Source organism: Eulemur rufifrons, chromosome 20 (genome assembly GCF_041146395.1).
Source record: "Eulemur rufifrons isolate Redbay chromosome 20, OSU_ERuf_1, whole genome shotgun sequence".
Lineage (NCBI taxonomy): Eukaryota > Metazoa > Chordata > Mammalia > Primates > Lemuridae > Eulemur > Eulemur rufifrons.
Window position 1 is genome coordinate 5850591 of NC_091002.1, and position 60948 is coordinate 5911538.

At 50.9% G+C, this 60948-nt stretch overlaps 1 protein-coding gene across 3 annotated transcripts; it reads right to left on the reverse strand.

Annotated features, from left to right (window-relative positions):
- Positions 1–6723: 6723 nt before the first annotated feature.
- On the reverse strand, positions 6724–41970 carry FAM53A (family with sequence similarity 53 member A). Of its 3 annotated transcripts, XM_069495555.1 has the most exons (6): positions 41907–41970; positions 29999–30233; positions 21244–21249; positions 20278–20332; positions 17463–18208; positions 6724–7608 (listed from the first exon to the last, which is right to left on the reverse strand). In XM_069495555.1, exons 2-6 carry the CDS (start codon positions 30071–30073, stop codon positions 7288–7290), a joined length of 1203 nt encoding a protein of 400 aa, XP_069351656.1. In that variant the 5' UTR covers positions 30074–30233; positions 41907–41970; the 3' UTR covers positions 6724–7287. The 3 variants fall into 3 exon arrangements, with proteins under 3 accessions (XP_069351656.1, XP_069351655.1, XP_069351653.1); XM_069495554.1 differs by lacking the exon at positions 21244–21249; XM_069495552.1 differs by lacking the exon at positions 21244–21249 and having other exon boundaries at positions 17463–18211.
- Positions 41971–60948: the final 18978 nt, after the last annotated feature.

The following is a 60948-nucleotide window of genomic DNA, read 5'->3' on the forward strand; positions in this document are numbered from 1 at the left end:
CAATGGTGTCATCATAGCTCACTGCAACCTCAAACTCCTGGGCTCAAGTGATCCTCCTGCCTCAGCCATCAAAACCTATCCATGGGGCACACATCACAAGCAAGATCAGGAATGTCTAAGGCAAGGAGGTGGGCCTATCAGACCACCCTGGATGTCACCTAGACCTCATCCAGAGACCCTGGATCAAGTGTACAAAACTAGAATGAAGATGAGGGACTCTGGGTCCTCTCACCAACATCCCTGACTGTGCAGGCGTGCTCACAGACCCCTGCACCCCCACATGTAGCACTCACCCAGAACATTCCACATGCATGTACACACGTGTGTGTGCATGTGCATGCATGTGGGCCCAGACTGTGCACCTCTGTGTATACACACCTACAATGGCACATGTACACACATGTACGTGTTCATACACACGCACTTATTACACAGGTAGACACAAACACTAACATGCACACACAGAGACTCACATGTGGGCACACGTGTGCATGTACATAGGCACACATGTAGTTATACATGCACACACATAGACCCCCATGCAGACACGTGTAGCCACATATGCATACATGTATGTTTGTGCACATGCATGTGCTCACGTGCACATTAGTGCACATGGGTCCACAATGGTGCATGCATGTACTTATGTACATATGTGCAAACATGCACATGTGTGCATGTAGGTACACATGCATGCACACACATGCATGCACAAGCACGTGCCTCTCTGCATTCCAAATGGTAAAATATTTACAGGTCTTATTTAAACCAATGCAAAGAAACTAGAAATTAATAAAGGGATCTAAACAAGAAGCCAGATGATTTGGAAATTCAGAAATACTCTCCTAAATAACTCCTAGGTCAGACAGTAAATAAAATTTGCCATGACAGACAATTTTGCAGTTATGCAGAAAGAGAAACTGCATGTCCACGGAGCCAGCTTCAGGAGGAGTTGGCGGAGAATTCACAACCTTAAATGTTTTTATTACTGAGCAAGAGAGACTGAAAATAAATGAACTAAACATTTGACACAAGGAGGGAAAAACAGAACAATAAAGTAAATCCACGGGAGGCAGGAGGGGGTGGAATAAAGATAAAGGCGGAATTAATGAATTGGAAACAAGAAAAATGGGAGACCCCATCAGTAAATCCAAGAGCTGGTTCTTCAGATAAATAAATAAATAAAATAAACAAACCTCTGACCAGTCTAATCCAGAGAGAGAAAACACAAAAGCCCAGAGGACCAAGAAAGAGAGAAATCAGAGCAGCAAAGGAGATTAAAAGTGACAAGTTAATGCATTTGATATTCTTGATAAAATTGACAATTTTCTAAGACAATATAAATTATCAAAATTAACTTAGTGAGGCTTAAAAAAAACCTGTATCCGTAACTGCAGAAAAATAGAAAAAGGTGAGTGATTAGGGACCCAGCTACAGGGACTCACTTGCTGTCCAACATAGCACAAGGGCAGAAGCCCACCACTCAGAGGGAGACAGCCACGGCTGCAGGGACCCCACTGAGCACCAGCTGGGGGAAGCCCAGGGAGAGGCTCTCTGGCAGTGGGTAGGGAGTGGCAGAGGAGTGAGGGCTGAGGTGTAGGCTGTGGACCAGAATTGCGGTGGACTCTGCCTGCCTGTGACCCTGATCTTGGGGTATGGTAGGACAGCCTGAGCTTCTTCGTGCAAACAGGGCTCCCTTAGGTGGGGATCAGACAAACGGTAAGGAAGGGGCTGCTGCTGGGGCCCCCCTGCCCCCTGGGACCAGCTGAGGCTCCTGGGTACCCTCTGAGTTCCGTCCCTGCCTCCATCCCCTCCACGCCCTCCAGACACACAGGGAAGTCAGGAAAAGGAGAGGCGCCAGCCCCTCAGTCTGACTATCCGCTCATGGGGCCAAACCCGAGGGATTTCCACGCCACCACCTCAGCCACGTGGCCAGCCAACAGCAGCCACCACTGTTCCCGCCTGGTTTTCACATCAAGATGTGGTTCATGAAATAACTGGAAGAGGGTCTCTCTCCATTCTGAGAAGGAAATTGTGAAAGACTAGAATTTCCTTTCTTATGTATTTTGCAGAACTTGCCTATAAAGTCATCTGGACCTGCAGTTTTCTTTGCAGGAAGATTTGAAACTATTGTTCGTTCTGTAAAAAGGTTACAGGACTATTTGTGGGTTCTCTTTCTTCTTGAGTCAGTTTTCAGCAGTATTTTTCCAGGAATTAGTCCATTTCCTCTAAGGTGTCCATAACATTCTCTGATTATCTTTATGATCTCTGCTCCATCTATAGTTTTGTCCCTATTTTCAGTAGTAATGGCGCTTATTTGCTCATTATCTCCTTTTCTCAATCCAGCTCAAAGCCTTTTGTCAATTAAATTAGTGTAGCAAGAAGACTTGTGGATCTTCTTTGCTGTAACTTTGTCAGTTTCATTCATTTTTGCTCTTATTTTATAAGCTCCTTTCTTCCCTTCTCTTTAGCTTTATTCTTTTATTCCCCTCACTCAGGGTCAGCAAGTAACAGTTTGTGAACTAAATCAGTCCCCAGCCTATTTTTGTACAAGACAAGAGCTAAGAATGATTGCTGTTTGTGAAGGGTTGAGATTAGGGGGAGGAAGAGGGGAAGAGAAGGACAAGGAGCGAGGTTGGCTGACTCCCAGACAGACGCCTCCACACACCTGCCCATGGCTCTGGGGCCTCCTGAGAGCCGGGTGACCTGCCTGTCCCCAGTTTAGAGAGGAAGGATTGTCACCAACTCCAGGCCACCTGGTGGGTGATCAGCCAAAGCACCCCCTCCCCCACCTAGGCTTTAGGTAAAAGTCCGGGAGCTTTCCCCATCTCTGCCCCCAGGGGCCCAAGTACATACCTGAGGCAGCCACAGAGACCCATACTAGCTGCACGGGCTTCAACTGGTGGAAATGGGGTGGAGGACAGGGCGGCCGCCACCACACCTGAAGTGCCTGCTGCTCTCAGCCTGGTCTCACCTCACAACCCTGCCAACAGGTAGGTGACCCCAAAAGGCAGAGCAGCAGACTCAAAGCCACATCATCCCAGGGGATGGACAGACGGACAGACACACACATACACACACATACACACACACACAGACACCCATACCCCTGGGGACACACATCCCCAGGGCCAGGCTGGGAGCCAGGCATTTCCCCACCAGCTCACTCTTGGCATACACATGCCACACTTTGCCAGAGAGATGGGGGGACCCAGGGGTGCCCTGAACTTTCAGCCTCTATGTCCCCCATTAGCACAAGGGACATGGCAGGTCCACCCTGCAGAAGAACCAGCTGAGCTGCCTCTGGTTTCAGGATTCAGCAGAAGCCTGCTCAGAAGGGTCACTCTGGACTTGGACTACTCTGGGCCCATCCACATTGCCCCACCAGGGTCCCAGCCCCACTGCCCTCCCAGGCCACCTCGAGGGCACTGAGGGGGACTGTCCCTGGCACCATCCTCAGAAGGAGCTCCCCACCAGCCGGGCCCCAGCCTCACTGACCAGCCAGTTGAAAGGTCCTGGGACACAGGTGAGCTGAAGTTTTGGAAGAAAGGAGGAGATGGGGGAGGACTAGTTCTTCACCCATTCCCAAGACCTAGAAGGCTGAAGGGCTGGCCCGAGGCCTGGAGCCCAGACAACATCCCAAGGGAGGGGCTGGCCATCATACTAGGAGCTGCCGAGGGGAGGCCCGGGACCCGGCAGAGCTTTGGAGAGGACATCAAGATGGGCAAAGTGCATTGCCCACTGGCCACGGGCGTCCTGCCTGAGTCTCTCCCAGGCCAAACACATCTGCCACACAGTGAAAGGCTCTCACCAAGCTGCATATCTGGTGCCAGGAAAAGTGTCCTTGCAGGTGACATCAGGGCCAGCAGGAGGCTAACAGGCAAAGGCCCCACTAGGGAGGCCTCAGGGGCAGCAGCGGTGTCCCTGGAGTAGCAGGAGGCCTGTGACTGGATGGGGTAGGAAGGTCCCTGAGCTTGGGCCTAGGGGGCAGTGGCAAGACACATGTCTCTATCCTAAGATTGGCAGAAAGCCCCGAGAGCGACAAGACCCACTGTCTGTCTTAAAGGGATTCAAGGTGGACAGGCAGAAGGTGGTCCATCCACACAGTGGAATAGTGCTAGGCCTTAGGAAGGACACCCCGACACCTGCTACTGCATGGATGAGACTGAAGACTGACACCAGTCACAGCAGGACAGGTCCTGTGTGATGCCGGAGGTCCCTGGCATCATCACCGGATTCAGAGAGAGCAGAATGGTGGGGCTACAGGCCCAGGGAGGGAGTGGGGAGCTAGTGTTTCATGGGGACAGAGCTTCAGTTTGGGAAGACTGAGAACCTTCTGGAGCCCATGGCATGGTTACACAATATTGTAGATGCAACAACGTTAATGCCTCAGAGCTGTGCACATACAAATGGTTAGCATGGCTGCCAAACACCCGCTTGCAGGCTCGGGGGTGAGAGGAGGGGGGAGCCATGGGGGTTTGAGGGGAGGCAGCACTTCGCCCCGGCCTTGTAGGAGATGTGAGGACACTAAGGAGGGGCAAGGGAGGAGGGGGTATGGCAGGGTCAGGCATCAGGGACCCTGGGGGGCTGTGGGCAAGACCGAGGCCTGCGTCCAGGGAAGGGGAGCAGCTGTGAGGTGAGCGGTGCTGGAAATAACTCCACACACAGACACCCCCTGCCCCTGCCCACCCCACCCCCACACAGCACTCCCCCCCCAGCAGCAGCACAGAGCAGTCCTGCCCCTTACCCAGCCCTGCCCCCATCTAGCCCCGCCCACCTGGCCCACCCCTCTTATCTGGCCCTGCCCCTTCCCAGCCCCGCCCCTCCATCTAGCTCTACCCCAGCCCAGCTCACCCTTCTTGTCTGGCCCCTCCCCTCCTGTCCATCTCCACCCCGCCCCTCCTGTCTAGCCCCGCCCCTGTCTGGCCCAACCCTCTCATCCGGCCCCACCCCTCCCATCTGTCCTGGGCAGGGCTTAGCCCCTCCAGGTGAGGGAAGCTTCTGAGGTGGGGGCTGAGCTCTGGGGCTATACAGGGCTGAGGGGCTTCCCAAGCCTGGATTGCTGTCCGCGGGACGGGACGTGGGGCAGGCTGGAGCTGTGCCCTGGAGTCTGACCACCCAGGCCCAAAGGCCCCTGGTCCTCCCGGGACAGAGAGCATAGGACTCACTTTGTGAGCTCGGCATACAAGAAACAACACGCAGCGATTCTCAGGATGGGGGCCCTGGCCCCACAACCCCATGTTCCGGCTCATCTCTGAGCCCTCCCTAGCCTCCCACCAGGCCCCTCGGGATGCACACAGTGGCCACCAGGAGGGCTTTCCAGCAGGCCCTACCCCCAGCTGCTGTCCAGACCACCCTGTCCCAGAGGCCATCAGTGGCCAGTGCCCTGAAGGCCCCCACGGCCCCAAAGCCCCCAAAAACTCTGTCCTTGCAGCCACCCTGCCCTGCACCTAATCATCTCAGAGCACTGCTGACCGCACCCCAAACCCCAGAGCACTGGACTCAGCAAGGACCACTGAGTGGGGACCCAACTTCGTGAAGACAGTCTCCACGGATCCAACCAGGACCCACTTCCCAGTGTAGTCTGGCAATTGTGCCCCAAATCCTGCCCTGCCCTGTGATTCATGAGGGTCTTTCGGGCTCCTCCTTGGGCCAAGGCTGGCTCTGGGGAGGCAAATGACACTTTCAGGACCCCTGAGGCCCCGTGCAGCTGAAGGCCCAGCTGGCTCCTGTCCCACTATCACCCATACACACCAAGGCTCCACGGCAGTCCAACTACAGTGCCACAGGCCCTGGCCTGGCCACGCTCCTGGTGGGCTCTCCTCAGCCTGGGGCACGAGGAGCACAGAAGATGGCTCTTTCTGCACCCGGACACCCTCAGCATCTTATTTTTATCCTTCCCTTTTAAATTAAACTCCCCAGTGGTTGAGAGGCACTGGCTAGGATAGACAGTTCTAGAACGAGGCACAGGAGGCTCTTTATTCAAACCATATGGTGTTCACTAAATGGGCTGTCCCTCTTCATGGGACACCTCCCGCCTGTTTCCTGAAGCACCCAACTCACATGCAAACAAGATTCTCAACTGTGCGCCTCTGGAAATATCAGTGCTCTTCAGGCTGCAGCCTAGGTTTTAACAGAAAAAAAAATTCTTTCATATTAATTGGAAAGGAAACCACTACAGCCACTTCAGAGTTGTGCAAATAAACGTATCAGGAGAGCAAGTGCCACTGAACATTCACACGTGTGGGTGCCTGATGTCCTCAGGAGGAGGGCAGGGCCAGGCAGGGAGCCCTCCGGCACGCTGAGTCCTGGAAGCCCCCCACCCTGCCTGCATCTCACAGGGTGACAGGCTGGGGGGGTCCTGAGAGCTGGTATCATGCTTTTACTCGCTCTGGGCTCGGTCTCAGGAAGGCTGACCCGAAAAACAAATCACTTCCCACCTTTATCCGCCTTTGATCTATCTATATCCCAAGCCAGTTAAGAAGAAAGCATCAATTAACATCTTGGGGGAAATAAAAAAGGATATTTCTCCAAAACTTATTAATGTTTTCTTTCGCTATCACAAACTCCTTCCTGTTAACCAACGTTCCTTAGGCCAATGTCTTTGGTAGAAATCCCTGTGATTTTCTTAAGTTACAGGAAGGAAAACCAAGTCCAGCCAGGCCCATTTTAACTCATGGAAATGAAAGTCAGAAGTCACACATGCAAAGCAAATGCCTTTTATTGAATTCACAGACCAGGTGTTGACTGGTGCTGCCAAGAGATCTCCTTCCAGAAGGGCCGGCTTCACATCCCACTTCAGGGGACCAAGACCCTCCTCAGCCATAGAGCACAGACTTGCTGCAGCTCGGCCCGCTCCAGACAGCGTCACCGCCAGCCGGCAGTTCTCCAGCACACAGATGACAGAGCCTGAGGCACAAAACGTCCCTGTGCAGGCCAAAGCACTCCATGAGCCCCTCTGGAGGGCCCAGACCACCAGCCTGAGGCTTCCTAGCAACGAAACCGTGCAAGGCACTCTCCACAGTGGGCTTTTCACAAAAGGAACGTACCCACACTGAACTCTGTATGCAGACTCGTGTTTAATAGAATGCCCTTCTGAAAATTCATTTCAAAATAGAGACACTTTCCCCAGAACTATAAAAACCATAAAAATGCAAAATACTTCTTTAGGAAAAATGGAATCAAAATTATAGCTCAATCTTCAAAATAACACATAACCTATCTTCTGTCTGTGCGCTGAGAGCAGACCCAGGCGACAGCCCCTCCAACCTCATCCCCCAGTGGGAGTCAGTTGTTCTCGATCTGCTCGAGGTCCAGCTCACCATGGTCCAGAGGGAAGACGCCCTCCTCCCCAGCACTGCCCCAGCCACTGGGGTCCCCACTGCTCCTGCCCGCGCCCTCACTGGCCACCGGCTCCCTCGAGGCCCACGGGCTGGGGCTGGTGGGGCAGGGCCTGGGGCGCGCGCCCCTGGGGCCGCAGCCTGCTACAAGGATGCCCATGAGGCCCTGTGAGTGACTTGGCGAGGACACGGTCGTCTTCACTTGGGCATCACCCTCATCGTCATCTTCGCAATCGAGGGAGCAAAGGCTTTTTGAATTTTTTAAAGTCTGCAACAGAAAAGACATGTGCTTACAGCATCTCTGGTAGGTTATGTGGGAGCGTGCGCAGGGTCTAGCCCGTCCCCAAGTCCACACAAAGCGCCAGCATCCTCCATCCCCTGTGCGTCAGCCACTGGCCCTTGGGGCTGCCTTCTCAGGACCCCGCCCAAACACGTCCCTGGCCTTTACCTCCCACATATCCCAGCCCCGCCCACACCAAATGCACCAGGTCCGTGGGCGCCTGACACCTGAACAAGCCCTGATGCCCAGCTGGCATGTGACCGTGTGCCTGAGCCACAGTCTTGTACTCAGCACATGGCTAGACAGGGAGGGCCCAACGTGCCCCCCACTTCCAACAATGGCCCCCACCCCACCGGGCCACGCTAGGCAGACAACCTTGGGGCTGCCTTCAAGGCCCTCGGGGGACTCCCTCGTCCTGTCTCCATCTGGACCCCATTGGGCCTCTCCAACTTCACCCATGGCAAGTCCCCCAAATGCAGCCTCTTCCCCTGTCCCTGGGGACCTGCCTGTCCCACCTCCCACCATCCTCTCTCTCCCCAGGCCTCCTCTTCCACTGCTATTCTCCAAATATGAACATGTGTAAACCCTTCTCACCTCGAGATATCTAAGACGACCAGGTACGTACGCAGGGGCCTCCTCCGAGCTAGCACCACGCCACTTCCCAGGCAGGCCCCCACTCCACCATCCAGCTGCCTCCCCCACATGCCAAGCCTAGGCCACCCAGGGCATTGGGGCTTAAAGGGCCAGGCTGGGGCTGCCCCAGCCCCTCCCCGGACATGCCACTGCTGCAGCCCCTCTTCTGCTCTGCACCCTGGCCAGCTCTCACACAGCAGCACCCCAGGCCCCTCAGAGACAGGGCTCCCTCCAGCCTGCTCCCCCAAACCAGCACTCTCCTGTGAACTGTGGACAGAGTCCCTGTCCACTCTGGGTGGCCTCTCCTGGACTGTCCCCTGGGGCTGAGACCTGGCAGGTGTGTCTACCTGGGTTGTGTCCAGGCCCAGCCCTGGGGCCCCGCAGCAGCAACCCCTTGGCACGTCCAGCCCGTGTCCCCAGACACCACCTCCTGGCCCTCACCTCCACTTCTCATGCTCAGCACCCAGCACTGTCCATGGCAATCTCTGCCCACATCTCCAAGTCAGCCCCACCAGGAATGCCTCCCACCTGGCGGCCCCTGGCCCAGGTGTCACCTCCAGGCCTCCTCAGGGTCATGGGCTCCTCTCCCGGGTAACACCACCCTGGCCTCAGGCACGTTACCTCGTGGTTCAGGGCTTCTAAAGGATGCATGGGCAGTCAGCACAGGGGTGCCACGCTGCTCAGGACAAGGGGGCACACCACGCAGACACAACACTGCTTGGATGGCAGCAACACTGGCCACTTAAAATTATGAAGCTAAAATACAAGGTAACCAACTCCAGACAACGAAAATATCTCCCCAAAGTTACCTTTCTCTAGAGCAATGAAATGTCTCACAGGACAAAAAATCTATTTTTTGGCTAAAACATTCCCTAGAAACAGTTCCACAGCAAACTTAAGTAAATAAACACATGTCCTTTAAGAGGACAGAGTTCCTTTTTGAAATTAGTACTTTTAAGGAAACTATTTGGCTCTGTAAGACAAACTGCCGTGTTTTTTGGTTTTGTTGTTCTACCATAAAAAGTGAATCACTGTTCAGAAGTAAAATTCTAAAGAATCTAATTTTTATGCACACAACTGGCCGTGTGCTTTCGTCACAACATGAGAATGCTTAATTCCTTTTTCAGTCAAATCAAGGTGAACCTGACTTCAGCTTCACCTGAGTCTGCTGTGGTCCCGGCTGGGTGGTGTAGAGGCCTGAGACTGGGTCTCAGCCCAGCTCTGGCTGGTCTTGCTGGTGACCACGCTGGCTCCCACCAGCACCCTGTCCAACCGGGGCAGGCTCCGACCCCACAGCACGGGGCCGAACTGCACGCGCACGCCTGCGTCCACAGGGTGCTGGGGCTTGCAGCGGCCGGTTTTCCTTAAATCTCACACTAACATTTTTGACTTGATTCAGGGTTGGCTCTCTGGACCAACTGCACCAACCTGACAGAGGGGGAGCCGGCGCCATGACACAGGCCTCACTCACAGACGGCAGCTGTGCGGCTCGAGGAGGAAAACAACAGGCTTCTTAAAACCTCTGCTTACGGAATATGTGACTGAAAAAGAACTGTTGCTGATAAGCACGGCACCCGCAGAGCTAAGAACCTAGCACGCTCCTAACAACCACGCAGACATGCACTTCGTCCAGCACAAAGCTGTGGATCACAGTGAGGAAACTGAGGTTCGGAATCGGGTACGCAGGGCCACCAGCCAGGGCTGACCTGGACTGGCACCCGTCTGCCCTGTGTGAGCCTGTCCCGGATGCCAGGCCCAGGGCTAGGCCCCAGCTTCCGTGGTTGCCTGACCTGAGCAGAGGCAGAGGTACACAACAGAGCTGTTCGAAAAACAAAAGTCAAGTCTTTGAGTTCTACATCAGGGGCTCTAAATCTCACAGTGTCTTTCAAGTTGTGTGCAAAACAATTCGGTTTGTGGGGACGCACAGCTACCAGAGGCAGGCCCTGACTTAAAGCTGGGTGAGCCCCCAGCACCTGAAGCCAAGTTAGCTCGGCTACAATTAAGCTGGTGAGATTCTGGAAGAAAAAGGGAAACTTCCTATGAGCCATCCAAAGTTGCTTTGACAAACGTCCAGGGCCCGGCCTCAGCCACACCCACACTTACCCACTTGCCAAGGCCTCTGGCTTTGAACCTTGTGAAAGCACAGCCTCCACCCACCATGTGGGGATGGCTGGCACAGCGAATCTGCTCACGACCAAAGCTAACCCTGGCCACTGGCACTGTGGCCACTCTGCTGGCCAGGGCTGAGTGGCACCCGCGGTGGGCTGGGCTCTCCAACTGCTGAAAGCACCTGGAGCCCAAGACGTGTGCGCGTGTCGAACCAGGCCTCCAGGTGTGAAGAGGAATACCCACAGACAGTGGGCAGAGCCAAAGGTTCCCCTCACCCGCCAGAGGGTGGGGAGGCCAGCCTGCTCCGAGCCGCAGAGGGCTTGGCAGTGTCCACACCACGGCAGAGGGCAGAGATGGCCAGAAGCGGGCTCTGTACACATGCAGGCCTGTGCGTGTGCCCAGAGAGGAAGCCGTGTGGGAGGGGACCCTAGGCCCTTCACCCCCTCTGACAAGCGCCCCTCCCAACCGCACAGGAGAGAGGAGGTTCCTGCCCAGGAAAGTATAAACCGACGGGTTTTGGGACTGGGTGTAGGCTTGGTGGAACCTGGGGGGCACATGCAGAAAAGTGGGCTGACCAAACATCTGGGCCCCAAATGCAGAGCCTGGGCCCCTCCTCAGTGGCTCCAGCACCCGCCAGGCAGGGGCTGGAAGGGTCTTCTCTGGGGACTCTGACCACATAGGAAACTCCCAAAGACACAGATGCTGGGGGACCCCCAACTCCCAGCACGCCCAGACCACCCCACAGAAAGCTCCTGGCCAAAGGGCTGCACCCACACAGAGCCGTGGTCGACAATTCATGCCCATCTCAGACACTAGCAGACACCAGATGTCACCAAACATCTCAGGGAAGCATTCACCCAAAAGCCAGCGACGAGAATAGCTCAGAAGAGGAAGGCAACGTGGAGGCAACAGGTCGTGTGGGGAATCAGAATACATCCTCCCCCTAAACAAAGCGTAGCATACCCTCAAGAGACTACACCAGCCATCCCTCAAGCAGGAAAACGAAAACAGGAGTGAGAAGGAAACTTAGAGGATCAGACAGGGAGGCCCCATCCCGAAGAGGGGGAGGGACGAAGCACCAGAGGATGCGGGAAACGGGTTGCGCTGGGCACGTGGGGACATGTACACGCGTGAAGAAATCATCTACGGAAAAACTCAGGAAACCTCAGACCTAAATGACGCGAGTCTTTAGGAGAAGGGACCCCAGAACTCTGACACGCACCCAGGCACTGTGGTGGAGTCTCTGAACAGGGTGGGGACCGCCGGAGGAGGTCCAGCAGGAGGACCAGCATCGGAGCGGCCTCCAGCTCCTCTACGGCAACACTGGGATCTGGGCAGCCCCGTGTCGCCCAAGGTCCGTGGGAAATCCGCTTCCCGCCCAGGATCCGGGGTCTCCAGAAGCATGCCTCCCAGGCAGCCCTTCTCAAACACTGCCCCCGAAAGTGAGCCAGGGAAGACGACAGGAGGTGACACCTTACGACTCAGAGGGCACCTGAGGGAGCACCGCAGCTGCACACCAGGCGAGGAGGGCTCAGGCCTCGAGGCGCGAGAGACGGCCAGTCCAGGACCAAGTCCAGGCGGGCAGGAGCCAGGCCATTTCTCCCCTGCACCTGGACTGCACACCCTGCCCAGCTGCCAGCGCCATCTGGGACACTCAGTCACCTGCCCAAGAGCTCTAGGCCCTACAAGGGCTGAAGCACCCACCCCACCATTCTCCTGCCTGGTGCCCGGAACCGCCACACTCCCCGGGCCTCTGCTGTGCTGAGTCCTGTGCACCCAGCCGGCTGACCCCAGCACCATGTGTGACCCTGGGTGACCCCAAGTACTGTGCGTATGACCCCAGCACCATGTGTGACCCTGGGTGACCCCAAGTACTGTGCATATGACCCCGGCACCATGTGTGACCCTGGGTGACCCCAAGTACTGTGCGTATGACCCCGGCACCATGTGTGACCCTGGGTGACCCCAAGTACTGTGCGTATGACCCCGGCACCACGTGTGACCCTGGGTGACCCCAAGTACTGTGCGTATGACCCCGGCACCACGTGTGACCCTGGGTGACCCCAAGTACTGTGTGTATGACCCCGGCACCACGTGTTACCCTGGGTGACCCCAAGTACTGTGCGTATGACCCCGGCACCACGTGTGACCCTGGGTGACCCCAAGTACTGTGCGTATGACCCCAGCACCACGTGTGACCCTGGGTGACCACAAGTACTGTGCATATGACCCCAGCACCATTCTGGGTGACCCCAAGTACTGTGCGTATGACCCCAGCACATGCAAACCCTGTTCCGTGTGTGACCCCAGCACTGACTTCCTCAGACCAAGGCCAGAGCTATAACCACGTCACCTGTGCTGCCGAGCAGGGGACACCCTTGCTACAGCTTCTGTACCCACCACCTTTCACACTTACCTAAGAAATAAAATAACAAAATAACTGATAGGGAAAAAGTAAAAGGCTAAAGTAGAGTAAATCTTTAGAATAGTTTGTTTATCCAACTTTGGGGGCAGCTGAAGCAGAAACAAAAACAGTCAGAGAGAAAGCAGGCACAGCAGAACACGAGCAGGAAACGAGCCTCAAAAAGCCCGAAGCTGGAGACTCAGCCAAGCCTCTCCTGGGTCCTTCTGGGCCTGCACGGAGGTGGAAGGAGGATGTTCCATGGTGGGCAGGTCTACACAGACCTACCCCCAAGTCTGAGAGAGCTGAGACGCTGAAGAAAGAGGCTAACATATCCAGTTTCTCAGAAATTAACATTTCATAGGGACCTACGAACAGAAGCCAGGTCCTGGGACAGGATGGCGGATGCCTGCATCATCACCCCAGATCTAGGGCTTTCACACCATGGGAAGGAAAGGCAGGACCCTGGAGCAGACCTCTGAGAGGAGCAAGGGTGAACTTGCCTAAGGGCAGGAACAGTAGATAAAGCAGAAACTTACAGGCGCCAGCGGCAGGGGTTACTTAGAAGTCAGCCTGGGTCAGCACCCAAGGCGGGGCTGCTTCAGCTCCACAGCGGAGGACTCGGCCATGATGTGTGGCCTGCATCCGCGGAGCCAACTGCCCACCCCAGACATGGCCAGGGCTCCAGGGCTCAGGATGACGCAGATGGGGCAGCACCACTTCCTGCCCGACTCGCCCTCTGCTCACCTCATTGCACCCTCGCCCTCGCTGCTGGGCCTCCTGGAGAGAAAAAGTGGTAGCTGCAAATTCCAAACGTTCAGCTGTGCGATCTCATCTCTCATCTCAAACATTTCGGGTTCCTGATGGTCCCTGCTGTGGTTTAAATGCCGAGGTGGAACCCCACGGTGGTGGTACCGAGAGTGGGGCCCCCAGGGAAGTGACTACCAGGCAGAGCCCTCACGGGTGGGTTAGCACCTTGTAAAAGGGCTGGAGGAACTATGGTGGCCCTTTTTTCCCCTCTGTCCCTTCCCCATTCAAGGACACAGCATCAAGGTGCCGTCTTAGAAACAGAGACCAGGCCCTCCCCAGCCGTCAACCTGCACAGCCTCAATCTTAGACTCCCAGCCTCCAGAACTGCGAGGAATAAATTTCTATTATTTATAAACTCCCCAGCCTGTGGCATTTTGTTATAGCAGCACAAATGGACTAAGACAGTCCTTTTCTTGGTACCATGAGCTTCTCTAAGCTCCTGGGTTTTCTAGTTCAGTGGTGAGCAAGAAGAAAATGGCTTGGCAAGAGCACTGGAGCTTTACGGAATCTGGCAGAGCTGCGTGGGCGGAGCCTGGCGTCTCCATGACTCTGAGGGCCGAGGATGCACCATCTGTTCAACAAACTCAAGATCTCCAGAAATCCAGGGGCCTGAAGGTCTAGACACAGCTTCCCCGTACATAATTCCGGTCTAACTGGCCTTAGGTCCTTTGGCGCCCAAAGAAATTACTGACAAAGAAGCCACTGCCGCTGTGAAGGTCCCCCGGGTGCCTGAGGATCTGGCTAAGAGGCCACAGGGAGCTGTTTTCTTCAATACAACAGTCTTAAGTGACCTCAATCAAACCAGAGGTGGCCAAACACTTCCTCTAAGTGGTAGAAGCTTTTCAAAGCCCTAAAAGCACACAATTCTATAAAAACCAGCACCCACTCCCACACTCTGTGGGAACTGTCACTGATTTGTACATTTTCATTGATAACGTTTTAACTTCAATTGGAAACATAGCTTTGCCAATAAAAGCAGAAAATCCTAAATGTCTTGTTGTAAAAACATTCACTGGCTGTAAGTGAAAGGTCAGGAAAGTGCATGCCCACTGGCTGCTGACCGGAGCCCCTACCCCTGTGCCCCGTGCAGGGCCAGCCCAGGAATCGGGATTCAGGTTCCCTCTGGGCAGTCGACAGACCCTGCCCCTGGCTTACTGATCAGAAAGCTGCCCCCCACCCCTGTTTGGAGAGTGCCCACTGAACTCTGGGGTAAGGCTGGTATGATCCCGAGGCCAGAATCAGAGGGCAAAAGAGAAGCAGGAGGGGAGAACAACAGCACAGTCATCTCATACAAACACCGATGCAAAATTCCTAAACAGTGAGTATGCAGACTGCAAAGCACAGCAAAAAAGTGTGTGTACACCTATGAGTGGGTGGGTGGGTGTGCCTGTGAGCACAGTGGTGTGTGTGCGTGTGTGTGTGTGCACATGTGAGTGGGTGGGTGGGTGTGCCTGTGAGCACAGTGGTGTGTGTGCACGTGTGTGTGCATGTGTGTGTGCACATGTGAGTGGGTGGGTGGGTGTGCCTGTGAGCACAGTGGTGTGTGTGCGTGTGTGTGTGCATGTGTGTGTGCACATGTGAGTGGGTGGGTGGGTGTGCCTGTGAGCACAGTGGTGTGTGTGCACGTGTGTGTGCATGTGTGTGTGCACATGTGAGTGGGTGGGTGGGTGTGCCTGTGAGCACAGTGGTGTGTGTGCACGTGTGTGTGCATGTGTGTGTGCACATGTGAGTGGGTGGGTGGGTGTGCCTGTGAGCACAGTGGTGTGTGTGCACGTGTGTGTGTGCACATGTGAGTGGGTGGGTGGGTGTGCCTGTGAGCACAGTGGTGTGTGTGCACGTGTGTGTGTGCACATGTGAGTGGGTGGGTGGGTGTGCCTGTGAGCACAGTGGTGTGTGTGCACGTGTGTACATGTATGAGTGTGTGTGCACATGTGAGTGGGTGGGTGTGCCTGTGGGCACAGTGGTGTGTGTGCATGTGTGCCCGCCCAGGTGAGGAAGGACTGAGTGTCCTGTACCACACAATATACAAGCTTTAGAAGGAAACCAGAACATTTCTTTCTGGCTTTGACCTGGGTAGGGAACTGACAGGCACCGGGGCCGCAGGCCACCTGTTCGCCAAAGGTGGCACGCATGAAGACAGGACGCAGGCACAGGCTGGGGAGATGTCTGCAACATGTATGATGAGCAGAGTGTCAGCATGCTGACCAGAAAAGAGAGAGACTGCAAACTCACTGGAAAAGTAATCAGCGCTTCATGGAAGAAGCGGGGAGGGGAGGGAAAGGGGAAAGGGATGGAGACGAGAGAGGGGTGCACTGTGGCGCCCCCCACACAGCCTCTGCCTGTGGTCCCCGCCATCAGCCCCCCACCTGGTCAGTCCCACCCTCCACTTACTCCCATGGGATCTGGAATGCCCGAGCCTCTCCAGAGCAGGACGGCTGCTCAGTCACCAAGCGTCTCTGGCATGAGGTATCTGTGCCCCACCTCCTGCTATTCGCCTGCGTCCTTCCTGTGCTCCAGGCCTGCCACGCTAGCAAGCAGAGGACGGCTTGGTGTGTATCGGAAGCATGTGGCCAGCTTGCCAACATTCAGTGGCATTCCCGGTTGGTCCACCTTCACTGCAAAAGACCAGAACCTTCTTTTCGAAACCCCAGCTCCCTGGAGAAGCATTTCACAGCCGGTAAGTCTGGGTTTTCAACCCCTCAGCCACTGAGAAGAATCTTCCAGAGAACCCACTGGTCAGGAGAGGCAAAGCTGATGGTCACGTTGGGGTGGCCTAAAGCAGGCCTCCCAGAGGACCCCCCCAGGGTCCCACATGGGATCCCAGCCATGGCAGGTGGAGGGGGACCTTGGCTGTCTGTGCCACTTCTCCCTGACTTAAATTTCAACAGACCATACTCTACTCGCTGCCCTCCCAGGAGTGGCCCAGACACAGCCCACCTGACTGGGAGGGTGCAGCAGACACACCGTGCATAGCCTGCACTCACCCCCACCAGCCCACAGAAGCAGGGACAGGTCAGGTTGTGGCCTAAGGGACAGGCAAGAGGGGAGAGGCTGACACACAGGCCCTGCCCCTCTCAGCCTTGGCCCCCTCTGCCCCTGGCTTACACTTGGAGTTGACACCAGGACGTCCCTCCTCACACAGACCCTGTGACCCTGAGCACAGCCCCCCTGCCCGTTATGGCCTCCCTGCCCTCTGAGTGCCAGGGGGCTCCAAGCTGAGACCTGAGGAACAGTCTCCTCGGTCCTGTTGCTCTCTAACTGCCGGCCTGTGAGCCGTAGGGGACCAGCAGTGATGGCAGGGAACGAGAGACTCTTTCAGACCACAGTTCAAAGGCTCCATCAAAATGCTCGCTGGGCCAGGGAGGGCCCGAGGCTCACAGATGCTGCTATCAGGGTTCCCGCTGCCTCCCAGGAGAGAGGGCCTGGGTCTGGGCACAGGGCCCCCCACCCTGCCTTGTATGGGGCTCCCAGGATGGACCCTCACACCCAGAACCATCAGCACCCCAGAAAAGGTAGTGAGGGATCCCAGCGGCTGAGGCTACCGAGTCGGCAGCTCCACCGGGACAGAGGCCCACAGGTCAGCACCTCTGCCCCCGGCTCCTGCAGCCTGCGAGCCGGCCCTGCCTGTGGGGCAGGCGGCCTGACCAGGGCTCTGAAGGCAGGGACAGGACCACCACCACTCCCACAGGGACCCGGCCCCAAGTCTGGCAGGCATTCCCGACCTAGCTCTCCTTACACCCATGTCCTAGTGCAGAGAAAACCAGCCAGCCAGTAAAACCAGCTATGCAGAAAGTCACCTTGCTGCCTGCTGGCACCTACCTCACCCCAAGAATGGCCACGTCCAGACCGAACCTTCCCTGAGCACTCAGGAACAACAACAAAGCCTCACCCGAGTCATTTTTAGGAAATCCAAGGATGGGCGTGTCCACCTGGCATCCTCCTGGTGCCTCCGCTTGCGCTGGCTCCTCTTCCTGCTGAGCACGCACGGCTGTGAGTGGCACCGGAGCAGGCCGTGGCGCTGGCCCAGCTCGGGCGTGGACGTGGGGGTGCTGCTGGCTGAGGGCAGGGGGGTGCACGCACCCACAAGGTGCTCCTGAGAGAGGGACAGCCGGCGCCTCGAGGGGAGCAGGCAGGGCCCCACCAAATGCCACGGTGGGCCTGAGCCGGTGCTGCTCTCGCTGCTGTCCACAAAGCCGCTGTTGGCCGAGGATGGCCGGGGTGCCAGGGGCGAGGTGGGGCCAGCCAGTGGCACAACACTCCTCGGCAGGACGGTACCCACGCTTCCCTGCAGCGTGGTGCTCCCGCCACTGTTGCACCGCCTCTTGGAGACCAGAGTCCAGACCCTGGAGCTGCCGGGGCACCACAGGGACCTGCAGCGTGCCAGCTCCTCAGGCTCGGACGGGGATTGGCAGTGCCGCTTGGTCGGCGGAGCCACAGGCGGCCCTGTGCTCTCACCAAGGGGCTCAGCGCTGACCGCATCCAGGCCTGTGTGTGGGCCCAGCGACTCCGGCCGCCACTGGAGACTCACAGTGTGAGCTGCACCAGACAGGCTGGGCAGGAACGGGAGATCGTGGCCTGCGGCCACCTGGCTTCCAACAGGCCATCCTCCACCTAAGACCTTCCGGGGGTTCTGGTCTGCTGAGGAAACAGGAACGGGGAGAAGAGACAGGTGAGCAGCAGGTGAGGGGCGTCCTCTACCCAGGCGAGCAGCCCGACACAGGCCAGCCAGGGCCTGGCCCGTCACCTCCACCTCGAGGCGTCTTCTCAGAAACGTCTGCTCTGAGGGACTCGCCAGGGCACAGATGTCTGTGGGAAATGCCACTAGTCACACGGTCAGCACCAGCCCCACCTGCGCAGACCCTGGCTCCTGAATGGCCCTGCCTTCCCTCCTCAGGTTAGTGATGGAACTAATTCACTTTGTGAAGGAAGACACCTGGTCATAGCAAGGTAAGTTAGTGTCCCCATGCCTGAGAGCCACCACCCTGCTCTGTTCTCCCTTGAGCTTCACTAAAATGTTCTCCTTGTGTCATCAAAATGCTTTTCCTTTGTCTGTGGCCAAAGAGTCTCACAGGTGAGCGACTTCCCCAGCTGGGACCCCTACAAAGTATCTTCCTAAAAACAGCTCCCGCTGCTTCATGATCTGGGGTCACACCTGGGGACAGGTGTCTTCAGGGAGTCTGGGCTTCAGAAACTCCTCCCCAACCTTAGACCCATTGGAGCAGAGCCCCAAGGCTCCCAAACTCACTTCCTTCACCCCTTTCCCAGAGAAGCACCCACATAATCCCCCCGAGTCCCGAGTCCTCTCACGCCTGCCCCGTCCCTCCACCTGGTGCCCGGACCCACAGGTGCTCAGAGCCATCGCGGCCCTGGCCACCACCCTCCTGACCCCACCCCATCACTGTTCACAAGGGGGACTTGTCAGCAAAGTCAGGTGTGTGGGCCTTTTCACATGGAGCTGGCCCCCAGCCGCGATTCCTGGACCACAGTGACCTCCCCGGACAGTGCTCCAGGATGTGCTCTTGGCCGGGGGACATCCGGCACCTCCAGGGCTCCCCAAGTGGCTCTTGCACTGTCCAGCTGAGGGACCCTGAACTGGAGGCTGCAGGGAAGAAGGTCAGGCCCACTTCTAGGGGAAGACTGTGCAAAGGTCCTGGGGTGACCTGGGGCAGCAGGGAGGCAGGGCAGGGGTGCAGACAGCAGGTATGGTTGGAGAGAAGCAGCCAGATGAGGAGTGTGCAAAGCCCTACAGGGCTCTGGGCAGGGACTGAGGTGGTCAGTCTGGCCCTGCATACAGGACGAGCCCCAGAAGGCCAAGGCCGAGGCAGGAACAAGGACGTGGCACCACAGGAGGGCAGGTGGTGGGACTCAGACCCTGCCAGGCACTCACACTTCCTACTTCTATCTATTCATGAATTTGGTAAAACAAAACAACACAACCCCTCCACTTTAGGAACTTGGCGCTCAGAGAGATGAGCCTCTGAACACGGATCACAGCAGCATCACCCTAAAGTCCTGCTCCGTGAGCACAGCGTGCTGGGCGCCATCACCCAGCCGCAGTCAGCGGGGCCAAGAGAGGGTGACGCCCGGACAACCCGGGGCCTTGGCTAGGAGAGGACCTGGGACTCCAGGGTTATCAGGGTATGAACACCAGTGAGCCTCCACACTCAGGCAGCTGCCTGCTCCTGGTCACAGAAGGGCCCGGGTATGGGGTGAGCCCAGGCGGATCCACACGCTCCACAGCACACACGTCCCAACACACAAAGGCGGCCCGGCATGCGCCACAGCAGAGCTCCCACCAACACTGCATGCGTCACCTGACCCACGGTCCCGTTCTTTCTCTAGAAGCCACAAGATGGCACGGGGTGGGCCTTGTTCCTCCCAGAAAGGCCAAGGCAGCCCCTTGGGCCCACATCGCACCCCCATCAGCAAAGAATGGATGGGCCTTTCTCAGCCCCAACCCTGGCATGGGCTGTCCTGCTCACAGTCCACCCCGACCCCTGGCCCAGCAGCAGGGAGGACGGCTGCAGGTGACCTCCCCCACCCCTCGGGACACGCAAATACTTCCCCAGGACCTTTGCTCTGAAGATCATGTTCACGGTCAGCTTCCAGGACCTCCACCCGGCCAGGGGCCTGGCCCCAACCCCACTCACAGTCTGGCCACACCAGCCCCACGAAGACCCTGCCAGGGCTGCTAGAACACTCACCACTGATCTCCAAAGGGAACAAATGGCCACTTCTGTTCAGCTTCTCAGCATAATACTGAAATGATAAAGAGAAACTTCAATACCGAGAATTCAGAAATAAGAAATATCCCTGTATTTTCCTCATTGCAATACATTCTATTTTTCCCCAACATTTTCTTTTTGGTGATTAAAATGAAAAGCATTGACCTCTGGAATACTTTTTTTCCTTAACAGAAGTTTTTTAAAACCTAACAAAATTCAACTAAGTCGTCATTTTTCTTCCAAGCCACAAGTGTGCTTCCTGTCTCTGCTCCTAAAGTGCAGACTTCTTTCCTTTCCGCTTATCCAAGCTACAACCATCTTTACAAAGCTCACCACTTAGTTACTTTGCAGCAAGATGGTCTTGAACCAGGATCTAAGGAGCCTGCTTGCAACAGCTTAAACATGGGACCCAGGCTCTGGAGGGCAGCGCTGGTCCAGGGAGACAGGCAGGGCCTCCCTCCCGCCAGCAAGGTGGAAAAGCCACTGGGCATAGTGGCAGCTGCGGAGGCCTGCAGGGAAGGTGCTACTTTGTTCCCTTGGTTACGATTCTACCCCATGAAGTCTCAGGGAACTACTCGGCAAGTCGCATCTCCTTCAAAGCCTTTGCGTGACCGCCTATCTGCTTCCACACACTGTCCCAGCACAGGCTCCAGGCGCAGAGCCCTGCAGGCCTAAGCCCCCATTAGAACAGGGTAGGGGTGTGCACACAGGAGACACAGGTCCTGCTAGAGCCCCACGGCCGTCGCCGTCTAGCTGGGCACCCAGCAAGCTCTGTAACCTCCTGGAGCCTCAGCTTCCTTGTCTTTGAAAACACACCTGCAGTCCCAGTGCACAGCAGGACACCTGAACACACGCAGCCCGACGCCACAATGGACCTCTAGCAAGGAAAGGGCTTTCTCAGCCAGCTCAAATGGCTCCCACAGGTGGGTCACGGGAGCCACAGACCTGCACCTGCCCCGAGTTCCCACCTCAGCGCAAGTGCACACAGGGGCAGTGTGGTGCAGCCCAGTGCTCCCCAGGGAGGACTCCCAGCAGTGCTGGCTGTGTGGGATGGGTACACAGCAGGGAACAGATGGAGCCAGCACACTAGGACAGAAGGGGACAGCAGGGCTCTCTGCAGGAGGGTGGCTGCTATGCCGCATGCCTTCGACTCGCTAGGACCAGCCTGTACAACGTGCCTCATACTGAAGGGTCCTGAGGAGACGAGGTGGCTTCTGAACCTTCCCTGGGAGACGCTGCAGAGGCGCTGAGACCACGGGATCCCGCTGAGCAGCTGAGGCAGGCCCCGCCCCACCATGGACTCCCCGTGAGACCTGAACTCAGACCCTCTCCTCTACTATAGAACCAGGTGACAACCCATGCAGTGCCTGGCCACAGAGTCGGGCTGGGGGCTGAGCAAATGTGGCCATGAGTCCAGCTCCCTGACCAGTTCTGTGACCAGGGCAGGTGAGCTCCTCTCTGAAAGCCTCAGTTTCCTCATCTGTGACACAGGTAATAAGACGATGCCACAGGGCAGCGGTAAGGGTTACCTAAGAACACATGTAACCCACACAGATGATGACGGAGACCACATGTCTCTGCAAAGAAAAAAGGGAGAAACCAACCTTGACCCCTGCCAGACACAAAACTCAGTGCCAGAGAGAGCGCGGTGCCCAAGCCGAAGGCAGAACACACGGGAGGACATCATCAAGCTTGGGTTAGCACAGATTTCTTAAATGGAATACAAAACACACTAGTTTACAGGAAGACATCTACATTAAATTTAGAATTTCTGATCCTCCAAATATACTGTAAAGAGCAATAATGCAAACCGCTATATAGGAGAAAATAATCGCAAAACACATATCCAAGACAAGACTCATGGCCAGATAACAATTCTGTCTTTAAATCCTTTCTCCTCTCACGTTCCACTCCATGCCGTCCAGAGAAGCCACACTGCACCCGCGACACTTTGCTTAGACGTTTCCTCGGCCAAATACCCAATCTGGTCACTCACAAGGGCCAGCTTCCACGAGGCACTAGAACACAAACACCACACCGCCAGGCTCCGCGCCGCTTCATAGCCAGGCCTCTCCCCCAGGTTCATGTCTGTTGAGGGGGCCTCGGAACGGCCTTTACTTCCATACTTCTGCCAATGTTTTGCTCAGGATTACTCAGTTTACCCTCCAGGATGATGCACACTTTCCCTGCAGTTCTCTCTTTTTCCTGAGCCCTCAATAGAGTCACCTGCAAAGGTCTGCTCACAGCAGCGTGGCTTTTCCTAGAGTGCTCCCAGAACTCTCCGCGCGAGGCAGGGCCACAGCCGCTTCCTTGTGTCCAGGTGTTATATTTGTTATAGCAGCACCCACTTCTCAGTACCAACTTCCCACACAGACCACCACTGTCGGGGTGGCCCATTAAGAGCAAACACTCGGTGCCCACGGTTCTGGAGGCTAACAGCCCAAGGTCAGGCACCAGCAGGTTCAGTATCTGGTGAGGGCTGCTGCCCAGTTCAGGGGCAGTTGTCTTCTTGCTGTAACTTCACACGGGGCTGGGGTTTCCCTGGGGTCCCTTTCAGAGGGGCACAAAGCCCACTCATGAGGCTCTACCCTCGTGACCTACTCAACTCCCAAGGGCCCCACCTGCTAACACATCCCCTTGGGGGTGAGGACTTCACCATATGAATCTGGGGACATGAACATTCAGTCCATTGCACATCACCCATAAATTATGCCTCAACAAAAAAATATATTTCAAACTAACGGTTTATAAAAAGCAAACTCTCCACCAAGCAAAGCCTGAACCTGCACGGTTGGACGTGGCTGGAGGACAGCACAGCACACCAACCGCCACCCCATACCCACTGGGCTGGCAGGCCTGCTCTACTCTCTGCCCCCACCCCTGCCCATCCCCGCTCTGGGCCAGCCCCAAGTCGGGGGCCTTGGCCTCCCTGACACACTCTCACCCCATCCTGTTGCCCTGACCGGATCACAGCCCCCTGCTCTGGGTCCTGCGGACTCCCCGCTAAGTCAAACCCCAGGTGCCCATTCCCCAGGGTTCCTATCCTCACAGCGTCCCCCAGTGTCTACCCCTGGTGTCCCCCGACGTGCCCCCCATATCATTCCCAGGTGTCCCCCCATGTGTCCTCCCCCAGTGTCCCCACCGTGTCCTCCCTCATGCGTCCCCATTTCCTCCCCAGTGCCCCCCACAGGTATCCACACAGCTCACCACCACCCCAGTCCTACCCAAATCCTAGTAAACGTCAGCGCCCTCAGCTCTGTTCTCCTAACAGCCACAGTGATTCCTTCTCCACCTGCTCACTGTCGGCCTCCCCCAGGAAGTGACCACCCGCGTTCCCAGCCCAGCACCCAAAACAGACACAGGCACAAAGCAGGGTGATCTTCACGTGTGAAATCCAGGCCCCACTGCTTCCTGGCTGCTGTCCCCTCTCTCTGGGGACACCCGACCCCAGCACGATGTGATGACCAGCCCTGCCCCCCCATCTGCATCCTACCCCGAGGCCCCGATGGCCTCCACCTGCCTCACCAACAGCAGGACCCCACTCACTGTTCTGTACGCAGCCCACCACAGCCCTGGCCCCTCTGCTCTGGCAGCTGGGTGAGGCCCCCATGCCTGCCACCCTCAGCGCATCAAGAACACAAGCCTCGAGGTGGGCGGCACCTGAGCCCCTCCTCCGAGCCCAGCACCTCATCTGACCTAGAGCCACACAGTGAATGAATGAATGAATCAGAGCCTCTAAAGTGTGGTCGAGAACACTAAGATCGGCCTGTCAAGTTCCACAAAACTCACGTTAGGATTTCTGCTAGAATTGCAGTGATCCCTCTATGGGTGCATGGGTAAGCAAACCACCCGGCCACACCGTGGGACGCTTCACCAGGACAGAGGAGCAGCGACCGCCGCAGACAATCACCTGAGTGGATCTCCAGGGATGGAGCAGAAACGTGCCGCAGATTCCACCTACATGTCATCCTTGAAGTGACAAGATTACACGGTTAGAAGAGACCAACGACTTCCAGGGACCCAGGTGGAGCAGACAATGAGAGGGACCGGGGTGGCCATAATGGAGTGACCTGAGCGAAAGACTCAACGTCATCTTAAAAACTATGTTATCCACATAAATGGGCATTTACTCTCTATCTGTGCTGTCCAAGGCAATAGCCAGGAGCCACATGAAGCTATGTGAATTTAAACTTAAATTTATACAATCTACAGTTCAGTTCCTCAGCCACACTCTTCGTGCCTCAAGGCTCAATCACCACACACCATAGTGGCTGCTGGCTTTGACAGCATGGGGCTCCACTGTCACACGAAGTCTCACTGGACAGCGTGGCCCTATGTCCTCACCTACCTCCTCAGTGCGGCCAGCACAAGGGACAATAACTCAGTGCCACCTGGTACGGACAACGCCAGCAGACTCAAGACACAGACCCGACTCTCAGGACACCTCCTATCCTACCAGGGCAGGCAGGGAGGCAGGCAGTGGGCCTGGACATAACCACGTGTCTTTCCGGGCCTTTTTGTCACAGCTGGATGGTCCCACAGCCCAAGTACATGGAGGCTAAGCAGGAAGAGCTCAGTGTAGCCTTGTAATGAGAGAGTTTTATAAAAAACAGAGGGGCCTTCAGAGGAGGTAGGGGGAGAGCACTTCAGACCAAAGTAAAGGAGGCTGGGCATGATGGCTCATGCCCGTAATCGTAACATTCTGGGAAGCCAAGCTGGGAGGACTGCTTGAGGTCAGGGGTTCGAGACCAGCCTGAGCAAGAGCAAGACCCCCATCTTTACCAAAAAATAGAAAAATTAGCCAGACATGGTGGCCCACACCTGTAGTCCCAGCTCGCTTGAGCCCAGGAGTTTGAGGTTGCTATGAGCTAGGCTGACACCATGGCACTATAGCCTGGGCAACAGAGTGAGACTCTGTCTCAAAAAAAACCAGACCAGAGTAAAGGAAATAAAATGAAGAGATGGGAGGAGACAGCCACACTGGACTGGGTGAGGCTAGCGGTGGACAGAGGGATAGCAGAATGTCAACAAGAAGCTGTAGGGCCTGGCACCCCCAGGCACCCATGCACAGGCAAAGGGTGCGTGATGGACACAGGCCCACATTGCACAGGTTAGCTGCCATCTATGACAGAGCCCTGGGACTGGGGGAGGTACCCCTGGGTTCCCCCTCAGCTCTGCCGGGGCTTCTCAACTCAGTGGCGACCTCTTCACCCCGAACTTGGCCAGAAGTCCAGGACTGTGGTATTCACGGCTGTGTCCCAAAATGATGATGGACTAGACAAATGACCCAGAGCAGCACTATGGCTACAGCACTGGAGGCACTGAATCATTCATGACTTTTAATTTTACTTAAATTTTTTTACTTTTAATTTTTGTTAGAGACGGGGTCTTGCTCTGTCGCCCAGGCTAGAGTGCAGTGGCATCATCATAGCTCACTACAGCCCCAAACTCCTTGGTTCCTCTCACCTCAGCCTCCCAAGTAACTGGGACTACAGGTATGTGCCACCACATCTGGCTAATTTTTTAAATTTTCGTAGAGACAGGTTCTCACTATATTGCCCAGGCTGGTCTCAAACTCCTGGCCTCAAGTGATCCTCCTGCCTTGGATGCCCAAAGTGCTAGGATTATAGGTATGAGCCACTGTGCCCATCCTTACTTAAATTTAATTATTTTAATTTTAAAACTGATACTCAGTTGAGCGATTGGAAAATTTTTAAGTATAGTTAGAACAACTTGGGAATGTGACTCTACTTTTTCAACTAAAAATTTTATGACATCTAAATACAAATAAAATTCTATGTAATGAAAACTTAGCGTCTGAATTGAGATTTACTATAAATGGAAAATACACACTAAGTTTCAAAGACTTAGCTTTAAAAAATGTAAATTTTAGACAAGAATGCCAAAGACTATTCAATGGGGAAGAAACAGTCTTTTCAACAAATGATACTGGCACAACAATAAAACTCAAGGAAGACATAGGTGTAAATCTTCATAACCTCGGATTTGGCAAAAGATTCTCACCAAAAACACAAGCAGCAAAAGACAAAACAGATCAACTGGACTTCACGAAAAGAATAAACTTCTGAGCTTCAAAGGACAAGAGAGTGAAAAAACAACAGGCTGAATGACAGAAGCTTTTGCAAATCATATATCTGATAAGGGACTAGTATCCAGAATATATAAAGAATTCTTACAACTCAACAATTAAAGAGAAATAATCCAATTTTGAAATGGACAAAAGATTTCAACAGACATTTCTCCAAAGAAGGTATACAAATGCCCAATGAGCACATGAAAAGATGCTCACCGTAACGAGTCATCAGGGAAATGAAAACCCAAACGATGATGAGATACCGCTCACACCCTGAGGATGGCTGTAACAGACAGATGGACAAGTGTCCACGAGGATGTGGGGAAACTGGAATCCACGTGCGCCACAGGGGGGATGTGAGGCGAAGCTGCCGTGGAAGACAGTTTGGCGATTCCTCAAAAGGTTACACACCAGATTACCGTGTGACCCAAAATTCCACCCCTAGGTATGTATCCAAAAGAAATGAAGACATATTTCCACACAGAAACTTGAACATCAATGTTCATAGCAGCATTATTCGAAATAGCCAAGAAGTGGAAACCACCCAAGTGTCCGTCAGCAGAGGAGTGGATAAACAAACTGTGGCCTGCCAAGCGTGACACTGACCGAGCCTCACGCGCTGCCCAAGAGAGCTCTCCGTGCTAAGGACTGCTGATGGTCATTCCATTCTGCAGCATGCACGACGGCAGCCACTAGCCACACGAAGGCACTGAGCACTTGACACGTGTCGAGTGCAAAAGAGAAATAGCATTTTTAATTGTGTTCAATTTTAATTAAATAAACTGTCTGAAAAGACAGTTCGGGGACACCATCAGCGGCGTGCCTCTGGGGGACAGTCCAAGACAAGCAGCTTGGTGTCCCCAACAAACTAACCCTGAGGGGAACCTACAGATCAAAAGAGACATGAGACACAATGCATCTGTACCCCTGCACAAATTCAAATTGAGACAAGTGAGGAAGCTTGAATACCAAGTATTTAATGATATTAAGGAATTACTGGAGGGTTTTAGGAGTGAAAATGATATTCTGGTCATGTTTCTTAAAGTCTTTATCTCCTAGAGATACACACTGAACTATTTACAGGGGAGATACGTCTAGAATGTGGTGCAGAACAATCGCAGGAGGAGAGTGGCTGAGGGCACTCAGCAAGGATCCACGGGCTGATGGTGGCACTTTGCTCTCTTGCTCAGGCTGGGCAGGGGGCTCACTGAGGTTTCTAACTCTCTACTATTGTCTTCATTTATTTTTCCATAAAAACACTATTTTAAGTCACCTTTAAAAACATCAAGTTCTATCCTTATATAACAAATTGGCTTTTTAAAATACTGATTTGTGCCAGTGAGTGTCAAAAGTAACTTGTATTTAGACATTTGCAGGTAACGTGGGAGAGCTGGCCTCCCCTATAATTTCCCACCCAGTAACCAGATTTCAAAGTTATTCAACACAGTTGAACACACTGTCCTGATCACAAAATGATACTAAGAGATTCTGATAAACTAAACACTCTACATCAGATGGTGCTAGGGATGACAGGGACTTCTTGCTCAAAAAGGTATGATTTGTGTATACCACTGTATGTAAATTATACTCAATTTTAATAAAGGTGACTATCAGCAAAAGCAGGTGCTATAAACAAAGAATAACACACCCATGCTACAGAAACCACAGATACAGCAGCAAGTCCCACCAGGAACTCAGCGAAACGCCCACTGGTAATAAGGGAATTATTTTCCAAACCGTTTTGTATTCTGGACAGAAAAACTGACAGGAAATTCACACAGAGGGATTACTGGGTTACAGTGGAAGGAATTCTAGGGGGGATTGTTCTTGTCGTCACATCTCTTTACAATGAAAGCCTTCCTGTGCGCCCGCATCGCCTGCTGCACGCCACCCCAGCTGCACCTCCACAGGAACCCCAGGAGTGGTGAGTGCAAGGCCGAGGCCTCGCCAGGCCACAGTTCTCCCCACAACATAAGGCCAGACAATCCTCCAAACACCAAAATGGCTCCTCTTAAAAGTCAAGATTTAGATTTGGTAAAAAAAGACTTTCATTCTCCCATTTCAGAAGAAACAACTACGGCATCCACTGGAGTCCTGGGGAACTCATCATCAGAGGCAACAGACTCAAAGGCAAACACTCTGGGCTAGGCACCAGTGCGACCAGACCAGCGGCAGGCGGAGGCCCAGGAGCAGCCTGTGAGCTCAACCCCCCTCACCCCTCACTCCACGCCCCCAGGGCCCCTGCAAGGCCGGGGCCTGGCTGCAGAATTGGCCACGATAGCTTCTCTCTGTCAAATGACAAAATGTTCCCTATAAGATGTCAAGAGTGACCATCTAAAGAGCCGAGAATGTGGGGGCCCACAGGCATCACTGCATGTCAGGGATTTGTGCAGACACCTCCACTTAGGGGACCCTGCCTTCTCCCTGGGAAAGCGACCCAGCACTCTGGTGACATCTGCTTGTCCTAAGAAGCATGGGGCCATCTGATGAGGCATGTACTACCCTGTATCCTTTGGCCTTGGTTAAAGTCTCCTTAAAACCGTTTTCTCCATTTAATCAAAAGAAAAACTGGGAACCGGCATGCAGTGTCATGGGCATGGGCTTGCAGCCCAAACTCATCTCCCCTGCCTCAGTCTACCCTGTGGGAAGGAGACCTCACCTCCCACCCCATGGGCTGAGAGCCTGGAAGGCACAGACCACAGGATGCAGTCAGCGCTGCTGTAATCACCACTGTCACAGCAGCCCCAAGTGCCAGGCCCTACAAGCAGTGCTGGCAAAGGTTCCGGCCACCTGCCACCTCCTGCAGGAAACGGAGCCCAGTGGCCACGCTTACTCACCCCACCTTGAAAGGCGGCTCTTGGAAGGAGTGCCTTCAGCTCAGACCCTCAGATCCTCCTCAAAACCACCTGCAGTCAAGACAGGCCACACATGCCTGTCCCCAAGGCCTGGGATCCACAGATGTCCCTCTGCCTTCTCATCTCCTTAAGGTGCAACAGGCTACAAGTTAAACCACATTCGTAGGACAGGGCTCGAGCGACAGGAGGGAGGCTCTGGGTCCCACTGGGGTCCAGTGAGACCCTCCAGGCCCAGTCGTCTGTGTCGTGTGTGAATCTGGTGGCTAGACACTCAGCCACCACCTTCTGGATCTGTGATCTAACCAGGGGAAGGGGGCTACTGAAGATGACACATCAGAAGTTACTTTACCACAATGCAAGAAAATGAATCTGCACACACAAAGTTCAAAGCAGGCAAACTAATCTGTTGTGACAATGTCCGAGACAGAGGCTCCTCCAGGAGGGGTGGTATTGGGAGGGGCACCCAGTGGGAGTCTGCACAGCTGCTGGCTCTGGACAACAGTAACAGGTGCACCACACCCATGACTTCCAGGCTTCTGTGCACAGGTCTGCCTTTCATTAAAGCTTATTCTTTTTTAAATGACACTGAAAGCCCACAGTGAGGATGTTGGTGGGCTCTGGGACCACATGTGTACTGGACACTCCATCCCGGGCCCAGCAGCGCCTCCCCCACCTGCCCTCACCCAGGCCCCTCAGCCTTCAGCCTGTACCACCACCTCTGACTCTGCTGTCCGCCCCCACAGTGGCTTACCGGGCCAGCCTCGGCCTTACGGGTGAGGTCGTCCAGACTCTGGCTCTGTAGCTTCTCAGTGATGAGTGTGACCATGGTCGGGGCCCCAAGTCCTCTGTCCACGCTGACAGGCACTGGAGTTCTGGAACATCAGACTTCAGAAGGCCCAGGACACAGGTGGGGCTGAACTAAGTCTCAAGGTTATGTCTCCATTTACAGAATGATCCATTTTCATAGACTCTTCAGAGCTTTGTGTCTGTTTTTCGGTACAGAGAAATCATGTGACTATATGCAAAACCATCTCACTGACATTTCTGTTATGTGCCAAGTCCCCTGTGTATAAAATATTTCTGATATAAAATATTTCTGATATCCTGTAAGTCACAGATGGGGAGTTAAAGGCACACACTAGACCCAGCCACTCCCCAAGCCTCAACTAAACAATAAGAAAGGCCTCATCCACTCCTGCTTTCAAAAAGGGCAAAGAAAACAGGGCAGGAGACAACGGCAAGGTCATTTTGGAAGCTGGGAAGCCGCTGGAAAGCCGATCTCCAGCCAGCAGTGCAGTAACCCTGACTATAAACTACTGAACGCCCCCAGGTCTGCTCCAAAGTTGAACGCCCCTCCCACCTTCACTCCAGCCAGCTGGGTTGGAGCCCCCCACTAAAGCTGTGGTTCCCTCCTGCGAGGCAGGTGGGGACTGAGCCAGAGTTCTACACTAGGCCCAGGTGACGGCCAGGGACTAGGACATGGGGGCTGCAGGACAATGAGCTCTCCAGCCCAGGAGTGGCGGCTCTGACCACACCTCAGGCAGAGGCTGAGACATCTGCACCCACAGACCCTGCCAGGGCAGGGCGCCAGCAAGGTGGCGTGGCCCACACCCACCTGCAGCCAGACCCAGCTACCTTGCAACTTCGGTTCCCTCAGTGGCCCTGCTGGGTATGAGCAGCTGCCAAGAGCCACCAGTTTAGGACACAATAGAGGCCAAATGGACAGGGAAAAACAGACAAAACCAGCAACTTGGAGAAGATCAATCACATAAGCGGGCAAAACCTTCCACGGTGTCCTCAATGTGACCCTCAAAGATATAAGTCGCTGTCTCCATGAAATAAGATCAGGACACCCTTAAAAAGGAACACTCAGAGAAAAAAGAAAAAAGCTCTTGGAAATTATTATAAAACAGCAGTGATGGAACCGCCACAGAATCTCCAGAGCTTGTGTCCCCAACTGCCACCCAGCTCTGCCTTCTGAGGCCCCTGGGGTGGGCGCAGGACACCAACGCACCTGGGAGCCCAGGCCCCACCTCCAACCAGGCAAGGCCACCAGGGTGCAGCATCGCTCATGAGCACCTGCACCAAGGCCTTGGCATGATCTGTACCCGTCAGAAGGACCTGTCATGGCAAAGCCAGGCTTGTGTTAGAAAAGCAAGGAGCATCTAATTATATGAAATCTGTTAGGAAAATAAATTAATAGATCTAAGGAGAAAAGCCACATGAACATTTCTATAGATGCTGTAAAGATTTCAACAAAACTCAATACCCATTTTTCATTCTTAATAATATATACATATACATACTCTCAACAGGAATCAACAGATTCCTTCCTCAGAGGCCTAAAAGCCAGCATCTTATTAAACAGGGCAACACTGAGGCGTCCCAGCAGATGTGGGGAGCAGAGCAGGGCGCTACCAACACTGCACCTGAGTACAGGCCTGGCTCAGGGCATTCCCGTCAGGAGGCGCAGGCCCAGGGGACCGGGCAGGCCGAACCCAGGCAGGGGCTGTGAGCAGAGGTGCTGTCCACACAGGGGCTGTTCCAGGCCAGGGGCTACACAGATAACTGAAGTGCTGTTCCTTTTGGCTTATCTGACCTGAGATCCTGTCCACCGTGCCTTTAGCTCTTGCTGTCCTCGGGGCTGACCACTCTCACCATCCTTGGCAGAAACGGCTGTCATCTCCAGCCCACAGCTGAGGACCCCAGGCTCTGGAGGGGTGCAGCAGGGTCAGCCAGGCCCGTCAGGCCTCCCCAAGAGGTCTCTGCACCAGCAGTGGCTCTATTTAAGTGTTTCTCAAACCAAGGAACCAGAATGAGAGCCAGCTGCACTGCACACCTAACACGGGCCCACCATGAGCTGGGCAGCCTGAGACGCCAGCTCTCCAGAACTGCACCAGCTCACCTCGGCCCACACTTCAGAGCACTGCCCTCACAGGATGGGGCCCAACAGGTGACAAGCTGCCACTCTCCTTAACCCCCAACCCCAGCATGCACGGTAGCTGGCCCCACAGGGCTTGGAGCAGCCTCTCCTCCTCCTGGCCCACGAGGGGCTCACACCTGCCTTGTCGAAACCCCTGGTCCCACAAAGTGCACACATACACACACCTAGAAAGGCTACAGTAGCCACAATACAACTTGAAAAATTAATAAAATAACGAGTATTTTATTTTTAAAACAGGCCACATAGTGCTTGGAGAAATGCCGGATTCCAGGGCTGCAGCGCCTCGAGGCTGGGCTCCCAATGGCAACTAGCAGGTGACGGATGACAGGAGTGGATTCTATGCCACAGAGTAAAGAACCCACAAATCCATGTGGCGGAAATAACTGAGAAAATCAGTGAACAGGAGAAGGGAAAACTCTTCCTTACAGAATACCAACTAATAAATGTAGATGGAAAGATGCAAATTTTTTAAAAACCATGATTTGACAAACATCTCAACATAATGGTTTCAGGCAAGAATCGTCAATGATGCTAAAATCTACGGGTGAAAATGTGATGAGAAATGGAATATTTACATAGTCTCAAAGTATCTCCCTATAAGACACTTATTAATTACAAAGGAAAATAGTAACTCCACAGTGGAGAAACCTGGCAGATGCCACCTGAGCCAAGTGATCAGGGTGAATGCAGCTGGTAACAGGCCACATGGACTGCAAGCCTCCTGACAGGACCCTGAGGACACAGCCCTGCGGTGGGGCTCCTACCAAAAATGCAGAACCCAGACTTAGTTGAGAGGATAACTCAGACAAACCCACGTGAGGCCAACTCTACAATATAACTAGCCAGTGTTATTCAGAAGCACCAAGGACACGAAAGACCACGAGGCCTTGTCCAAACTGGAGAGGAGAAACCGCAACACATGATCCTGGGTCAGAGAAGGAGCAGAAGGGACCACCTCCCAAACCTGGTTGAACACCATCAGATGACAGTACTGTGCCACACACTCTCTTCCTAGCTGTGATCGCTGTCCTGTGCTCACTTGAAGACGTGAACATTTGGAGGATCCACATGCCCCTAAGTAGGCTAAGTGTGGACAGTCACACTCTCTCAGTTCAGATGTTACAACATAAAGCATGCTCGCGAGAGCTTGTGGGCGACGTGTCCAGCGGGAGGAGCGTGCACAGCACAACGCACAGGCACACCAGTGGCATCCAGGGCAGCTCGCACGTGTCAGGAAAAGCTCTGCAGCATGGAAGGGACAGCAACACCGCTAACAGCACCTCCCTCCCTGAGCCAAGGAGACGGGATTGTGAGTGCTGGGCAGGGGAGGAGACCCTAGTGCAGAACAAGGATTTCCTTCCAGAAGGAAGGCACGTGACTCAGGTAGCTACGGAAATGTGTAGTAGCTTCCCATGGCTGCCACAGCAAACTCCCACAGAAAGGGGTAAAACATTTGAAGTTTATTCTCTCACAGTTCTGGAGGCCAGACGTCTGAATTCAAGGTGTCAAGAAGTGCCTGTTTGTGGAGACTGAGGGGGAACCCGTTTGTTGCCTCATGGGACACCACAGTCAGGACGTACGACAGACACCTCCTCTGAGGGGATCTCAGTCTGCTTGAGGGGTCCAGGATGGAGCAGGTCAGGACCCGAGGAAGCCAGGGCCGGGAAAGCCGAGAGATAAAACAGTGACAGATGGTGGCTGGGGAGAAGGAAGAAGCCAGCAGACCCCTCCACGGCAGGATGACCTGTTTAGGGGGGCATGACACTGAAGCCAGGACTGAAAGCTGAGCAAGAGGCCCCCAGAGAAGAAGGGACAAAGGCCAGATGGGCAGGAAGAGTCCTTGGGGTGCCAAGGTGGACACAGGGCAGATGCGGGAAGGCCAGAGAAACCCAGCGCCAGGGTAGCGGAGGGGAGGGACACGGCAAAGCCTGGAAGGGATCACTCCCCGGTGCCTCCAGCAGCACAGCCACTGAGCAGCCTCCTGCCCCGACTCCTGGGCCACTGGACGCCAGCCCCTCTGCACAAGAAGCTGTCCCGACTGACCCCACGAGCAGCTCCGGGGGACCACCCTGAGCCCCGGGATGCCCCCTCCCCACACCGAATGAACCCACTTCAGAGGACAGGCTACAAAGAACTCATTTCCACTTTTCCTACAGTGAGTAACTCAAAGCCGCCATCCTCAATTCCAAAGGCTCCGGCTCTTCGTTGAAACTGAGACGGCTAAGCTGACCCTTCCCATCCACTTGGCAACCCTCGACCCAGCCTCGGCAGGAAGCGGATCACAGGCTCTGAGCCCCGGAAACATCTTCATGGCCCTTAGGACGGACAGAGGCCAAAATCCTCACCCTGACTCTAGGTCCCCCTACCTTGTCCCCTCACTCCCCACGTTCTGGCCACACAGGCGCCCTCCAGGCCCCCAGCAGGGTCACACGCTTAGTGGGTGCACCATAGGAGCAGCAGGGGACAAGCCCGTATTATGGACACTGCCTCACTCAGATTCCTGCCTCTACTGGACAGTGACAAAAACCTCTCAGCTGGTTGCTCTGGCCACTCTCATTCTTTGAGAATCTACTCTCCAAAAAGGCACCAAAGTAGGTTCTATTTTTCTGTTTTTTAATTCAAGTGTATTAACATGGAGTCAGATATAGCATTGGACTACATGTTCAGCCATGAATCAGTTTCCTATGGCAGTCATAACAAGTATCACAAAGTGGTAGCATAGAGCGGAAATTTAGGCCAGAAGCCTGAGATCAAGGTGTCAGCAGGGGCCATGCCCCCACGGCTCTGGGAAAGGGTGTGTTCAAACCTCTCCCAAACATGGAAGCATCGTGCCAGTCATCCTCCTGCATTCTCCCTGTCTCTGTGTCCAAATTTCCCCTTTTTATGAGGACACCAGTCAGTGGATTAGGGCCCATCCTACTCCAGTGTGACCCCATCTTAACTAATTATATCTACAATGACCCTATTACCAAAAGGTCGTATGCTGAGGTCCTGGGGTTAGGACTTGAACACGTGAACTTGGAGGGTAGACACCTCCAAGTGTCTTCACCATGGCAAGGCATACACAGTGGTTCTGGTTTAAAATACACTTCTGAGTGTTTCCTGACCATGTAGAGGACCTGCCCCCAGCTCCTCTCACAGTGGGCACTTCCATCCCTCCAGCTCTCAAACAGCACCCGTGCCCGGCTGTGCCCGGCTACACATCACCCACTGAGGCTTAGCTCTTGTTCACATCAGCCCCTAAACAGCACAGGTGCCCGGCTGTGCCTGGCTACACTCACCCGCCAAGGCTTAGCTCTTGCCAGCACGTCCTCATACCAGCTCCCCCACACCACACTTCCCACTGGGGCTGTGTAAATATCTGATTAAGTCATTGCTGACTTCATCACGTCACTGTAAATAGCGTTCCCAGTTAAGCCACACAGGGGGGTCTGTTCCCCAAAGTTAATAATTCCTTCCTTTTTCATATGCAAAGTTTCCACCTAGTACAAACTCTTCCCTCAAACTCCCTAGTGGAATTATAACCTCCCAGGATTAAGCTTCCTTTGGTCCAAGCCATCAGGACACCCTTCAGCCTTTTTACCCCTCGAGCACCAGCCTACCTAGCCCTCCCAGGATGCCCCCACCCTCATCTCGTAGCTTCCGGAGAAGGGCTGCGTGTGAAGACCACGTCTCTTCTCTCTTCCCTCCCGACGCAGGAAGCCCACACATCTGACGCCTGCCTGGTTCTCGGGGTCTTCTCTCTTCCCAGTGTTGGGAACTGTGCAAGACACCTCGGGGCAGGCAGGGCCTTCCAGCCCTGAAGACAAAGTCCTTCGGCTTTCAGAGGCCCACTGGCCTTGAGGCTGATCACCTGCTGCCCTCCTTTCCCCGGTCTGTTTCTGGAGCTGCTCCTGGACCAGGCCCCTCCTCTCCAGCTTCTTTACTCTCTGCTGCTGGTGCTGCTCTGCTTTCCAGGATCCGTCCTCAACTTCACCCTCCAAACCTTCCAGTAACATGCTCACTTCTCCTGGCATATGTTTAACCTCCCAGGGCTCCTTCCTCTTCCCTGAATGCTGTTTTAGAACCTCTGTTTTCACTCTTTTCTCTAAGGCCATATACCATAAGGCTATTTTTTGTGGTTTTTAAGAAATTATTTCGTCTGGTCCATGTACTATATATCTCAGTTTCCCTGGTCTTCTCTGCTTTTTTTTTTGAGACAGAGTCTCACTCTGTTGCCCAGACTAGAGTGCTGTGGCATCAGCCTAGCGCACAGCAACCTCAAACTCCTGGGCTCAAGCAATCCAAATGCCTCAGCCTCCCGAGTAGCTGGGACTACAGGCATGCACCACCATGCCTGGCTAATTTTTCTATATATGTTTTTAGCTGTCCATATAATTTCTTTCTATTTTTAGTAGAGACAGGGTCTTGCTCTTGCTCAGGCTGGTTTCGAACTCCTGAGCTCAAACAATCCGCCTGCCTTGGCCTCCCAGAGTGCTAGGATTACAGGCGTGAGCTACTGCACCTGGCCTCTGCTTTTCTTGGTATCTGCTTTCAGGCTGGGAGTTTCCTCTGACGTTTATCATCTTGGCTCCGCATTCGCAATAAAAAGGAGAAGCCATCATCCATTCTGCCTTGCTGCAGAGGGACTCAGTGGCTTGGAGGGCCGCATCCCCCTTCAGGTGGCAAAAGAACTCATCCTGGTTGAGCCAGGTGCAGTGACTCAGGCCCGTAACCCTAGCACTCTAGGAGGCCAAGGTGGGAGGATCGCTTGAGCTCAGGCGTTCGAGACCAGCCTCTGCAAGAGCGAGACCTCATCTCTACTAAATATATAAAAATTAGCTGGGCGTGGTGGCGCACACCTACAGTCCCAGCTACTTGGGAGGCTGAGGCAGGAGGGTACCCCTTGAGCCCAGGAGTTTGAGGTTGCTGTGAGCTAGGCTGATGCCACAGCACTCTAGCCCAGGCAACAGAGTGAGACTCTGTCTCAAAAAAAAAAAAAAAAAGTCTCATCCTGCATCTCCACCAGCCGGCCACCTGGCACTGGGAAGTCAGTAAGAATCTGCAGAATAAATGAATTTGTGTGGATAACCAGGCTCAAAGCAGCACAAGCCCAGGTGGAATGGATAAAGCCACCTCCAAACCGAAACCTCTCAGAATCCTAGGGCAGGCGCCCAGCTAACCCAGAGCCTATCACTGGCTGCAGATCAGGCACCGAATCAAATCTGGACTCTGGACAAGCTACTTCATCTCCTCCACTCTGGTTCCTAAAGTCTGAAATAGGGAGAACAACTTTTCACTATCTACTTAAAAAGTTTGTTGTGGAGTAAAAAGAGACTCTATTCAGCCCAGCTAACGACTGTTTCCTAGTTACGGAACTTGGAAGGCAGAAGCCTTTGGGAGGTGCTTAGATCCTGAAGTTGTAGCCCCCTGGAAAGGGATTAGTATTGTTACAAAGAGATCCCCAGGGAGCTCCCTCACTTTTTCTACCACGTGAGGACATAGGGAAAAGATGGCTATGAACCAGAAAGCAGGCCCTCAGCAGACCCAGAATCTTCCAATGACATGATCTTGGACTTCCAGTCTCCAGAAGTGTGAGAAATAAATTTCTATTGTTTATTACAGACCACTGAGACCATCTGCCCATTCTCATGTGGCTGTTACTGAGCAGGCACATGTGCCCAGCCTGTGGCTTGTCTTTTTATTCTCTTGACAGTGTCTTTTGCAGAGACAACACAATATTGGAGAAGAATCAAGTTGGAGAGCTGACACTACCCAACTTCAAGACTTCCTATAAAGCTACTGTAATCAAGACAGTGTAGAATTGGCAAGAGAACAATTAGATCAATGGAACAGAGTAAAAAGCCTGGAAATGGAACCACATAAATATAGTTGCTGACCTTTGACAAATGAGCAAAGGCAATACAATGAAGAAAAGACAATCTTTTCAACAAATGGTGCTGGAGCAACTAAACATCCACATGCATAAAAATGAATCTAGACATAGACCTTATATCCTTCAAAAAAACTAACTCAAAATGGATCACAGACCTAAAGTAAAATGCAAAACTATAAAACTCCTAGAAACAGGAGAAAATCTAGATGACCTAAAGTTTGGCAATGACTTTTGAGATATAACACCAAAGGCATGACCCATGAAAGAAAGAATTGATAAATTGAACTTTACTAAAATTAAAAATTATCTTCTCTGGAAAAGACACTGTCAAGAGAATAAAAAGACAAGCCACAGGCTGGGCACACTAGATCAAACCTATAATCTCAATACTTTAGGAGGCCAAGGTGGAAGGATCACTTGAGGATGGAAGTTCAAGACCAGTCTGTGCAACGCAGGAGACCCTATCTCTACAAAAAATTAAAAATTAAAAAATAGCCAGGCATGGTGGTACATGCCTGCAGCCCCAGAATCAGGAGGCTGAGGGTACATCACTTGAGCCCAGAAGTTCGAGGCTTCCATGAGCTATTATCGCACCATTGCACTCCAGCCTTGACAACAAAGCGAGACCCTGTCCCCCCGCCAAAAAAAAAAAGACATACCACAGACTGGGAGAAAATATTCGCAAAGGCATATCTGATAAAGGACCATTATCCAAAATATACAAAGAACTTCTAAAACCTAACAACAGAAGCAACCAAGATGCCCTTCAGTAGGTGAATGGATAAATTGTGGTACATCCAGTCGAATATTATTCAGCATTAAAAAGAAATGTATTATCAAGCCATGAAAAGACATAGAGGAACCTTTTTGTTTCCTCCAGCTTTGCATGGATAATGGAGGAATCTTAAATGCATATTACTAAGCAAAAGGAGCCAATCTGAAATGGCTACATATTATATGGCTCCAACTATATGACATTCTAGAAAAGGTAAACTATTGAGACTATAAAAAAAAAAAAATCAGTGATTGCTAGGGGCCTAGTGGAGAAAGAGACGAATAGGCCAAGCACAGAAGATGTTTAAGGACGTGAAACTATTCTGTATGACATTGTAGTGGTGGATACCTGTCATTATACATCTATCTAAACCCATAGAATATACAACACCAAGAGTGAACCCGAATGTCAACCGTGGACTTTGGGTGATAATCATATGTCAATGTAGATTCATCAACTGTAACAAATGTACCACTCTGGTGTGGGCTGTTCATAATGGGGGAAGCTATGCATGTAGGTGGGTAGAAGGTATATGAGAACTCTGTACCTCCTGCTCAATTTTGCTATGAACCTAAAACTGCTCTAAAAAATAAAGGGTTTTGGTGGGTTTTTGTTTGTTTGTTTGTTTGTTTTTTTGAGAGAGGGGATCTCACTCTGTCACCCTGGCTGGAGTGCAGTGGTGTCATCCATCATAGCTCACTGTAACCTCAAACTCCTGGGCTCAAGAGATCCTCCTGCCTCAGCCTCCCAAATAGCCGGACATACAGGCATGTCCCACCACATCTGGCTAATATTTCTACTCTTTGTAGAGATGGGGTCTCACTCTTGCTCAGGCTGGTCTTGAACTCCTGTCCTCAAGCAATCCTCCTACCTCGGCCTCCCAAAGTGCTGGGATTACAGGCGTGAGCCACTACGCCTGGACAAAAATAAAGTATTTTTTACGTGCACAGAAACCATGTTTGGAGTGTTACCTTTGCAACCTAACAAAGGATAAGAATCTCAAATCTTAAAATGGAGATTATCATCGTTACCTCTCCACTGGTGAGTACAGACTGCACCATGTCACCAAATGGAAGAAGATAAACTGCACCAAGTAATTTCATTCTGAGATAAAGAGTATAAAGTGAGCTCTGATCAGCTGGGTAGAAAACCCAGGTTCAGACTCCAGCTGACATGCGTACTAGCTGGGCTTTCCCAGATAAGTATCTTCACCTCTCTGGGCCTGGGTTTCCCAGAAACCGAAAATGGGAAGGCACCACCCACTTCATGAGGCCTCAAGGAATCAAATTAAACAACACATGTGAAAGTATCTGAGTCCCTGGCACACATTTTTAAATTATGATCACGTATAACAAATGCTTAAAAGATTGTGAAAGTCAATCTTCCTTTAATATCATTGCAGAAAATGCCAAAAGGGTTTATATAAAATATTTTAATTTACTTTTTAAAAAAAGTTTGGGAGCACCAGTGAAAAATACCTAAGTGTTTTCTTGGTTCTTTTATCTACCAGTAAAAATGGGTTCTCTCTCGGATGAAAGCTTCCTTAGAGTCCTGCTGCCTATGCACGTAAGTGCGTATGAGCAAATGTTTCTGTAACTAGAAAGGCCCCAATGCAGCCACTTAACAAAAATGATTACTTTGGCATTGTCTCCGACTTACTTCAAGTAGCAAAAAACACTTTTCTTTCTGTGGCCTCCAAATCCAACCTAAATCAAGAAAACATAAGGACCCATCCAAAGGGGCAGAACCATTACCATAGCCCCAGTGTGGTCCTCAAAGTAGCATCACAGAGCACACCAGAGGAACAAAGCCCCAGATCCAAGTTCTAAGTTCATGGGACAGCAAGGGGAATCATCTGTGAAACCACGGAAGGGGATCAGGACTGCCACTGCCCAACACACAAAGAGGACTCAGGAGGGGGGCAATGGTGCCAGACCCAGGAAACCAGAATTATCTGAAAAATTACCATCTAGAATTCCTGCTCAAATGAACCCAATTTAAAGAGAAACCACTGTTTCTAAACAATTTCAATTCAATTTCAATTTTGGATAATATTCAAGAGCTTCAAAATCAAAACTGTTTCCCAGCCTTCTGCCTTCACAGCCAGAGGCTGCACTTCCCACTTTGATCAGGGACAAGCTCCAGTGACGGTGAGGTCTTTAAACAAGCCGCATCAATATGCTCAAGTTAAATTTCTTAAATATTGTGAAACAGGAGCACATTCTTGAAATCAAACTAGCCATTCTAAAAGTTCTCAGGGCTGAGAGATCATCATAAAAATACCAATTATAAATCAAGTTTGAGTTTAAAATGAAAAGTACTTTCAAGTTATGGAAGCTTAGATTCAAAGAAAAGCTACCCAATGATGAAATTCAAAAACCTCAAGAATCACTGTAACATAGATGAGTGACAAACTTCAGATCTGTGACTGTACTTACACTAAGGGAAAAATAAAATCCAATCTACAGAGTAAGGCAACAGCAAATCAGGAATAAAGTAAAATACGCCTAACATTCCTTTTTCAGCTCACAAGAAAAGTCTTTTAAAAAAAAAGAAAGAAAGAAAACACCGCTCCAGTCTATATGCAGAAAATGCGGCTTCGGAATCCACTTCCAAGTCATCTTCCACAGGTCGTTGGGAGCATCTGGCCTCCCTGAACACACTGTTTTATCACGTCAAACTTCCTGCTTCTCTCGCGTTACAAAATGACAAACACATGAGCTCCAGAGCCGGCCATGGGCCGCCAGGCTTAGCACCGCGGAAAACAGCGCAAAGTTGGCTCCACAAGTGTCAGCACGCGCCGGGCGGCCCCTTACAGCCGGGGTGCGTGGAGCGCGCGGGGTTCCGGGGCGCACGGGGGCCTCGGCGGGTCGGAGGGGGTCCCGGGGTGCGCGCGGGGTCCAGACATGCGCGAGGGGTCCCGGGGTGCGCGGGACCTGGGCCGGTCCGAGGGATCTCGGAGTGCGCGCGGGGTCCTAGGGCGCACGGGGACCTGGGCCGGTCCGAGGGGGTCGTCCGCATGGCACGAGTCCCAACACCCAGTCCCCAGTCCAGGGGTTCCGCACCTGCGACCGGCTCGGGCTCTCCTCCAAACCCGGCGAAACTCTCGGAACCGACGAGCGCCGACAGACATAGGGCGACGCAGCGCGGTGACAGGAGCGGGGACGCAACGTGCGGGGCGCCGGCCAAGCGCACGGTCCGCGGGGCTGGACACCTGAGCGGGCGAGGGACGGCGGTGGCCGCACAGGCCGCGCTCCGCCCTCATAGGGACAACGCGCCTCAACATCCGCGGAACAAAACCGCGGGCGACGCCCCGCCCCCTCCGAACGCCCCCATTGGCCGTTCGCGCTGCCGCCGCCAGCCAGTGAGCCCGGCCCGCCGTGGCCCGCCGTGGCCCGCCGTCCCCGCCGTCCCCCGCCGGTCCCTCAGCCGCGCCGACGGAGGAGGCGGCCCGCCGCCGCTGGTGGGCGGGGACTCCGGACCTCCCGCCCCCTTTAGCACCGCCCACTGGCGGCTGCCTAGGAGCGCGCTACTGCGGCGAGCTCCGTACCGCCCCCGCCCCCGTGCGCGCTTACGTGCGCTGGGCATGTCGTCGTCCCCCCGGGCCGGGAGGGGACGCTACGAGGTCGGGGCCGCGAAAGCGGGCGCCGGCGGCGACCTGAGGCGGCTGGACAGAGGCGCTCAGCGGAGACGGTCGGCGACTCCCTGCCGGCGCAGATGGATGCCCAGCCCTGGGCACGCAGTCCCGGGCCTGAGGCTTGCCGGCGCCTCCGTCCCCGCCCCGCCTTGGGCAAGCCGCTCGCCCTCTCGGGTCTCACGTCTGCATCTGAGCAGTGTGACAGATAGAACTGTGAATTAGACACACTCGCGGGCACCTGGACGGGCCTGGCGCTGGGCTCCTGGCAATAGATGGGGGTGTGGACTCCTTCCCTCAGAGCACAGTTGGCCCAGTGTGACCGGACTTCTTGGGGGTCCCTAGAGACGAGCAGCCTACAGAGAAATGAGGTTGGTGGACAGCAGAAGGAGGCTGTGTGCCAACTCTTTTGGGGTCTCCGCAAACTCCCAAGAAGGGGGTCCCTGCCTGTCCCTCTAACCTCCCATCCTGGGGGACGAATGTGTCCTTGGGTTGAGGAGCCACCTGATCCAAGACACTGGCCTCTCAGCAAGGCAGATGGCCTCAGGTCCCCACAGCAGATACCAGGTCCCCACTATCCCCAGCTCGCGGCCAGGCTGTCTGGGAATCGAATAACTCGGGGCAGGTTCCAGTAGGGTGAGATTTGTTCCAGTAGGGTGAGATTTGTTCCAGCCTAGATGCTTTATTAAAAGTGTGTAGGGGCCAGGGCGCGGTGGCTCACGCCTGTAATCCTAGCACTCTGGGAGGCCGAGGCAGGTGGAGCGTTTGAGCTCAGGAGTTCGAGTCCAGCCTGAGCAAGAGCGAGACTCCGTCTCTACTAAAAATAGAAAGAAATTATATGGACAACTAAAAATATATACAGAAAAAATTAGCCGGGCATGCTAGCGCATGCCTGTAGTCCCAGCTACTCGGGAGGCTGAGGCAGGAGGATCGCTTGAGCCCAGCCAGGTGTTTGAGGTTGCTGTGAGCTAGGCTGACGCCACGGCACTCTAGCCCGGGCAACAGAGTAAGACTCTGTCTCAAAAAAAAAAAAAAAAAAAGTGTGTAGGCAGGAAAATTCTCCCACCGAGGGAGAGTAGTCGTATGGTAAGAGGGGCATGGAGACCATGCTGTCCAGAGTGCCGTCATTTGAGTCCCCAAGCCCTGAGTTTTGTGTAGGGGTGGTGAGAAGGAGTGGGTCAGAGGGGAGAAAGCCACCTGTGTGCCTTGGCCCCCTGGGAGGTGCAATGGCCAGGCCCTACAGTGGACGCTGAGGCCAAATGCATGGTGGCCAGGTAGTGCCGGGAGGAAGCAGCGGCATGAGGGATAGAGAGGACCAGGTGAGGCTGTGGGCCATGTGGCACCCTGGGGCTGGATGTTAGGAGAGGCAATGGGGTTGCCAGGGGTCAGGCCAGGCCTTGGGCAGGTTCTGGGCCCAGCAAGGCCAGTCCTATGCAGGCTGCGAAGTCAAGCCAGCTGATGCCAGGACAGGCTGGAAAGTCATTCTCACCTGTCCGAAAAAGCAGGAGCCCCAGCAGAGCCAGTGACAGATGGGGCCAGGGCAGGCGTTGAGGCTGTTCCTTCCACTGGGGTCCTTTAATCCCCACCTACAACAGTCAAGCTGGGCTGGCCAAGTCACCCGAGGACAAGTGGCTCTGTGACCTGAGCCAGAGCAGGCAGGGGCCAGAAAAGGACTGAGATACCTGGCAGACACCTATGTCAGGAGAGGTCTGCCCATGGCACCTCCTGAGTTGGGTTTTCCATCCTCGCCCATCTGGACCTGTGACAACAACCTCAAATCACCAAGGTCACCTGTGTGTGTGTCAAAGCCGTGTGACTGATTAAGTTATATCCGCCTGTTCCTGTCAGCACTTACTTGGAAAATTATTAAAGGCTTTTAGTGGATTAAGAAATAGAGTTTGTGCCCCTTTAAAGTCATGTCTCTCATTTGGTTTGCTGATCTCATGGAAGACCCTCCTGACCTGCAAGCCAGAGGTGGTCGCTGGGTCTCAGAGCTTATACGTGGGAGGGGTCAGGTCACACATGCGCTCCAGGTGTGGGAGGCAGCTGGCCCTCGCTGGCCAGTCTGAATTGTCACAGTGCCAACCATCAAGCCCTTGCCATAGGCAGCCCACAGGAAGGTGTTAGAATCGTCCCCACTTCACAGATGACGAAGCTGAGGCTCAGAGCAGAGGGTCCCACCATGAGGGGACCATGAGTCCCTCCATGGTGACATGGCATGTGGTACTGCTGCCACCCTCCTGGCTGCCACCTCAGCCCCTCTAAAAATGTCATGTACTCCCATCCAGGAGAGGCTGAATTGTCACTGGGCCACAGTGGCCCAGTGCTGAGGAGGCCTGAGGACCCACACGCCTTCCCAGAGCAGGTCCCCCAAGTCGCTGGGATGTGGGTGGCTTCAGTGGCAGGACCTCAGGACAGTCCTGAGTCCACCTTGCCTGCTGCAGGACAGAGGTGGTCTGGCACAGCTTCGAGGAAGCAATGGGAACAGAGGAACAGATCCCCAGCACGCCCAGCCCACAATGTCAGAATGGCTTTTAACTCTTACTTTAAACACCAGTCAAGACAGTCTGGTGGTTCCTCAAAAAGTTAAACATGGAATTACCGTATGACCCAGCAGTTCCACTCCTGGGTGTATATCCAAAAGAACTGAAAACAGGTAGTCAAACCAAAGTCTGTACGTGAGTGTTCACAGGAGCATTACTCACAGTAGCCAAAAGATGGAAACAACCCAAATGTCCATGAACAGATGAATGGATAAACAAAATGTGGTCTAGCCATACAATGGAATATTATTCACCCTTAAAAAGGGAATAAAAATTTGACACATGCTATATAACATTGATGACACCTTGAAAACATTATGCTCAGTGAAGTAAACCAGACACAAAAGCACAAATATTGTGTGATTCCATTTATATGAAATATCTAGAATAGGCAAATTCATAGAGACAGAAGGTAGAACAGAGGTTTCCAGGGGCTGAGAGGAAGTGGGGAGTGAAGAGTGCCTGCTAAGAGGCATAGGGTTTCTTTTGGGGGTGATATTGATGTTCTGGAATTAGTGGTAATAGTTGCACAAATTGTGAAGGTACTAAATGCCACTGAATTGTACATTCCAAAATGGCTAAAATGATGATTTTTTTTCTTTTTCTTTTTTTTTTTTTCTTTTTCAGCTCAGGTAACCAAGCTGAGAAAAATGGTGATGTTTTTATGTATATTTTACTTTAATTTTTTGAAATGGGCAAAAGGGCCAGGCAAGGTGGCTTACACACTTCAGGAGGCAGAGGTGGGAGGATCACTTGATGCCAGGAGTTCAAGAACAACCTGATCAACATAGCAAGAGTGACTCCATCTCTGCAAAAAATTTTAAAAGAATTAGCCAAGAGTGATAACATACACCTGTAGTCCCAGCTATTTGGGAGGCTGAGGTGGGAGAATCACTTGAGGTCCGAAGTTCAAGGCTGCAGTGAGCTACAAGTGCACCACTGCACTCTAACATAGAGCAAGATCTTGTTTCTAAATTAAAAAAAAAAAAATGGGCAAAAGGTCTGAATAGACATTTTCCCAAAGAAATAGGCAAATGGCCATAAACATATGAAAAGATAATATCATTACCCATCAGGGAAATGCAAATCAAATCCACTAGGAGATACCACTTCTCACCTACTAGGATAGCTATAATAAAGAAAACAAAAAATGAAAAATGTTGGTGAGGATTTGGAGAAACTGAAACCCTCATACATTACGGTCCACCAACTGTATCTGCAGGCTCCACATCCAAGGATTCAACCAACCTTGCATCAAAAATATTGCAAAAATTTAAAAATAACACAACCTTAAGAAATAACACAAGTTGAAAATACAGTATAATAACTATTTACATAGCACGTACATTATATTAGGTGCTATAAGTAATCTAGAGATGATTTAAAGCAAGGGGAAGATGTGTGTAGACAATATGCAAATATTACACCATTTTAGAGCAGGGACTTGAGCATCTCCAGATTTTGGTGTCCACGGTGGGTCCCAGAGCCAATGCTCTGTGGATAAGGAGGGATGACTGTGTTAGGGAATTCTTGCAGCTACTTGACAGTTTCCTAAATAAAGAGATACCATAAGACTCAGCAATTCCACTCCTAGATATCTATCCAAAAAAACTGAAAATATACATCCAAACAAAAACCTGTAACAGATTTTTTTTTTTTGAGACAGGGTCTTGCTCTGTTGCCCAGGCTGGAGTGCAGTGGCATCATCATAGCTCACTGCAACCTCCCACTCCTGGGCTCAAGCAATCCTCCCACCTCAGCCTCCTGAGTAGCTGGGACGACAGGCATGCACCACCACGCCTAGCTCATTTTTCTATTTTTTGTAAAGATGGGATCTCACTGTGTTGTTCAGGCTGGTTTCGAACTCCTGAGCTCAGGTGATCCTCCCTCCTCATTCTCCCAAAGTGCTAGGATTCCAAGTGTGAGCCACCACAACTGAGTCACAAACATTCTCAACAGCATTATTCACAATAGCCAAAAGGTAGAAACAGGCCGGGCGAGGTGGCTCACGCCTGTAATCCTAGCACTCTGGGAGGCCGAGGTGGGCGGATCGTTTGAACTCAGGAGTTCGAGACCAGCCTGAGCAAGAGCGAGACCCCATCTCTACTAAAAATAGAAAGAAATTATATGGACAGCTAAAAATATATATAGAAAAAATTAGCCGGGCATGGTGGTGCATGCCTGTAGTCCCGGCTACTCGGGAGGCTGAGACAGGAGGATAGCTTGAGCTCAGGAGTTTGAGGTTGCTGTGAGCTAGGCTGACGCCACGGCACTCACTCTAGCCTGGGCAACAGAGTGAGACTCTGTCTCAAAAAAAAAAAAAAAAAAACAAAAGGTAGAAACAGTCCAAGTGTCTATCAACTGGCAAATGCATAAATAAAATGTGATATATCTGTATAATGGCATATTACTCAGCCATATAAATGAATGAAGAACATGAATGAACCTCAAAAACATTACGTTAAGTTTAAGGACCCCAACATAGAAGGTCACATACTATATGATTCCATTTATGTGAACTGTCCAGAACAGGCAGAAAGTGGATTAGTGGTCGCCAGGGCTGGGGCAGGGGAATGGGAGCGACTGTTTACTGGGTACAGGGTTTCCTTTTGAGGTGATGAAAATGTTTTGAAACTAGAGAGAAGTGGTTTTACAACACTGTAAATGTATTAATGCCACTAAGTTGTACACTTTAAATGGTTAATTTTATTTTATGTGAATTTCACCTCACTAAAAACCATCTAACAGAAAGGATCTGGAAGCCATCCTGGCAAAGATCTGACAAAACTGTGCTGGTTACAGAGGCTTTCATTGTGTTGTTTTCCATACTGTTCTGTACACTTCTTGCATATTTCACAACTTAAAAAACTGAAGGAATAAAGTCAGGACAGCTAGTGGGGCCAGCAGGATGGGAGGGTGGGGGCAGGAGGAAGAGGGAAGAGAGAACAAAAATCAGTCAGTGTACACACAGCACAATACGGCTGGACCGGAGGACATGATGCTGGCTGAAAGAAGCCCGTCACAAGTCCTGGTGATTGCACTCACGTGAGGTTTCTAGAGGAGTCGAACTCATGGAGACAGGGAGTAGAATGGCGGGTGGCGGGGGGTGGGAGTGGGGCGGGCAGTTGTTTAATGGGAACAGAGCTTCAGTTTGAGATGGTGAAAAGTCCTGGAAATGGTGGTGGTGATGATTGTACAACATTGGATGTATTTAATATGACTGAGCTGTACACTAAAATATGGTTAAGGTGGTAAATTTTATGTGTATTTCACCACAATAAAAAAAGAAAAAGAAAAAAATCAGTCAATACAACAAAATCAGGAAAAAGCACAAAAAGCATTTTTAAATGAAAGTGCAGTAAGATGGTGGGTCCGGTGTCAGGGACTACTCCACATGGAGGGTTTCAGTTCTCAAGATAAAAGGTAAGTGCTCTGATGGGTAGAAAAACAACTGCTCTGCCACCTGCTGTTGACAGGAGCCACACCCAAACAGGCCACTGGAGAGTAGAAGAGAGGTCCACTCAGCCTGGCCGTGCACATCCACCTCGCTCTAAGGGGGTATCCTCCACCGCAGGGGCCAAGAATCCTCAGGGGTGTGCCCACAGCTGCAGGGGCGCAAAGAGGGCAAAGAGGGAAAGCCATGGGGAAGTGGCCTGAGACACTGTTGCAGGAATGCTAACAGTAAATCCGGGAGGGGACACGGGCACCGTCTCACACAGCCACAGATGCACTGACCCTCAGCACACACCTCTGGGAATTGATCCGAAGGTGCATGTCCAACACCACAAAAACACATCTGCACAAGGGTCCTCTAGGCGGTATCATTTATAAGGCAAAATATTGGAAACGACCTCAATGCACCTACCTGGAAATCGGTGAAATAAACCATGATACACCCACACGAAGGAGCTGCGCCCTCACAGGGGCACAGGAGAAAGGAGGAAGGCTCTGAAGTGGTGGAAAGACATGCAGGCCACACCAGAGAGGTGAAGATGCCAAGCACAAAAGAGCATCTATAAGATGCCACCTTCTGCGTAAGAAAGGTGGGGAAATAAGAAAACAGCCACCACCCTGCTTATTATCACAAAATTAGTGCAGGAAGGTAACCCAGAAAACACCAGAGGCGGCTACCTAAGGGACACAAGAGATACGAATCCCTCTGGTAAGCCTCCCTGTGATGGCCCCACACCTGGGTCAACGAGTTCTGACAAACACAATTGTGTAACTACCACATCAAGCTACAGAACATTTCCATCACCCCCAAAATCCTTCCCAGTGACCCTCCTCTACCCACACAACCACCCATTTGCTTTCCACAGTTTTGCCTTTTCTAGAGTTTTTATAATATAATCTTCCAGTATGTAATCTTAATGTCTAGATTGTTTCACTTAGCACAAAGTTGCGTTCATGTTGCTGCGTGTATCCGTCCATCCTTCCTTTTCGTTGCCGAGTGGTTGGTACTCCACTGGAGGGATGGAGCAGTTTGCTTATCCATTTGCCTGTTGAGGGACACTTGGATTGCTTCCAGTTTGGGGTTGTTACAATAAAATTTCTATGAACACATGTACAAGTCTTTATGTGAATGTAAGTTTTCATTTCTCTTGGGTAAAACCCTAGGGGTAGAATTGCTGGATCATATGCTAAGTGTATGCTTAACTTTATTAGAAACTGCTAAACTGTTTTTCAAAAATGGCTGTACAATATTGCATTTCCACCAGCAAAGTATGACAGTTTCCTTCCCTCCACATCCTCTCCAACACTTGTTATTTTCTGGGTTTATAATTTAGCCATTCTCGTGGATATGTAGTGGTATATTATTGTGGTTTTAATTTGAATTTCTCTAATGGCTACAGACACTGGGCATTCTTCCTTGTGTTTGTGTGCCATTCACACACCTTCTTTGAAGTGCCTGTTCAAATCTTTTGCTCATTGCTTTGACCAGATTATTTGTCATTTCATTATTGAATTGCAAGAGTTCTTCATATATTCCGGGTACCAATCCTCTGTCAGATATTTGTATTGCAAATATTTTTTCCAGTCTATGAATTACCTTTTCATTTTTAAAACGTTTTTATTGTGGTGTAAAAATACACATACCATAGAATTTACCATTTTAGGCCAGGCGAGGTGCACTCATGCCTGTAATCCTAGCACTTTGGGAACCGAGGCAGGATGATTTCTGAGGCCAGGAGTTCAAGACCAACCTAGGCAATTGTAAGACCCTCGTCTCTACAAAAAAAGAATAATTAAAAAATTAGCCAGTGTGGTGGCATGTGCCTGTAGTCCCAGCTACTTGGGAGGCTGAAGTAGGAGGATTGCTTGAGCCCAAGGGTTCAAGTTTGCAGTGAGCTATGACTGATTGTGCCACTGCACTCTAGCCTGGGCAACAGAGCAAAACCTTGTCTCAAAAAAAAAAAAAAAAATTTACCGTATTAACCATTTTAAGTATACAGTTCAGTGTCATTAAGTACATTCACAATGTCGTGTAGCCATTACCACCATCCATCTATAGAACTTTCTCATCTTCCCAAACTAAAGCTCTGTCTCCATCAAACACTAACTCTTCATTCCCTCCCCCAGCCCCTGGCACCCACCATTCTACTTTCTGTTGATATGAATTTGACACCTCTATGGACTTAATGGAAGTGGAATCATGCAGTATTTGTCCTTTTTCTGACTATCTTATTTCATTTAACATAGTGTCCTCAATGTTCATCTTTGCTGTAGCATGTGCCAGAATGCCCTTCCTTTTTAAGGTTGAATAATATTCCATGATATGAGTAGGCCACATTTGGTTCATCCATTCCTCTGTCAGTGGACACCTAGGTGGCTTCCATATTTTAGCTATTGTGAATAATGCTGCTATGAACTTCAGTGTACAAAATATCTCTTTGAGACTTGCTTTTAATTATTTTGGGTATATACACAGAAGTGGATTACTGTATTATTTGGTAATTCTATTTTTAATTTTTTAAGGACCCTCCAAACTTTTCCACAGCTGCTTTTTCATCTTTTAAACAGCATTTTTTGAAAAGCAAATGTTTTTAAGTTTGGTAAAGTTCTATTTATCAATTTTTTTATTTTATGGTTTGTCCCTTTTGTGTATTTCCTAAATATACTTCTGATATTTACCTCTAGTTTAATTCTGTCATGGTCAGATGATATACTCTGTATGATTTCAGTCCTCTTAAATGTCTTGAGACTAGTTTATGGCCTAGTACATGGTCTATCATGAAGAATGTTCCAAGGACCTAGAAGGACACATCAAACTGTGAACTGCTTGTGATTGTGGGTGACTTTGTTCTTTGCTTCTTCTGTTTTTCAGTTTCCTATGCTGCATATATTAACTTCAAAAATACTAAAGGTTATTTTAAAACTTGAAAAAAAATGTTCCAGGAATACTTGAAAAGAACAGGTATTCTACTCTTTATGGGTAGCGTGTTCTGTAAGCATTGACTAGGTAAAGTTGGCTGATAGCTTTGTTCCAAGTCCTCTATATCTTTATTGAGTTTTTAGTCTACTTGTTCTATCAATTACTGCGAGGGAAGTGTTTAAATTCCCAAATTGTGGACTTGTCTATTTCTCATTTTAGTTCAAGCAATCTTTTACTTCCTGTACATTTAAGCTCTGATATTAAGGTTCTACCCATTTTGGATTGTTGTATCTTTCTGCAGAAATGACCCCCTTATCACTAGGAAATGTCTTTCTTCCTAGGAATATTTCTTGTTCTGAAGCCTATTTTGTCTGGTATTAATATACCCACTCCAAGTTTAAGTTAATACAGTATATCTTTTTCCAGCTTTTTACTTTGAACCCACATGTGCCCTTCTGTTGACAGAGCCTTTCATGTAGGCAGCATGGGTTTTGCTTCTTTATCAAATTTGACAATCTCTGACTTTTAATTAGAATATTTAGGCCATTTATATTTAAGGTGGTTATAAATACAGCTGATTATCTACCATCTTGCTATTTGGTTTCCATATTTCCATGGGTCCTATCTGTTCTTTGTCCCTTGTTTGCTTGTTTCCTGTGTTCTTTTAGATAGTGTATTCTTTTATTATTACATTTTAGTTCCACTACTGGATCATTAGTTATGTCTTTGTTGGGTGTGGTATTGGATTGGAATTGCAGGTATCAATTTAAACTGTGGGATACTTTATACAGACACACATCACACATACAATTTTCTGCCACTGTCCACTGAAAGGACCTAGAAGCAATGATAGCCCAGTAGCAATGAGCATACCCAGCACCCAGGGCTCCTTAGAGAAAATGGCTGACTTCAGGTGGGGGATGGTAGGTATAGGATGAGCCCGGGGCATTTTGCTGTGACAAAAATCAAGAAAGTACCCCCAACACAGGGGGTACATTATGGTCCTTGGAGACATTATGCTAAGTGAAGTAGGCCAGACACATAAGGACAAATACTATATGATTCCACTTATATGAGGTACCCAGAATAGTCAAATTCAGAGACAGAGAGTAGAATAAAGGTTACCAGGGGCTAGGGGGAGGGAACAGTGAGGAGTTAGTGTTTAATGGGTACAGAGTTTTAGTTGTGAAAGGTAAAAAAAAACTCTAGTGATGGATGATGGTGATAGTTACACAACAATGTGAATGTGCTTAAATGCCACTGAACTGTACACTTAAAAATGGTAAGATGACAAATTTTCTATTATGTATATATTAACACAATGAAAGAAAGGAACAAAATGATGGTATGCCAAAAGGACACAGGAGTCAGATTGAAGGAGCTCCAACTGGCCAAATCTGAGACAATCTGAGCATCAAAACAAATAAGGACAGTAACAGACATGGTCCACTGAATAAAATAAAAATCCATGAGTCTGTATCCATCATAAGTAAACAAATAGGAGAGAAGGGAAAGCTCCTCCTTACAATAGAAAGCTGGCAAATAAATGTATATGGGATGAAGGTGACAATGGTATAATATTAATAGCAATAACTGATTCAAACCAGAATTATCATGGATGTTGCAATGGCTAATTTTATGTGTCATCTTGGCTAGGCCAAGGTACCCAGACATTTGGTCAAACACGTCTGGATGTTGCTGTGAAGGTATTTTTCAGACAAGTTAAACATTTAAATCAGTAGACACTTATTAAAGCATAATGTGGGTGGACCTCATCCAATCAGTTGAAGAACTTCCAAAAAAAAGACTGACCTCCCTGAGGAAGAGGGAATTCTACCAGCAGATGACCTTTGGACTCAATCTGCAACATCAGCTTTTCCCTTGGTTTCCAGCCTGCCCCACAGATTTTGGACTTGCCAACTTCTTTAAATTAATCACACATGCAAGAGAGAATGAACGTTATTGGTTCTCTTTCTGGAGAACCCTGACTAATGACTAATACAGATGCTAAAACTAATGAATGAAAATATTGGTAAAACTAATACAGATACTACAATAATAGATGAACAGGGTATTTCCATAATCTCAAAGTATTTTCCCAGAGACACTTAGCAATTTGCAAAGAGAAATGTAGCAAGTTCACAATGGGGAACACTGGCAGATAGCACCTCATCCAGGCACCCAGGTTAGTGTCCCCAGTAACAGGGTGATCTGATGTCGTTTGCCTCCCAATACAACCAGTGGGGCATTCGCGTGGAAAATTGTCATTCTGGATCTGGTCCCATGAGGAAATATGGGACCACCCAAAGTGAGCCAAGTCTTCAACACAGCTCACCTATGCTCTTCAACACAACTCACCTATACTCTTCAAAAGTCAAAAAAAAACAAAATAAGCCAAAGCAGTCAGTGCACACAACAGGTGCTCAGGAAGTACCAAAGTAAACCCATGAGCCTGGAGCAGGAACAGGTTCTCGATGCAGGACACCACTGGGTGCTTTTCAATAAGGTCTGTGCTGTATAAACTTTCCCATTTTGATGACTGTAGCACTTTTTTTTTTTTACTTTTTATTTCAGAATTTTACTGGGGTACATACGTTTTGGTTACACAATTTGCTTTTGTACAGTTTGAGTCAAAGTTTTCAGTGTGCCCTTCACCCAGTTAGTGTGCACTGTACCTGTGAGGTGTGAATTTACCCATCCCCTCCTACCCCCTCCCACCTACTTGATTTTCCTTGAGTTTTACTTCCACACATTTTTAAATGAAGTGTCCTGTTCCCAGGAAATACATGCTGAAGCATTAGAGGCTAAAGAGTAAAAGGCATGATACAGGTGCACCCATGTGCCTGTAGGTGTGCAGACGTAGTAATGTATGTGCACCCACATGTCTGCAGGTGTACGGACAATCTAGAGACAGAAGGTAGAACTGGTTCCTGGGGCTCGGGAATGGGACGGCTGGCAGTGACAGCTCCGGGCTGGGGTTTTCTTCCTGGGGTAATGAAAATGTTCTAAAACTGACAGTGGTGACAGTTTGCACAAGTCCATGAATATACCAAAAAGCCATTGAATTGTACACTTTAAACAGGTGAATTATATCTCAATAAAGCTATTAAGAAGGAATAGAATGGCGCCAGCCACCCCAAGAGGCAAGTCCCCTGCCCAGGCAAACCCCACCCTCCCTCGTAAATCACCATCAGCCTGACTTGTAAAATCATCACTTTCTTGCCTTTAAAAAGTTTTACGGCCTTGAAGTGAATGCTTAAGACATTTTAGTGGGTTTAGTCTTGCCTATTTCTTTATTTGGTGTGCCTCTGGCAACTTTTATCTATATAAGCCCCCCTCTGTCTCCTTTTCTTTTCTTTTCTTTTCTAACCTGTTGCAGAACCTGGGCCATAAGACCTGGGGAGCTGTCTGTGGTCTGCATGTGGCTGCTGGTGTCCTTGGGTGCAGCTCAGCACAGTCCTGGTTCCTCTGGATTTCCTACCAATTGGGTCAGACTCAGCTTTGATAACCTTGGCAACACTACAGCTGGTGTGGGGCAAAACCATCAGTGGCATAGAATGCCCGGGTGTCTCATTTCAAGTTGCAAACGGTGCTATTCTAATTCAATTTGTTCCTCTGCTTTTATTTGTTGGATCCTTTTGTGGATGCTCCTGTCTGGTGACTGCGTGGCACAGCTCATTTAGGATGGGCTGGAGAGGTGCTCACCAGCTTTCAAGAGAGTGAACTGGCTCCCATCATCCCCCAAAAGCGACTGACTCCTCTCTTTTCCCAACATATTTGATGAGTGCATTTCTTATCCCTTTTGAAGATCAAATTGTCCCATCTGTGGCCGGGGCGGAGAGCAGGGGGTCTCTTCAGGTTGCTCCTGAGTCCTCTGGGCATGACACCCCACTCCCTGCCATTCTCCAGGCCCTTTTGTTGAGAAATGGTATTCCAAGACCACAGTATGTGGCGAGGAATACTCATGTGACTGGGCTGGTCACTGTATCTGGACCTTTTCAGCAGAGAGAGCTAGAGGGGACACAGATGCACATATAAATAAAGTTCTTGGCAACCACTACTCTGTTCTCCATTTCTATAATTTTGTCCTTTCAAGAATATCATATAAAAGGAACCACACAGTACGTAACACTTTGAGATTGACTCTTCGTCAGGATTTGTGCCAACAGTTCCAGTGTGCACATCCACCTTTTGTGTAACCGTTCGCCCACCCAAGGACATCTGGATTGTTTCCAGTTTGGGGTTATTACAGAGAGAACTGCTATGAGCTTTCATGTACAGGTTTTCATGTGAACTTAAATCTTCATGCCCTAAGGTATGTGGTAGTTACATGTTTAGTTTTTTAAGAAGCTGTCAAACTGCTCTCCAGAGTGCTGGTACCGTTGTACACCCACGCCAGTGGCGCACGAGGATGGCTCCCAGTCCTCACCAGCACATGGTCCCATTGCTGTTCACCACACAGCCACTCTGTCAGGTGCTGCTCAGCTGCATCCCCCAGTGACTAACAATGCCAAGCACCGCCCCATGCACCTATCTGCCATCTGCACATCCATCTTCTTCCATGAAATGTCTGTCCCCATTTTGCCCATTTTCTAATTGGATGGTTTGTTTACTGCGGAGTTTTGAAAGTTCTTTACATAGACTCGATAAGATATGAGTCCTTTGTGGGATGTGTGGTTTGCAAATATTTTCTCCCAGCCTGCAGTTTATCTTTTCATTCTCTTAAGACGATCTTTCAAAGAGCAAGTTTTTAAGTCCAATTTATCTACTTTTCCTTTTTCAAATTGTGCTTTTGGTGTCCAATCTAAGAATTCTGCATAGCCCTAGATCCCAGTGATTTTCTACAAGTTTTAAAGTTTGTGATCCATTTTGAGCTAATTTTTCTATAACGTGTGAGACTTAGATTGAAGATCATATTTTTACTTTCGGATGTCTAAATGCTCCAGCACCATTCATCAAAAATACTATCCTTCTCCACTGAATTTCTTTTGCACCTTTGCAAAAATTCTGCACCTTGCCAAAAAAAAAAAAAAAAAAAAAAATTGGCCAGACTTGCGTAGGTCTACTTCTGGGTTCTTTGTTCCCTATTCCGTTGGTCTAAGTGTCTGTCCCTCCACCAACATCAGTCTTGAAGACAGTAGCTCTACAATAAGCCAATAAGAGACTCATCCTTCTCACTCTTTTTCAAAGCTGTTTCATCTATTCTAGTTCTTTTCCCTTTCCATATGAAATTTACAATCTTGCCTCTATCTACAAAAAATTGCTGGGATTTTGATACAATTTCCGTTATAACTGTATATCAGTTTAGGAAGAATTGACATCTTTGAGTCTTCCAATCCATGAATATGGCATAGTTCTCCATTTATTTAGATCTTTCATCAGCATTGTACAGTTTTCAGCATACAGGGCTCGTATGTGTTTTGTTAGATTTGCACCTAAGTGTTCCAGTTTTTAATCAATTGTAAATGGTACAATTTTTTTTTTTTTTATTTCAGTGTCTATGTTCGTTGGTAGTATTAGAATTTTTTTTATTTTTTTTAGAGATGGAGGTCTGACTACATTGCCCAGGCTGGTCTCGAAGTTCTGGCTTCAGGCAATCCTCCCACCGCAGCCTCCAGAATAGCTGGGATTACTTATAGGTGTGTGCCACCACACAAGCCTAGTATTAGAATTACATGACCCTGATGAACTAGTTTTAGGAGGGTTTTATTTTTTGTAGTTTCCTTGGGGTTGTCTATATAGTCCATGTCATCTACAAACAAAAGCAATATTTGGTCATTAAATATGAAATGTCCAATTTCAAATCAAAAGTATAGTTTATTATATCTCAAACAAGAAGCAGTATAGTTAATCAAAGTATACACCTAAACTATTGACAGTTTTGCCATCTTAATGGTAGCTGGTTTATGCCAGCAGCAAAGAAGCCTGGAGAGCAAGTGGTGATGAAATCTCAAGAGGCATTTTCCACAGCTTGTTGAGAACTGACTATTTTCCTTTGCAAGAAGTGACCCAAGGCCTGGAAGAAGTGGTAGTCAGTTGGTGCAAGGTCTGGTGACTATCGTGAATGACAAGAGTTTCCAAATCCAGCCTCTGTGGTTTGAGCAGCATTGCCTTGCAAGAGGATTGGCCTGTCTCTACTGACCAACCTTGGCTGCTTAACTGCAAGCATTCTCATCATTTCATCCAATTGGTGGCAGGTGTAATCTGTAATTGACTGACCAGGTTTCCTGCAGCTGTAGTGGACACCAGCACTGGACCAGCAAACAGACACCATTAGCTCTCACACTGGCCAGTGGTGCTTCCAGGGATGTGGACGGCTCCCTCTGCACCCCCATTCTCAGGGCCTCAGCCTCTTGGCCACTTCCTCCCTCTTCTGCCCCTGCAGTTGCTGCTGCCGCACAGGCCTTGGGGCTGTTGCAGGTTTATGTCCATCCCTTGCATCTTGGGTTCAGAAAACATCTTGTCACCTGGCTTGGTTGTCCCTGGTATCTGTTGGAGTCCAGTCTTGCCATTTTGCTTCCGTCTTTCTGTGGGGATATGGAGAGATTAAGAAGCTGCCCAGGCCCCCCAGGTTTGGGCGAGCTTTGTTGAGTTTAGTAAAGCCGACACCATGGTGGAGACCGGCTGTGGGGTCAGGAGACTGGGAAGGCCCAGTCTGCACATTCCAAGTGGCTGTTCAAGCCACACAGGGCTGTCTGCCAGCAGCTAGACTTACATGTGTGCGACCCAGGAGAGGATCAGGTAGGGGCATAGCTGGGAGTTTCTAGGGTGAGAGGTCTTGGCAGGAGGGGTGGGCAGTGTCTCGGCCTGAGCAAGGCTGACCCTCCCTGGCTTTCAGCCTCCATGAAGCAGCCAGGATGCCCTGAAGCAGATTTCATACTTCTAAGCACCTGCTGTTTTTATTCTTGTCTGAAGACCTTATCCAGCCTAAGAGGACCAAGGAATCAAGGGACGTGCAGGGAGCTCAGCAATAGCAGCAGCACCAGAGGAACTGTATACAGTCACCGTCTTTGTTGAAACCTCAGCCACCAATTTGTTAGTGCTAATATTGGGGCTTTGCTTCCTATACTCCTACACTGAGGGTTTTTCCTAGAAATTTTATGTGCATCTTTGAAGTATGATTTTTACCAAGTGGTTTAGGGCCAATCTGCACATTAAAATGCAAACAAAACAACAACAAAACAAAAAGAAAACCCCTCAAACTTCTCTCTTAAACATAAAATTATACACAGACTAGGCCAGGCATGGTGGCTCACATCTGTAGTCCCAGCTGCTCAGGATGCTGAGGTGGGAGGATCGCTTGAGCTCATTTGAGTTGGAGGTTGCAGTGAGCTATGATGACATCACTGCATGCCAGCCTGGATCACAGAGCAAAACCTGGTCTCAAAAAAACAAACAAAACCCAACAAATTGGCCAGTGCAGTGGCTCACGCCTATAATCCTAGCACTCTGGGACACCAAGGTGGGAGGAATGCTTGAACTCAGGAGTTTAAGACCAGCCTGAACAAGAAAGAGACCCTGTCTCTACTAAAAAATAGAAAAAAAAATTAGCCAGGCAACTAAAAGTAGAAAAAATTAGCTGGGTGTGGTGGTACACACCTATAGTCCCACCTACTCAAGAGGCTGAGGCAGGAGGATGGCTTCAGCCCATGAGTTTGAGGTTGCTGTGAGCTAGGCTGATACCATGGCACTCTAGCCTGGAGAACAGAGCAAGGCTCTGTCTCAAAAAAAAAAAAAAAAAAAGAAAAGAAAAACAATTGAGCCCCCCTGCTCAATCCTCCCTAATTAAAAAAAATTTTTTTTTTTTTTTTTTTGAGACAGAGTCTCACTCTGTTGCCTAGGCTAGAGTGAGTGCCGTGGCGTCAGCCTAGCTCACAGCAACCTCAAACTCCTGGGCTCAAGCGATCCTCCTGTCTCAGCCTCCCGAGTAGCTAGGACTACAGGCATGCACCACAATGCCCGGCTAATTTTTTCTATATATATATTTTTTTTAGCTGTCCATATAATTTCTTTCTATTTTTAGTAGAGATGGGGTCTCGCTCTTGCTCAGGCTGGTCTCGAACTCCTGAGCTCAAACGATCCGCCCACCTCGGCCTCCCAGAGTGCTAGGATTACAGGCGTGAGCCACCACGCCCGGCCAAAATTTTTTAAATTATATGCAGACTGACGATCAAATAGTTACACTTCCTTCCCCTCCCCTCAAGCCACACTGGGTTCAAAGTAGACAGTAACACACTACTGTGCCAAGTACTTCAGTTTTCCCAAGTACTGTACCATGACTTTACCTAGCAGACCTTCCAGATTTGCCCACATGGAATAACGGATGCAGTAACCCGTCAATTAATCAGGAGCCACCACACAGGCCCAGAAAGCCAACAGGAGCCGGCCCTGCGGTTCAGGCAGAGGCTATTCGATTCACCTGGGAGAGTCCATCGACATTTTCCTACCAAAGGGATGGAGGAGTCAGCAACGTGGTGGCAGGATTGCTGAAAAAGAGAACCTAAAGGACAAGATCCTGACAGGCCAGCAAGAAACATGAATGGCTGCACAATACAGGGAGAACAGTAAGTCTGGGGACGCGGGATGACAACCCTGATAAGCTGACCCCAGCTTATGTGGAAAGACAGAAAAATGACTCACCCACGGGGACGAGATAGCAATCAGCCTGGGATTGTGAAGAATTAATCATGCTGGACAAACTTAATTTAGTTCTGACACTTCTAGGTTCGATGTACAAGAGTCAAGAATAAAGACAACTCAATCCTATCCTATTGGTTATTTGTAACACTCAGAGAAAATACTAGATTACATTAACAGCATTAAGAGGCAAGCACTAAAGTCTGAAGATTGATTTCCTTGCTGCTGAAAAGCATTCCAAGAATTTAAATGTGAAGCAAAACTTAGCAGCCAGGGCAATTCTTCTGACGCCCAAGTCAGGCCTCAAACCCCCACTTGGGACAGCCACTGCCTGTCTCACTCACCCAAGGCAGGGTCAACGTCCTGCCTGCACCCACCCCCAGCCCTGACCTCACCCATCACAGCCCTGCTCAGACCACCATAGCCCACCCTCTGGCCATATAGATTATTTATAATCCTCCAAAATGCAAGATATACCCCCTGCCAAGGCCTCTAAGTCCCACCCCCACCACAGGGTCAACACAAAGTCCAGAATGTCATCAGAATCCACTTCTGTGTGGACAGGGCTCCTCACACATGGTTCCTTAAGGTCAGCTCCTGGGGTTGAGCCTCCCTACAGATGAAGACCTCAGAGCTAAAGAGACAACCTACCCGCCCTCCAGCCCCACCAGGCTACACACCCAAACTTACGATAGGGGGGTGACAGACCTAGGATACCTGCAAGAGCCACTCCCTGGTCCACTCGGCAAACGTCACATGGGCAGGTCCCCATGAGGGCTTGGCCTTGCTCCAAAGATTCTCCAAGTTTCTGGGCTCAAGGTTCCACCCTGCAATTATCCTTCCTCTTCTATGAAAGGTGGCATGTGTATCTCAGCCTGCTTCCTGCTGGTCCAAGGCCTCTTTCATTTCGTATTGCCTAG

What these genes read in the sequence shown, in the direction of transcription:
- FAM53A (XM_069495555.1), bottom strand. Translation starts at nt 30,073, where the DNA reads ATGGTCACACTCATCACTGAGAAGCTACAGAGCCAGAGTCTGGACGAC. An exon ending in GTTCCCTTTGGAGATCAGTG is followed by an intron (nt 18,209 to 20,277) that starts GTGAGTGTTCTA and finishes TTTCCTCAGCAG; the next exon opens with ACCAGAACCCCCGGAAGGTC. An exon ending in ATTTCCTAAAAATGACTCGG is followed by an intron (nt 7,609 to 17,462) that starts GTGAGGCTTTGT and finishes TTTCTGTTGCAG; the next exon opens with ACTTTAAAAAATTCAAAAAG.